Genomic DNA, 65,360 nt, shown 5'->3' on the forward strand with positions numbered 1-65,360 from the left:
CACCTGCAACTCAGTGGAATAAAGACAATCAATCAGCACCAAAAGGGGTTTTTATAAATACAGCGGGTGTTGCATTGGATTCAGACTGAAAAAAGCAAACTGTGCTGAAGGGGGTATTTTTTTCAAACGTACTAGTAAGACAGAAATATTAGTTTGTGTAACAGTTTAAAGGAAACACAACGTTGTGTAGGGCTCACAGACACGACTCTAAAACAGTCAGAGCAACTGTTGTAGCTTACGTTGCAACAATCATGAGGTAACCAGGAGAAATACGGCCCTCAGATGAATAAAAGATTCTGTGTTTTTGTAACCAGAGCTCCTGAACGCAGCCTGACGAGCGGTTGGTTGGTCTCTTTCCTTGAGTGTGTCCACTTTGGTCTGGGCAGCAGTTGGACTTAATGCCCAACACATGAAAAACCTTTGACGTCATGTTTTCCCATAACAGGTAGAAGGTTAGTGTAAGAGTAAATAAAAGACACGTCCTGTATATACAGTACGTATTAATGTATTGTGAGCTCTGTATGATAAAGAAATGTGCAGGCATAAACTAATGGAGCAAGCCCATTGGAGACTTTCAGAAAGTTAATCATTGGCATTATACTGTAATCTTATTTCCATATTCCATATAACAGCATGAACAGCTGTGTCATCTCCTGGGCAGCCTCTATTGTCACAATAATTGCCTTAACTACTGCCTTCACTGTAACAGACTGAATATTGTAAGAGAGCACTGTCACATGCTTTTCATTGCCACCCTCCTGCCCTAACACCATCCTCATCACCATTACATGTCATGCAGTGTGCACTGACAATGATTTTTAGGCTAGAAACATACCACTGAACATGTACCCATCCTCAAAGCACCCAGCTTCCTCCGTTCTCCAACCCTCCAACTTACTTTCCATATTTCCTTTAATGGTCTCGGGCTCCTTTTATCTCGTAAAGTGCTGGAGCTCACGCTCTCATCCTGGTGTCATTAAAGTCAGTGAAGCTGGTTTTAATTGTTGGAGAATTGGACTTTTATGACTAATGAAGCCTCTAGTATGGACTGCTTGTACTATTTAATCAGCCATCATGTACTCTGGACCACCTACACACTCTGCAGTGAGATAATGGGAGTGAAGGAGAAAGTGAGAGAGGCAGAGAGATAGATAGACAGATAGTTAGACGTATGGTAAAGATAAATAGATGCACGTATTGCAGACGGAGAGATAAGGAGAAAAAGTCCTCCTGGCAGGCACATTGAGAGGGGAAACAGCTTTGTACCTGACAAATGTGTGTTTGCTCCACTTGTTACTGAGGTCTTGCTGCTTGTCTGGAATAGAACTGTAGGTATTTCACTTGGTATCAATGAGAGTAAGTATGGAAAGCTACAGACTCGTATGAATGCTGCTCTGTCCCCAGGATGTTACAGATGCCCTGCCAGATGCACTGAGCTACAGTATAGATACAAGAAAGAACCCACATGTGTGTATTTAGTGCACATTTTGGAGAGGATGCACGGCGACACTGTGAGCATCGATAGCTTTGTAATGCTGATGCCTGGAGAGTAAGTGTGTGACTGACCCCTGCGTCTCCATACATTTATCAATATATGGGGAAGCCTCTGAAGTAGCTCTCAGGAAACTCTCTCCATTGAGACGGATACAGATTGTTTTAGGCAGAGTGGCAAAAACTCAAGGTAGAACACAAACTTCTTTCTTCTGGCGTAAAGTCTGCTGCATACCAACTCGCAACAATTGACATGGAGCTCACAGCTTGTGTTGCGTTTTATGCCTGTCTTTATTTTCCATATTTCCCATCTCTGTCCTGTGCATAATAATCAGGACAACGGAGATGTCATAAAAATGATAGTACAGTGTCTGCTGGTTGTAATTAAAAGCCAACGGGGTAGATGGTCAGCTATGCTGCAGTTTAGCATTTTGCAGCTCACAGGGTTTCTTACTGCAGCTCCGTTCAATGCTTCAGGGATGCAAGTGCATCTAAAAATGTACCTTAAAACACATTAAAAGCACATTAAAGTCAAGTCATGTGACGAGGGCAGCTGAGTGATGCAGCATAGGGATATGGACTTTATTCTGAAGCCTCTGTGCAGAAAGATGTCCGCTGAAATATCCTTGAGAAGTGAATCTGTACGAGCTACAGTGCTCAGAGTGTTTCCTCCTTTCTGAGAAAGACCAGGTAGCTATTAAAAAAATAGGAATAAAAACTATTTTAATAAAATGTAATGTTACTCTATGAGCGAGATGAAAAGTCAGAATGACCTTTTATATTTTTTCTCTTTCTGCAACAAACTGAAATCTGTCAGATGATGAGATATTAAATAATTCAGGGTTATGAGTCCAGGGTTTTGGTTTCACAATATTGACACGATGAGATGAACAAGAGTTTGACTTTGAGTTATGCGGCTTTGAAAACTTCAGTAATATTGTTAATAAGTGTTGAGATAATACTGCAATAATCCCTAGTCCTATATCTTACTCAAACAAATACAAGTCTAAAATGGCACTGGATATATTCTAGGAATATATGGAGATATGTTTGTTGGACATGATAATATTTTACTCACAGCCTCCACTGTGGAAAATCGAGACTCAAACGTAGTCTTGGATTTCTCCAAAGTGTCTGAGAAAAGTGTGTAATTTCTGTTAAAAATTAGACATTAGATTATTTACACCTTTTTTGCCTTCATTGCATTATACCAGTGGTCTTCACTATGTTTACGTGAGACCACATTGAGAGGACAAAGTCAACAGGAGAGCCACTTTTACCGCAAAGTATGAAAAGCAGCATCCAGTCGTAAAAAGCACGTCTGTTTATTAATCTGTCATCCAGCCAGAACATACAACATGCAATGCAGCCAACCAATGCATTCAATAAAAGCAGGATTATCTTAATGCTGGGATGATGTTGTCAAACTCTGCAAACAATATTTCTGCTGAAGCCAAACATCAGTGTTTCACAATGTTTGAGTCTGAGAAGTTGCTCGAGCCAAACTCCGTGTGATCTCAAAAGAAGCCTCAGATGTTCAGATGTACTCGTCGTCCTGTGTTTGAGCCTTTGTTGTCCAGAAACAGAAGAAAGCTACTCTATTTTTATTTTATTTTTTGTACTAATTTCCAGGTGCGTAACTTTCGTTGACTTTTGGATGCGTCGTTTGGAAATGCGGCTCCAGATGATCAGGTCTGTTTGCACATTAAGCACGAAGGGTTCGACTCGTGGAGGACAAATACAAACTCCTCTGTCCACTTGTCTTGAATGTTCCTTTACTCGTCTTGTGTGGCTCGTACCTTTCTTTTTCTTTTTTAACGGGAGCAGCTGTTGTCTGTCTACAAACCACATCTCCAGCATCTTCCTCTCGACTCCGCTGTGGTTTGATGCTCCAAAGACAAATCTTAATGCTCCTCGTTTGTCACGCTTTGTTTCTGTCCACCTGCTGTGCAACTCTTTAATAAGAAATGGATCCATTTCACGTCCGTAGAAACACACGCGACCGGAGTGGACCGGAGCCAAACTAACGCGAGTATGAAGTGCCAGGTTGGTCGTAGTATCCTCCAAATTAAATGTTCAAATTTAATGAGCTTAAGTTTATTTATTTCTATACTAGCCCACCACGTATCTACCCGTCCAAGAGCACATTCACCATGTAGCGCTGATAGACCGCCAAAACTGGCAACTCCGGAGTGAGTCAGTGTTCCGCTGAACAGGTTTAAAGATCTTGTTTCTGTCTATATTTGCATCTTTTATCAATTATCATTATCTATTATTTGTATTATTTGTAGGCTAATAGAGCAGACTCTGTGTTTTAATGGGTTATATGTAATGTTTTTATGAAATATCTGTATTGACTCCATAATCATATCTATCACCCCTTTATTTAGCCCACTGCCACGCGAGCCACCAATTAAAGCTTGGCGAGCTGCAGGAGGCTCGCGAGCCGCAGGAGGCTCACGAGCCGCGCAGTGAGTAACAGGAAGAGGGAGAGAGAGGAGACGACATACAGCAAAAGGCTGCAGGTCAGTAAGGAATCAGCGTTTGTACCTGGATAATGGGGCGCCCACAAAGAACTGCACTAATTAACTAACAGATTGTGGTAATTAATCAGAACAGTATAGTTGTTGACTGTAAAACTAAAACAATTAGCTGAAAGATGCGAGAGGAACTGCTATTTCACATTATAAGTAGATTCATTGTTAATATAGACGATATACCAATATATGAATTACCACTGTCTGCACACATTATTGTAGCGTTACAGTACGTCATGATGCAAGTACTCGCACGAAGAGACACACACCACGACAGGTATGCACAATACAACGAGCCATGTGATGGAAAGGTGCAATAAAGCCGAGTGAGGTCGAAGGGGAAGTAGAACAATAACTGCAGCTGCAGACCAATGTAGTACCTCGTTCACACAGAGGTGGGATTTATGTGTCACACACACACACACACACACACACACACTCACACACACACACACACACACACACACACACACTCTCCCTCTCTCTCCCCCTCTCTCTCTCTCTCTCTCCCTCTCTCCCTCTCACTTTCTCTCCCTCTCTCTCTCGTACATACATCTTAAGAAAGTCTATCACTAGTCTCTCATCTTGGTGTCCCTGTCTGTCTCTATATTGCTCTCTCTGCTTCTGCTGAATCCTTTTTCACACCTCCATCCTTTCTCACCCCCCCCCCCCACACACTCCCCTGCCTTTTCTCTTCTTCTCTCTCCCTCTAAGCAGTCCGTCCAGAAACCTTTTCATGCCTCCATGCCATCAGCGCTCTCTCTCTCTTTCTATCTGTCATATTCTTTTCTCTGCACCTGGCCATGACTCTTCCCCCATCGCTATGGTTTCCCCTCTCCACCTTTCTGACAGCTTCACATTAATCATTCCTACATCCCCATGAAGACTGCCTTCCTTGCCTCCCTCCACTCTTCCTCTCTATCCCTCTCTCATTTTCTACCTGCATCTCCCCCCCCTCTCTCTCTCTCTCACTTTACCTTCACCCTGCGTCTCTCATTCTCTCCTCATACTTTGTTTCTCGCCTCTCATTAAATCGCTGGTTATGTACGAGCAACACAAATGGTATCACCTTTCTCCCAGTTGGAAAGTTAAGCATTAGATGCAATGCCACTGGAATGAAAATACATCTGATGTATTATAAGTAGGATGAGCAGACAGAGCAGAAGCAGCACAAGTGTCTGCTTTGGTGGCGGCGTGTTGCTTCAGGTACTTATGAGACAATGATTGAGTGATGTTACAACTCTGTAGTGGGGACAATCTGGATGTGATAAGTTCACTGCACTCTGGTGTGTGTGTGTTTATGAGACAGTTGGGAGCATGCACAGAAGAGACGTCATCTTGCCAAGCAGGCTGACTTAATGTCGTCGAGTCATTTTTGGCACTCAGAATAAGATATTAACCAAATTCCAGGCATTCTTTGTGCAATGATTCTGTTAGGGAGGAAAGTCACCGTGCACCACATGATTCTGCAATACCAAGTGAAGCCACTACTCAAATGTTGAGAGAGCTTTCAGTCCTCTGCATCAGTACCGCTTTAGTGTGTGCTGCCATTGAAATGAATAGGAAGGCTGCATTAATGTTGCTGTGATGAATCTTTTTAATTTGATTCACAATAACACAAAAAATGTTGAGGCGGCTGAATCTTCTTTCTACATGAATATTCAACAAAGTCCAAACTTCTTCGTATGATAAAGTATGTGATCACTATACCATAGTATTGTACTTTTCTGGGTACTTCTGTGGAAGGCTACGAGGAAACAAAGGAAAGTGAACAAACAGCCATTCATTCTTCCTCATAGGCGTGTTCAACCGTCTCTCATTTGTTTTATGGTTCTCTCTTATGCTCTTAAACACTGTCTAATCCCTGATTAGTGGAGGAAGAGGGCGTTTAATGCTCCTCTCCACTTGTCTGCTCCTGAACTGTGACACACAAGAATGCTTACAACCAACACACACACACACACACACACACACACACACACATGAGCCTCCACTCGCAATGTCACACGCACGTGTCTCCGTCTCTTCCTCTGATGAAACAGGTACTTAAAAAGGATTTAATAGTATCCGGCGAGTGCAGCCAAACACTCAGACCACAATGCGTTTACCCAAGAGAGAAACTGCTCATTTCAAACCAACACGTCGGTTCACAAACCGTACTGATTCCTCCAGGACTACTTGTTTTCAGAGTTAAAATACACCATACGCAAGCTGTGTTATAATGTCTGGTAGAATGGTCGTGAAGGCACACATGGGTGCAGAAGGCAGAAGAAGAAGCACATTATCCCGATGAAGAAGAGATGGCCTTTTGGCTCTAACCACTAAAACTCTGTGTTGGTAAATGCTCTCCCAGCAGTGAAGACAGAAGATGGTATCGCGCTCACTTAAGGGTTGTTTCAATGACAAGGTCTGACCGAGCTCTTAAATCTCAACTGCAGAAATGCATGGTTGTGTTTCATCTTCCTCCAGCTTTTCCTTCTTTCTCTCTAATTTCACTCGTAATGATTGTTATTTAGCAGTGTTTCTCTCTTGCCCGTGAGGGATATCCATCAAATCCTACTGGTGTTGAGAATATATTATCAGTGAATGAATGTAGGTCTGTGTCAGCTCCTGTGGTACGGCCCCACGTCGTTCCGTATGGGAATACAAGAATAGCGAAATAGCATTAATGAAATACGCCGCACTTTCCTCTGTAAGCAGTGGGGATTGCAGACTAAGCACTGATGCAAAGGTGGCAGCATGATTAATTAGAACATTTAAATAGAGCATCGGATTTGACGGCAAGCATGCAGCTGCGAAGTTAAGCTGATCAACCTAAGGTGCATGATAAAGTTGAACCTGAATCTGAATGCAGTGTTATGCAAAACACAAACAATGTTTTATGCCCAACCTGGCAGGTGTGGGTGTCGGAAAACAAAATGAGCGTGTGAACAACGACGGTGTCGTAGTGACAGACAGCTGACAAATAACATTCTGCATGTTTACATTCGAGCGTCAGTGCCTTCTAGTGACTAAGTAATTATGACGGGAGCAAAGGACAAAGTAAGGTGACGTGACAGAGCAAAGAGGTCAGTGTGGGGGGGGAGGTCGGGCGGATTGATCGATCGAAAAGAAAGAAGGAAGATGTGTTTTACGATCACGAGCGCTCCCCATTAGATTATCACCATCGGGTCTGTCAGTGCACAAAATGAATCACACCTGTGGGTGCGACGTCTCCCTCTGCACTAAGAAACGGAGTTTCTGAACATACATATGGGCTGTAGGTAGTGACAGGAACAGTGGAATCGGTCCCTGGCATCTCACAGATCACCTACAGTGTGTACAAGCTGTGATTGGTCGGGTTTTAATCTGCCATGTCTATTGGCCTAATCTCAGCAATAATATATGACTCTATGATCGCCTACTCTTAAATAAAATCATATCTGATCTCAGCTTCATCTTAACACTGCATGATTTTTAAACCAGTACACATAGTCCACCTTCAAACAGGCCGGATCATCTAATGTATTGTATTTAGAGTGTGGATCCATCACGAGGGGTCCGCTCCAGTCACATCATCTGCAGTTTATTAGATCCTGAAAGTGCTCACATTGTCTCAAACGATCTTAAAAGCAAAGACAAACATCACAGCGATGTGATCTGTTGATGACATGTGAGTGAAGTGAAGGAGAACGAACACGTGGTGCCGTGTGCACTTTTGAACCTACGACCAACCAGCCAAAGTTCCATTTATTGAGCAAAGTAAAACGTTATTTGAAATGTCACTAGATGAGCAGTGATATTTTCCGTATCCCACACTGAATAAAGTAATTACATCGGGCTCCAATCAGGGGAAGTGGTTGAACACTAGAGAGCTGGCAGATCACTATCTGTTTGACAGAGACGAGTCAACAACACCTCTATCTTCACTCACATTTCCCCTGATGCCACAACACTTTATCTCTTCATTACTAACTGATAGTAGATGGGGGCATGACAGTTAATTGCATCTCTGGAATGTGTGTGTGTGTGTGTGTGTGTGTGTGTGTGTGTGTGTGTGTGTGTGTGTGTGTGTGTGTGTGTGTGTTTATGGGTCATTGTTCTTAATACGTGTGTATGTACCTGTGTAGTACTGTATATGTGTGTGTATGTTTTAGGCTGGGACATGTGATGCATGTGAAAGATTCATGCTACCCGGAGGTACCTGGAAAGACTTAAAGTCTCCTCCTCTCCCTTTACCTTTATCTGTCCTCTTCCTCCCTTCTTTATATCTTTTCTACACCTCTCCCTCCCCTACAGTCCCTTTCGTCACCGCTATCGTCACCTGCGGCCATTGCATTGCAATCTGCCCGCTCGCCTGGCTGGTGGTAGAACTGCAGTGACATCTACTGAGAGGGAGAGAAGAGGAGAGGAGAACAGAGGGTGGACCGGAGAGGCGAGGAGGGGACGACACAGAAAATAGAGATGAGGAAGAGAGAGAGGGAGAGGAGAGAGAAGCGGAGGAAGGCGAGAGAAGAGAGGGAGAGGTGAGGAGAGAGGGGAGGATGAGAGAAAGACAACAGAAGATAGAAGATGAGAGGATGAGAGGAGAGGAGAGGAGAAGAGAGGAGAGGAGAGGAGAGAGAGGAGAGGAGAGGAGAGGGTGACAGGAGAGAGGAGGAGAACGAAAGAGAACAGAAGAGAGAAGATGAGAGGAGAGGAGATGAGAGGAGAGGAGAGGGAGATGAGAACAGAGGGTGACAGGAGAGGAGAGGAGGAGAACGAAAGACAACAGAAGATAGAAGATGAGAGGATGAGAGGAGAGGAGAGGAGAAGAGAAGAGAGGAGAGGAGAGGAGAGGAGAGGAGAGGAGGAGAACGAAAGACAAAAGAAGATAGAAGATGAGAGGATGAGAGGAGAGGAGAGGAGAAGAGAAGAGAGGAGAGGAGAGGAGAGGAGAGGGTGACAGGAGAGAGGAGGAGGAGAATGAAAGAGAACAGAAGAGAGAAGATGAGAGGAGAGAGAGGAGAGGAGAGGAGAGGAGAGGGTGACAGGAGAGAGGAGGAGAACGAAAGAGGAAAGAAGAGAGAAGATAAGAGGAGTGAGAGGACGAGGAGAGGAGATGCGAGGAGGGAGGAGAGGAGAGAGGAGAACGAAAGACAACAGAAAGATAGAAGATGAGAGGATGAGAGGAGAGGACGAGGAGAAGAGAACGAGAGGAGAGGAGAGGAGAGGAGAGGGGGTGTGACAGGAGAGAGGAGAGGAGAATGAAAGAGAACAGAAGAGAGAGATGAGAGGAGAAGAGGAGAGGAGAGGAGAAGAGAGGAGGAGAGAGGAGATGAGAGGAGAGGAGAGGAGAGGGTTGACAGGAGAGAGGAGGAGAATGAAAGAGAACAGAAGAGAGAAGCTGAGATGAGAGGAGAGGAGAGGAGAGGAGATGAGAGGAGAGGAGAGGAGAGGAGAGGAGAGGAGAGGAGAGGAGAGGAGAACAGAGGGTGACCGGAGAGGAGAGGAGGAGAGGAGGGGAGAGGATGAGAGGAGGGAGAGGATGAGAGGAGAGGAGAGGAAGAGAGAGGAGAGGAGAGCGAGAGAAGAGAGAGGAGAGGAGAGGAGAGGAGAGGAGAGAAGAGGAGAGGAGAGGGTGACAGGAGGAGAGGAGGAGAACGAAAGAGACAGAAGAGAGATGAGCGGAGAGGAGATGGAGATGAGAGGAGAGGAGAGGAGATGCTGAGATGAGAGGAGAGGAGAGGACGAGGAGAACAGAGGGTTGACAGGAGAGGAGAGGGAGGAGAATGAAAGAGAACAGAAGAGAAGAGATGAAGAGAGAGGAGAGGAGAGAGAGGAGAGGAGAGGAGAGGAGAGGAGAGGAGAGGAGATGAGAGGAGAGGAGAGAAGCGGAGAGGACAGAGAAGATGAGAGGAGAGGAGATGAGAGGAGAGGAGAGGAGAGGAGAGGAGAGGAGATGAGAGGAGAGGAGAGGAGAGGAGAACAGAGGGTGACAGGAGAGGAGAGGAGGAGAATGAAAGAGAACAGAAGAGAGAGATGAGAGGAGAGGAGAAGAGAGGAGAGGAGAGGAGAGGAGAGGAGAGGGAGAGGAGAGGAGAGGGTGTGACAGGAGGAGAGGAGGAGACGAAAGAGAACAGAAGAGAGAAGAGGAGAGGAGAGGAGAGGAGAGGAGAGGAGAGGAGAGGAGAACGGAGGATGACAGGAGAGGAGAGGAGAGGAGAGGAGAGGAGAGAAGAAACAGAAGATGACAGGAGAGGAGAGGAGGAGAGAGGAGAGGAGGAGAGGAGGAGAGGAGGAGAGGAGAGGAGAGGAGAGGAGAGAGAGGAGAACAGAAGATGACAGGAGAGGAGAGGAGGAGAGGAGGAGAGGAGGAGAGGAGAGGAGAGGAGAGGAGAGGAAAGGAGAGGAGAGGGAAGGAAAGGGTGAAGGAGAATGAAGGGAAAAGAAGGGAGGAGATGACTGTCTACATTACGGAAATGCAATAAGGGATTGGAGGGACGAAGGGGAATGCAAGAATGAAGTCACACCTTGAACTTGTGGTATTCTGTATTCAGCTCAGGCCTTTAATATCAGCACAAATGAACCTTCTTTTTTTTAAACAAAGGACAGTATTTCACCCATTGCAGTAGAAGTTTCCCTGCTTCCCCTTTGTTTTTTCTTCTTCTCTGTGCCCAGTATGATGTGCAAATAATAGCTTCTCTTTAATAACAACGGCTCTAAAATGATTTTTATTCTAGTCAGTTGGCTTTGATACCGGCTGTCTGTGTGTTTGTAATTATTGTCTTAGCCACTGGCTGTCAAACCCTATTACGTGAGGTCAAGCCCAAATGACTATCCTGAGCTGATGACAATAATGTGACAACAGACACACATGCATTAGTCAATCATACACTTACACAAGCCGGCACACACACACACACACACACATGCACACACTGACCGAGCACACACACACGAAAATGCACTCATGCACGCACATAAACAAAGCTAACACACAGCAGGAATGTTAGCCTTGAACAGGCATCGCTACTATGAATAATTCAGGAACCAGTTTACATAAAATAACCATTCAGTCATACATGAATCAGAACTACAGTTGTATGTGCAGTAAGCAATCATCATTATGATAATGCACCTGGGATGCTCTTCATATTCCGATACGACTTTGGGGAAATCTAGTGCAATTCTCCTCCCTATTCTGAAATGATCCGTTGCATAGGTGTTTAAGACACTTCAACATTTTATCTTCTGTGTCCGATACGCAGATGTGTGTTGTGTTGAGAGTTTTAACTGTAATTAAAAGCAATAAACGCCTGCATGGAAACAAAGCAGACATGTAGACACTACAATGTGTGTGTGTGGATATGCAAAATAAAGACATCATGTTAAAGCATTTTAACTCTTTGTCAGTCACGTGTAACTTTACCAGCAGCAAACACCGTTACGATGGTGAATCGTGTTACATTGAGAGTCTCGCAGCATTTGTCCACTGTCAAAAGGTCTGGCAATCTGCAGTCCGAGACTCTTCAAAGTCAGGTCACACACAATAGAGCCCGGAAGAATCTGAACGGTCTGTGGTCAACTGGTCAAAATATTGTGAAGCTATTTAAAGCAGGGGTGTCAAACTCATTTTAGTTAAAGGGCCGCATGCAGCACAATTTGATCTCAAGTGCGCCGGACCAGTAACATCACAGCATAATAACCTGTAAATAACGACAACTCCACATGTTCCCTTTGTTTTAGTGCCTCAGTTTATCATTTACACATGTGCATTACAACTTACAGATCAGTGTATCTACAAAGGCACCAAAACATTTTGTCACAGGTATCTGGAACAGTATTTTACTTTATGATCAAAAAAAAACTCTGCAAAGTCATCCCACGGGCCGGATTGGACCCTCTGGCGGGCCGGTTTTGGCCCCCGAGCCACATGTTTGACACCCCTGATTTACCCCTGATGAATCTTATTTTACAAACCTGTCTTCTATGAATGACATTTATAGATGTAGGGCTGCAAATGACAAACATTGTCATCGTCTATAATACTACTAATTTGCACTAATTTGCACTAATTTGCACTAATTTGCACTAATTTGCACTTTGGTTAAAGTTACTGAAAGACGATGGATGAAAGGTTAATCGAGTAAACATGTCCCACGTCATGCTTAAATGTATCACTGTATCAATATTTAACCGAGTGTTTTGAGTGCTTAAACACAACCATAAGAAAGCATGAATCATTCTTTAGTTACTACATGTGGACGTCGATTACAAGAGCAGATTTGTAGGGAAACAAATTGGAACTTGTCAGATATATTCATTACAAATGTTTAATGTTAGGTTGATAGAGAAAAGTCAGTCAGGTGACATTTTACGTGTCTCTCAAACGGTATAACTCTGGTTATTTTAACTTTTTTCCTTCGTATCCAGCATGAAACCTTTTCAGAGTGCATCTTTCAGCACGTCATACTGTTCTGCGTCTGAGCACATGAAGAGATTACGGAAGGCAATACCATCATCTATCTGATTTATATATTATTAACTATTTCCATTCCTGGCTCTGTTCATTTTACAAAGTGCCCATGGTGGGTGTAGCCCTGTCCATCAGAGGCCAATGACACAGGGACAAATGTCATATAAAACTATATTACCTGTGATTGATTGACAGCGTTATGAGAGTCTGCGCGGAGATGGACAGTCATGTCAGAGGTGGCATACAGGGATGGGAAAGAGAGGGCGACTTAGAGAGAAACATGTTTGTGTTGCAGGGAGTACAGAAAGGAAAAGAGACGGCAAAAAAGAGGTGGACAGGAACAATGACAGTGGTGAAAGGAGAAAAAATGAATTAAAAATGAAGGCTGACAGATAACGGAGGAAGAAAGGGCTTACGGTGGAATGAGAAGGGAGAAATGACCAAACGGATGCGAGAGATAAAACAACTCAGACAGGAGGAGAGTGTGAGACGGGGGGAGAAAACTAAGGTGGTGGAAAGGTCTGCCTCTTTCTCAGATAACAGAGGAGGATAGTTCACACTGTGGACAGCAGCTATCGGACCAGAGTAACCCTTAGTGTCCCCATCTTATTTGAATAAACCACACACACACACACACACACACACACACACACACACACACACACACACACACACACACACACACACACACACACACACACACACACACACACACACACACACACACACACACACACACACACACTTAAGCCAGAACAACATGAGACCTGACAAGCATCGACCTGCACACAGCAGCCCATGTTTTCAGAGAGAGATTGAGGACAAGAGGGAGAGACTCACTCTGGCATGAGCACAGGTGGGTAGGCTTAACACTATAGATGTGTGTGTTCATGTGTTCCTTTTTATTTTAAATGTACTTCATTATGTAAAATGACAAATAGAGTGTTTGTCTGAATCTGCCTGTAAGTCAGTGAAGTATAAATAGTCAAGTCAACTTTATGGAAATAGCTCATTTCCTACAAAAGAACACAAAAATAAAAGAAGTGCAGAATACACAAATACCTAAATATACGACACACACACACACACACACACACACACACACACACACACACACACAACCGTATAGATGGAAGAGCCATCATCCATGCATTTGAATGTATCACATGCCTTATGCTTAAGATTCAACACGTAGATCTGACCTTATTTTTACATTTTATTCAAATGGCTCCATCGGGGCTGAAAGACACAATAAATTATTACCATTTGTTTTGTTTCCAGTCGTGTAAAGAACAGAATGCAGCCCGCTGACGGACTCATATCACAGTCTTACCTGGTACACTCTTGGCCCCGTTTAGCCGACACATTGATTTTCTTTTTCCTAAGGAGAGATTATTCCTACATTTATTCACTGCATCTTAAAAAGTAAAGTAAAAGGTCATATGCATAAAAACTAAGAAGGTATTATCCCTATAGCATGTAGATGTTATTAATTCACCTAGCCTTGCCTCTTGCAGTGATTGAGGTGTTTACTCCAGTGCATATGTTTTATAAATCAGCAGAGGGAGAGCACCTGCTTAGTGCCCCATTCTTCCTTATTATGCTTGGCAGGATGATGGAGCACATAGAGATAGATCAATATTCACCCTCACACACACACACACACACACACACACATGCAACCACACAAAGACACACAAGCACGCACATGTGGACAGAAGCACACCACCGCGCACGTACACACAGAGAAAAAATAACGTGCACATGTAAACACACAAACACATTTGCAGGAGGGGTTGTGCCTGTTGGCCCATTTTGCAGGTTATGAGATGATTAGCATCCATTAACAACAGTTGTCCCGCCCCGCACACCCACTCCGTGTGCCATAGGTGCTGTGGGATGATGAAGCATTGTTATCAGGGGTGGGGCGGGGGGGGGGGGGGGGGTCATGAATCATCATCTTCTTCAAATGCAACATGCTATGTCACAAACACATTATGGCAAACCTGCAGGTCGGAGTAGATGTGTGTTCAGAAATATGTGTGAATGTGTGTGTTTGACTGAGTGCCTAGTGTCCCAGTTAAGTGTAATAAAGCACAGGGCTAAAATAATGTGATGAGTTTAATGAGCAGACCATCCATGCATTCAACTCCCTCAGTACCCCCACCCTCCGTCCTCTATCTCCCTCAGCCTCTGACTCGCAGGTCCTCTCTCTCTCTCTCTCTGACTCTACTCTTCCCCCTGTGTGTGTGTGTGTGTGTGTGTGTACGGGGAGTTTGGAGTTGGGCTGGGAGGTAATGTGGTTCGACTGGAACGATTAATCTTGCTCAGGTGAGAGTGCATTGGGAGAAACAGAGAGGGCGACGGGAAGAAGAGAGATGGGTAGAGATGGTAGTTTAAATGTAAGTGGGGAAAGAAAATAAATGAATGGGAAGAGAGAGAAGCGGATGACATACGGCCGGTGATTTCTCTTCTCTCACTCTCTCCTGTCTGCGTCTCTCTTCACAAGTTTAGTCCTTGTTTTTTGCACTCTGATCCAATCATTTCATTTGTTGCGTCAATTGTTTTTGTTTCCTACCGCTATTCTTTTCCCCTCACACTACACCACCTTTTTTTTTTTTAATGATTCCATCTTTCCTGCAGTCTCTATTCTCTCCCTCCTTATATTCCACATTACTGTCCCTTGTTCAAAGGTCTGCAGTAATGTGTGGACCAACCAAATGCCAGAGCCAAAATCATTTCACCTTCAGGACCTGCAGAATATCCATATGCAGGCTTGTGCAAATACTGTACATGCATTATGTCAGCACACTTTATCCAAGCTCTGTGTATTAGAGTTCTATAAACCGTCTAAATCAAAGTTTGTGTGTTTAATAGTGAGACAAATGAGAAACCCATGTAATCCGAGTGTAACACTGCATATCTGATTCTGTTTCAAGGACTATGTTCAATGTGTATGCTTTAAAGTCATTATTAGGAGCACTAAATGTGTCTTGAAGACTTCCTTTGAAATGACGGCTCTTGCTCAGTGCAGAGGCGTTGTGAAGACTCAGCCGTGCATCTCTGCTGCATTAGTGATGCAGGATTTCCCAAACAATTAGCCTTTGAGGCGGAGCAGGAGAACTTTAGCTCGAAAGCAAAAAGAGAGACACACTGTCCCACTTTATGTTCCTAGATTCTGCAGGTACAAATGCATTTTGATGTTTAGTCAAAACTTAAGAGTACACTTACAGTTGTCAAGATAAAGGTAATCCGTACACATCCACATCCAAACAGTATCCCTGAGCTTAGTTGATGGATTAAGAACGAAGTCTAAACTAAGGGCTAATAGTATTACTGGCTGTGGTACAGTGCTGGATTTCTGCTAATTTCTTAATTTGATTTCCCTACTCAAATAGAGCGAGTAATTTGTTTAGGGGACCAGAATTTGCCCAATTTAGTTGGTAAGCTCCTTGGCAGCAGTAATGGGGATAAACAGCTAGCAGAAACTGCAGCCTAATCATGCTACGTCTGTCGAACACACACACACACACACACACACACACACACACACACACACACACACACACACACACACACACAGTGTCCTTTTCTTTCCCTGCTCCCGTCAATACATTCCACCATAATTATCTAGTTTAAAATGACAGCTTCATAAGGCTAAGTAATTGGTTAACTAACCTGTTAGCCAAGTAAATTTGCGCACACACACACACACACACACACACACACACACACACACACACACACACACACTCACACCAAGGATTCATTAGCCTTCTAGCTGCTGCAGCACATACCAGTATAGCGTCAGTTTAATTATAATGAACTAATGCTGTAGTGTTCCATCATGCAGACACTGTTATTCAGGAAATGGTCAGTTGTTTCCCAAAGAAAACTTTAGGTGAGTACAGGATTGGCCAACACATATTAGTTTTGGTACGCATGTCATGTATGAGGTCAGAGAATATCATGAATAGACAAGTTAAACAGAGACATTAAGCCCAAGTACATAGAGCACCTCACCAATATCTGAGCAAAGAGAGAGAAAGAACCTGAGACTGAGTGAAAGGGTAAGCGAAAGAGAGCGACAGCTTGTATATGGCTTGTTTATACTCCTGGGAGGATCCCAAACATGCGTAGCTATATGTACAGACAGATTTGTGCGAGTGTAGGAAGTTTGCTTCATCCCGAACTCTCCAGACAGTTTCAACGAGGGTCTCTAATTGGTCGCTCTGGCCCTACAAAGTACACACACACACAAATCCCACCGTACAACGAAGTGCTATTGGAAATGTATCCCAGGATGGAGATTTCCTGTTAAATCATTACAGCACAAATCTACTTTGAAGAGCACACACACAGACCCACACACACACACACACACACAGACAACACACACACTCCAATCTGCCCTGCTTGCACACATTTGTTTGAAATGTTTAACCACTCCCCTCACCCAGGGAGAGGTAATGTGTGTTATAGATTTTCAGTATTGAGGCGGTGTGTAGTTAACAAGTTTGTTCCCCATTATGAGACGTGCATCTGAATGTGTGTATCCTCTGCTGTGTGTTAGTTTCCCTGTGGGAAGGCCGACCCTATATCTCTCTGTTACCTTATCGTATTACTGAGCAACTAGAGTCCTTGTTTTCTTTGTAATTTCGTTGCTCTTCCTCTCCTCCTTCCCGTCGGGTTGCACTTCCTGTTTCATGAAAGCTTTTCTCGCCACTTTTTCTCGTTCCTTCCCTCTTCCACTCATACATTTGTGCTAGCTAGGAGAGAGAGAGAGAGAGAGAGAGAGAGAGAGAGAGAGAGAGAGAGAGAGAGAGATAGGAGAGAGAGAGAGAGAGGAGAGGAGAGGAGAGACAGACAGACAGACAGACAGAGACAGAGAGAGACAGACAGACAGAGACAGAGAGAGACCGAGAGAGACAGAGAGAGAGACAGAGAGAGAAGAGAGAGATAGAGAGAGAGAACAGACAGAGAAGAGAGAGAGAGAGAGAAACAGACAGAGAGAGAGAGAGAGAGAGAGAGAGAGACAGAGAGAGAGACAGAGAGAGAGAGAGAGAGAAACGAACAGAGAGAGAGAGAAAGAGAGAGAGAGACAGAGAGAGAGAGAGAGAGAGAGAGAGAGAGACAGACAGAGAGAGAGAGAGAGAGAGAGAGAGAGAGAGAGAGAGAGAGATTAAACAACAAAGGATTTCTGTTTTTAACTAACCGTTTCCCCTTTACCGACACAAGACACGTGCACAGCGGAAGGTTCACATACAGAGGTGGCGCTTGTGTGGGCGCAGGAATGACACTTAGGTTTGATTGACACATAGCCTCAGAAAAGAAAAAGCCAAACGCATCTTTTCATCCTATATGAACCACTCTCAATGTTCCCGCTTTTAAACCTCCACGCTCTCTCGCTACTTTCAACAAATAATGAACTCTTTTACCTCTTGCAGCTTTTTTTCTCCCCTCACTTTTCTCTCCACCGTGTGTTATTCATAGCCTTTTGTTATCTGACTGGCTGCTCTCATTTACTCCCATTCATGCTCTTGATATACATGCACCTTCCCTCACCTCTTTGAGCATCACCTCCCCTTCCCTCTCAGCTTTCCCTCCTACGCCAGGTTCACGACCGCACTGTTCCTCTTGAACGTTCCCTCTGTCATCTATTCATCGTTGCAACACAAGTTACCTTGGTGGTGCGGCTCAAAGTTGCAGGGCTGAGTGACAGTGTGTTGGAACTGTTTGTGACATTCAGTCATGCAGGCAGATGATAACTAGTTGCCTACCCCTTTATTTAACTGGGCATGGCTGAATGGGAAGTGCAGTCTCATTTTCACAGCAGTGATACCGATCAGAGTTGTAGGAGGAGGGAAGGTGTGCACACACACACACACACACACACACACACACACACACACGAACAGAAGCTCACTAGCTCAAACAAACACATGGATACACAGTATATTTGGGCACAGTGCCTCAGAGTAAAGAGGTGAGATTGCAGCTGTAAGGATCTAATTTAATGGAGCTGGGATGTCTGAACTCCCTGCAGAAACCCCGGCTCTTTCAAACATGGAGTGTGCTTGAAGGGAAAAGTCAAACGTGTTTGAACTCTGGTTGAACTTTGTAACTGTGTTTCCCTTAGCTTCCCTAATCCCTGATGTAGGGGAACATAGCTGAGTTGCTGGAGTTTCATAAATATTCCATGAGGATGTTCCTCATTTACAGATCTCAGACGGTATTGTGTGACTTGCAGCCTTTGTGTATTAAATGGTACAGAGTCATTTAATCTAAGACATCCATTCTGTGCTGAGGACTTCTCTGGAGCAGAGGCAGATCAGCAGCGTGGACCGCTCCACACAAGCAAACAACTACAGATACTTCAAACGCTTTAGCATTTAGCATTTATATGTGAAAGCTGACACATTTGCAATGAAAACGTGGTTTTAAGAGCTTTATAAGCACATATTGGCAGTAGGACTGACTATATTTAAGGCATGCAATAAAATGTTCTCTTCTTTCATTTATATTACATTACATTGCATTTATTTAGCTGGCGCTTTATTCTAAACTTACAATAAGTGCATTTCAACCATAGTGAGGGTGTAGCAAGCCGTTTAGTGGGGGGAGTAGACGGGCTGTGTGGTTTGACCTTGTCCTGGATGTAGGATGGGCCTGAGACATTTCGCAGGATGGGAGTAAGGTACCAGTGAATTGAATTTGATTCAAGCTGCTGTTAGATGCTCTGGCTGAGCTGCAGAGGTCAGACGCCACATGCAGGCAGACCAGGCAGAAGGGGGTCACTTTCTGGGTGAGGAACAGACAGATCCTCATAATACTGTGGAGCATGGATCTGCAGGAGCAGTGACAACCTTTAGTATTGATATTCTTTGACCATGTCCATACTCATCTGCTCGTCTCACAAGGACTCTATCCTGTCTTTTCTTCACCCGCCTTATACCTTCCACCCTTTCAGGAGAATCTTGCCGTTGTGTTTCATCATTGATTTGATCAAAGTTTTCAGGCAGGTATAAAGCAAAGCTTATACAAACCTTTGTACTAGGCAAACCAAGTGTTTTGTGTGTGGGTGTGGGTGTGTGTGTGTGTGTGTACAAATGTGCCCTCAAAAGAGTTTGTCTGGGGCCAACTGATCATTCAGCCCAAAAGTTTTTCTAACTTAGACAAAATGAAATAGTAAAAAGTAAACGATGACAAGGACCTTGACAGCAGTTGTTTGTCGGCCATATTTCTCTTTGAATGATATAGGTGAGGAGAGACCAACATAGATTGATGAGAGATGACACGAGTTGTGAACTATTATTTTATTGTGTTTTGTTATTTTTTACATTTTCAGTGACATTGAAAATGTCTTGAATATCTTTCTGCTCATACACAGTTCTCTCAGTATTTTCTTTTTCTTTGACTTTCACAAATATACAAATACGAACACACCAATGCACCCACCTGCCCACCCATCACACTCACACTGTGATTAGTAATGTTACATCCAATCAAATAGCAGCTGTGTGTGTGTGTGTGTGTGTGTGTGTGTGTGTGTGTGCGTGTGTGTGTGTCTGCATGAGTGACTAAGCACTTTCGATCTGATATACGACAAAGGAGAGACCTGTCTCCCATGATTTGTTTACCTATAACGTGCTTGGCCTGCCAACATACACATACACACACACACACACACACACACACACAGACACTTACATGCAAATGAACAGTGTCACTGGTAAAGTCCTTTCAGAAATAAGATTGATGATCAAGTAAACTCTTGCTGAGACTCACACTAAATACTCCCACTAAAGATTTCAGTCACTTTAGAAAAAACAGAATTTATGGCTCTTTTCTAAATACGCACAGACTCTCTCACACACACACACACTCACACACACACAATCCACCAATTTTGTGTGTCTTATGTAACATAATATGACCCTGTCACTCTGACCTGACCCCAATGCTGTAATCATTTGACCTTCAACCCTTGGACTTTTGAACTCGCCCACAGATCTGATTAGACATGGTCCATGTCACTTTTATTCGCCTCTCTCTTCCACATCCCAGCATGAGTCACGTTGAATGTGACAGGCCTGCAGTGAATACACACCAAGACGAAGAGTGAAAACAGACCATCTGAGAGGAAACATGCTTCATACACACAGCAAGACATCATGTTTAAAGCCATCTGGTACAGCCAGCAGGGTGCAGAAGGCACCTTTGTGTTTGCTTTCAAAGACATTACTATCTTTTCACAAGATGTCGGCATACAACTAGCTGATACATTTAAGATGGTGGCTTTATTGTCATACATGTTCATACATCTGCAGTATTTAGCTCCTACGTATTACATATTCCAAGTCTTTAATTATTCAACTGCTGTTTAATGCCTGAATCCAAACTGCTGAACTGTTCCTCGTGTTGTGTGTCATGAGTCATGAAGAATACGTCAGCCTTAATCTACTCCGCCCACTCATATTAATACTCACGTTCCTCGAGAAACAAGCCGAGGAGGTGGAGTTGCAGCCATCTTTGACTCAAGCCTATTAATCAACCCTAAAGCTGAACTAAATTATAACTCTTTCAAAAGCCTAGTTTGTGTAATCTCAATTTGTATCTGAAGTTTAGTAGACTTAGGACTTTCCTCTTTGATAAAGCTTATAATTAGGGCTGGCTCAGGCTTGCCTTGAACCACAACCTAGTCATACTGCTTTAGGCTTAGACTTCCGGGAGACCAAACTTCTCTCTCCAACTCTCCATCTCCATGTCCCTGACTCTCGATCTGCATTCATGTCCCATAAATGGATGTAACTAACTCGGCAACCGGGGCACTTTTTGTGTCTCCCGTCTTGCTGATTGTCACGTTTAATGGTTGCTTCTGGATCATGAGTCATGGCTGTGCCTGTTGCCGTGGTCCTACTTGACAATTACTATGACAAAATCACCTGAAAATATATGACGTTCCACTATGTCCTTCATTTGAGGATAGACAAGAGCCAAAATACATAGGATGCGCAGGATTTAATATTGTAATCCTTTGTGCATTCATCAAAGGATGTTTGCAAACAAAATCCCAGTTCAGATGCCCAAGGAATGATGTACTAACTGAGAGGACATCACACAAAAAGAAATACTAAATCCACAGGACCACCAGGAAGGCAGCACCATTCACCAGACACCTTATCTGAATGTTACAGTGTTGAGTGTGCGAGTCACACACTCAAGCTCTTGCACGCCGGGGTTATCAAGTTGGCACTTCCCTTCACAGATGTTTCGTTGAATTACACCCATGACACCTCCAGAAGGCTCAGCAGTGATTTCTAGCATCCCAGACCTAAGCTTAGACTTTAAAGGACAAAAGCTGGTCTGGGTATTTCAGGAGGATAAAAATATTATTCGACTTAATTTCACTCACATACTTTGTCAGTCTTCAAATTTAATGTGGGTCCACTACTACTAATCATTGCAATAGTATGCATTCATTTCATGCCATCGCTTAAAATGTACCTGGGAATATGACCCGCATGATTGTATTGATGAGGGCAAGAACATGATTAAAGTTAGCTGCAATAAAATATCTGAAGATGATGATGGCAGTGGCAATATCTTCAAACAGAATGAATCCATGTGGGAAGGAGAACAGGTTTAAAGTGTTGCTCTGCCTTCACTGATATTTCTGTCTCTGCAGATATACTGGAGTATAGACAATTACAGATGTTGTGAAGGAAAGGTGTTTGTAGAACATGAGAGAACGAGGAAGGAACTTGATCTGCGGCCTCTGGGGTTTGGGTACAGTTCAGTTCTGCAACTCAAAGTAGTAACTTAATTTGTATAAACCCATTATGTATATGAATGCAGAAGAATTTGGTATCAGGATAATTCTGGTTTCAGTTATTAGTCTGTGTAGTATTGACCAATCAAGTTTGAGCAGGCAAACGGTCCAACTAGTACACCACAGATACAATCTCACAACCCATCACCTACTCTCTGACGATGATTTGGCTTTATATTGTCTTTTAATTAGCTTGTAAACTGGCTACTTGTGTAACAATCTGTCAAAGACATCGTCTAGTAACTCCAGTTCCAGATCCAGTTGCTACATACATACGGGGAACCAGCATTTAGTGTTCCTGCCAGAAGATCTGAGGAAATCACAATCTGTAAATACCTTTAAACCAAATGTTAGGACCTATCTTTTTAGCTTAGCATTCTCTTATTCTTAATCCTCTAAAATAAATAAATAAATAAATAAATAAATAAATATATATATATATATATATATATATATATATATATATATATATATATATATATATATATATGCCCTCTTAGTGTGCTATGTTTATTGTATTTTCATTGTATTGTTAGGCACCTTGTATTGCAACTTTGCACAAAAGGCGTTATATATAAAAAGTTTGGCCCGATATCCGCTGGCTACACTGGAACCCCAGAAATACAGCCCTTTGCCACCAGAGGCTTTTCGTTATCAGACCTAACCAAGTCATTTATGCTCCTAAATTAAACCAAACCTTCCTCAAAGTGTCACATCATACAACAGAAAAAGGTAGTGTGTGTGTTTTTCTAGAGGGCACCAACAAAAGAGATCTAACATGTCTGGAATGAGACACCGACAGTCAAAGGCAGGGAGTCAGAGACGTCTTATGAGGAGAGACCATCTGGAGCGGCTGAGGCAGGAGAGTCTGGATTAAACTGTAGTGTGAAGCTTTGCAGATGACAAAAAAAACAGTTTGTCCCCCTTGTGCCCAGATTGCTCTCCACACTTCCACACATCCGATCACACTGTCAGCCAGGAGACCTCACCTCACATGTGGGCTGGTTTTTCTTGATCTCTATGCGAGCCAGATCGATTCTCAGAGTCCACAGAACTGAAAGTGTCCTGCCATAAAAACTGGAAATGCAAGCGCAACCCTGGCCCGTGCCTCAGATGGAGACAGAAGAAAAGGGTAAAATGTGAGGAAAGAAAATGAGAGAATCTAGCAGGCAGGTGGGTTGGAAAGTCTTGAGTGTGGGAAAGAAAATAAATATATAGATATACTTGGAAAAGGAATAAGAAAAAGTAAGGAGTCAGAACGGCGAGAGATGACTTGAGAAGCGTGAATTTTAGCTTCACTAGGGGGAGAAATTGAAATCCGTAATAGATATGTATTCATTTAGAGAGCCTTTATCTCACTCAACTCTTTGACACCTTTGGATTCGATTGGGGAATATGGATGGACAGGACGGACATTTCCTATCCAATTATTGTCTCCCTGGAATACAAGCAAGTAGACACTTTTGACAATTTCACTGGATGCACATGAATCAAGCAATTTTCATTTTTCAGTGTGCCAGATGACATGACCAAGGTGCATCGTGATGTGCCCTCACAATTCAATTGCATCTCGGTCTTACGTAAACCAGCATTGACGAAATCCATCTTAAATTGATAAGTCGTGATCTATTCAAATTGCTATATATTCCAGTAGCTCAGGGATTCATAAATATCCAGTCGCAGGTGTCACAGCTCAGTTCAGCTCAGCAGAAACCTTCCCCCCACCTACTTTCAAATATAGCAATGGGACCGCTATCCTCCCCAAGAGACCAGTGAAACCTATCAAAACACATCAGAGTTAAAATGCTTCAAGTGTCCAAACTGTTTAATATCTAGGCAGGACGTCAGTAGGCCATGCCAATGGTGCCTCTCAGTCAGAGCCCGAATGGTGGAGATGAGAAATGTTGCCTGACTGCAGTTTCACTAAATGATTGAATTTTGAAGGCAGAGTGGTGACACTGTGGAGAAGGATGGCACTGGCACAGCATCAGTCTTAGTGCAGAAGACTGAGTAGACAATCGGTAAACAGCTAGAGTGAGGTGAGGAGTGTGGTGACATATTGTGTTATATTTACAGCCCGTAAAGGAGAGAAGAAGGTGTGGACACGGGAGACGGATAGAAGGTAGAAAGGAAGGGTTTATGAAAGCAGGAAGGAAGGAAATAAGGATAGATTGAAGGCACACGGGGAGAAACTAGTGGACGAAGAACGTTTAATAAAAGAGAGGATGAAGAGGAGGTCAACAGAAGGAAAACATGAAGTGAGGAAAATTGGTTGGGAGGATAGAAGGAAAGAGAGCATGGGCAACGGGACATAACATTTGTCACAATCTCAGTCGTTACAAGCTCCCTCTAATATGAATGTGTCTGCGGTGGAATGAGAGCAGAAGGAAGCTGCAGAGCTTGTCCTTAAAGTTGCAGTTGAAGAAAATGTAATATTGTACTCAAGCCATCTGAGGTCATCTGAACCAACTCCACGAAAGAGAAAGAAAAATCAACTAAAGTAAAACTACTGCTGTTACTTATTTCAAAATAAACTGCATGAACACAGATGACCACATTTAAAGCAAATTGCAGTTTGTTCATTCACACATACACTAAATGTCATGGTGGAGAAAAGGTGAGGACCCAAACGTAGAATGCAAGATGATCTTTTTAACAAAAGAAAGATTTATTTCAGGAAAGCTTACAAAATTACAAAATTGCAAAGTAACAAATAAAACCGAAAATACAGACCAGAGGGTGAGACGAGGTCGCCACGAGGGGAAAACACCATGTAACATGACCGACGACTGGACAAGGAACACTGGGACAGACAGGGATATATACACACAACCACTAAACGAGGGAACGAGACACAGCTGGGAGAGAAAGGCAAAAACACAGGAGGAAACTAATAAACAATCACAAGAGGAGGGAAAACACAGAGACCGGAAGTACAACTAGACATGACACAAGGGGGAGTATATATATATATATATATACACACACACACACACACACACACACACACACACACATACTGTATATATGCCTGTATGTCCTGTATGAGTGGACTTAAATCTTTATTTCTATTTAAATAAATCTATTGGATTTAATTAATCTTTGAAAAAAAAAAGTTTCTCTGTCTCCTTAAAAATTCTATTTTTTTATTTAAGTCAGTAAGTTACTTGATTAGTTTTCTTTCTTTCTGGTCCTGAGTTAAACCAGAGCCAGTATCACATATCAATTCAAAAGTACAATCATGCACCACAAAGGTGTCATCAGTTATGAAATGAATGCAGTCAGAAGAAATATTTTACTACCACTGGATATAATTGAATTGCTGCAACAACAGAAAAATGTGCGTGCACACAACAGCGACAGGAAAGCAGAGCGGGAATGGACCAAGCAAAGTCTTCATGTACACAGAACGAGATCTAACCTGAGACGGATCCATTTCTGTGGCATCAATCTGACTGACTCTATTATTTACACTCAAGACTGAGGATCAGTATTATAAATACTTTGGGTATTAATCCACCCGACACTAAAATTAACTGCCATGTTTTAACTTTTAGACCAACATGGAGAAGAAGTGGGAGGTGCTCAGACTCATGTGAAGTTTGAACATCTACATTTCAATGGGAAATGATGAATCTCAATCTGCCGATGAGGACTGTGTGATATGAATGAAAGCTCCAGAACATGTGAGTGAATGTAATTTGACTTGTTTTAAGTATAAAGCAGATGTTTCACCAGTGAAGCCGTCCAACAGTTAACTAAATATCGATATTTTGGAGGGATGCCTGTTCTGCCCGCATCTTTTTATTTCATTTCCTACTTTCCCACATTTCCTTCCGACATTGTTTCCTCCTTTCTCTGCATCGCTTCTTTTTTTCATTTGCTGCTCGAATTCTTTCCATCCTTCCTTCTCCATCTATCGTTTTCCCCTTTAGCCCCACCTCTCAGCGTGTAGCTATTGTTGAGTCTGCGCTGTATAACAACCTGACATCGCTTATACACAGACATCCAAGCAAAGGAAATCCTATTGCCTCCTCAAGCGGTTGTCCAACAGCCCCTCCGTACTTTAGATAGCAGCAAACACAGATAGCAGCAATCTGCGGAAAGCCCTGGGTTTCCCCTACACCTCTCTAATCCACAATCTGTCAATAATAGGTCGATGTCTGACAAGATGTGGTGGAGAGAAATAGGAAACTCATTGAAATGTTACAAAGGTTTGATGTGCAATGTCAGGTACTCGCCTCCTTAAACATGACACCCTCTTTAAGCTGAGCACAGAAATGCAATCTCTTATCTGGTCAGTCTTATTGCAGAAGGGTGGAAGGAGGAATGGAGGGGGGAAAAAAGACAGATGGGGAGGGCTGACGGAGGAGGAAGACAATGTGAGTGGAGGGAAAAGTATAGGAAAAGTGTACAGAGGAGAACGATGGGAAGGTAAAGAGGATGGTGAGAGCAGGAGAGATGGAGCAGGGAAAGATGGAGGGTGGAGGAACCAGTTTTTTTGTAAATCTATCAGGAGCTATAATCCCATTCTACACAGCTGAGTGTAAAAAAAACTCTAGCGCTGGAGCAGAGAGACAAGGAAGGAGGGAGAGGCGATACAACATATAGGAGGAGAGAGAGGGAAGGAGAGGAGGTGCAGGTTTAGGAGAGGGAGGTGAAAGCATTGAATGAGGACTGATATGGACTGAGACGGGGAGGGATGGAGGAAGAGAAAGCGAGAGCTCGATACACTCCGATTTTTTCTCTCTGGCCATCTTGTAGCGAGAGCTCCTCATCACAGGCGAGACCAAGCCTGCATCGTGTAAAAAAAAGATAACGCAGCAAATTTAATCCCAAACTGTACTGCATCTCATAACTCATAATGTGCTACACATTCAGCAAGTATCAGAGCGGGCCTGGCTGCTGCCGCCGCTGCTCCAGGTCTAGATCCAAAATGGGAAACAGGCAAGAAAAGCAATATGTTTTAATGAGTCCGGGTACCCCAGAGAGAGACTACATTTCTCTCAGTCCCAAACTGAAAATATATATACGAATCTGTGCTAACAGCCCTCGCCTGACACTTGTATTACATGGAGGCCTAGAAATTAACATGCTAAGCAAACACACACACACACACACACACACACACACACACACACACACACACACACACACACACACACACACACACACACACACAGACACACACCTACTTCCTGGCATTTCCATGGGAAGCTGATCCGACTGCAGCGCGAACATAAAGCCCTTGGCAGGCAGCTCAGAATGATGTAGGGCCTTGTAATGAATTTGATTTCATCCTGCCATTTCAGGCAATAAACATACAAGTTTAAGATGCATGGGGTTGTAAATTTTAAGCGAGGCACTCTATTCAGCTGGGTGTGTGAATATTGGTTAGTGAGTGAGGTGACATGATCACAGGAGAAAGGATGGACAAGAGGATTGTCTGCGTCAATCTGTGCATGTGCACGTCAGGTGGTAAGTAATGCGGTTTTGTCCTTCTAAGGACAGTTCACTGTATAGCAACACAAAGCAAGACATATTCAATAAGGTACATTTTGCCAACATTGGGAGACATACACAATATGTAAATGTTCTAGAAAGTTGGGAAAAAAAGAGTTCTTATTAAAATAAATCCCCGAGGCTGAATATTAGACTTAAGCACTTATGGTAGAAGGTTTATGCAGCGATACTGAAACTATTTCTTTTTCTTTTTGAATGGAGATTTGTGAAATGTGAGTAGAGTGAAAATGAGGACAAAAGAAAATGAAGTGCGGGACAAGAGGGGTTTTGTGTGAGGTAAAGTGGATTTAGAAACAGATTCTAAAGGGAGAGGAACGAGAGGTGTGTGTGTGTGTGTGTGTGTGTGTGTGTGTGTGTGTTGAGGTCTTCAACATAATAAACTGTGGCACTGAGGCCAACATGTCTCTATATATGCTATGTTTGGTACCAATACAGTTGATGGGAAGATTTTCCAATCAAATACAGGCAGCTTTGTCAAATAAAAAAAAGGCTTTTTTTTATGCAGCGTTTTATAACATGGGTGGAAATTCCAGCATCCATAAATAATTCACATGAAGCAGTTGCACTAAGCCGCATGAGCAACAACTGTTATGACTCCGATTCAAAAGAATTGCATATTAGTCTCACTGCACTGCACACATTTCTTTCTATTATGGTCAATAACCATAAAACAAAAGCCCACACTAAATTGCTGTTGATCCCTGGTCTTGTTTCACTATTCACAGAATTTAAAATCCCTCAGCAGACGTATTAAAGCTGGTATTGCATAAAAGCCCAGATTGTGTCTTAAATCTTCTCCTGATGAAATGAGCAGGATCTGTTCAAATCCAGTTAACATATGATGCAGGTTAGAAGATCAGACACTTTGATGATACGTTGCTACACACACAGATCCATCTGTGACAGCCAAACCGGTGCGTGCAGGTTTTGCACATGTTGAGTAATTAGTATCACACATTTAGGAGAGTGCATGGATGAACAGATTACGTCATCTATACTGCACTCATTTATTGTACTTGTCCCAGATTGGCAGCCGGCTCGAGTTAAGACATGCTAACTGTCTTAACTCTCTTCAGCTGTACCTTTAAGTATCACTGCAAGTATCACTGCAAGCTGCTCTATTACCTTTAACTGACTGTAACACTGAGTGCGTTGAAGCAGAGGTTAATGTGTGTTCTTGTGTGTGTTTCTTTACCGTCTTTGTCACTGCTAATGTTCTTTTAATTCCTCACAGCCTGAAGTACCTTCCTGTCTGCTGTAAATGCTCATCTTTTAAGTAGTTTAATGCCTCGTTCTGTGCCCCTAAATGCACTTACATGCAATCACACACACACACACACACACAGATGAAAGGTTAGTCCCGACCTCACCAGACGGAGCAAGCTAAAGCCAAACAGCAACTTGGCTTTGTCATTTTCGCTGAATATCAGCAAGTCGCCGTGGGATAATGGCCACAGTCCGGCTGAAAGATGTTTCAGTGTCAGAGCAGCTGTAATGAAGGCTGGACGACACAGGGGACGCAATAGCTCAGAGATGGCTAATTAATGTCGCTGATGCTGGAAACATGAATTAGATCTGAGCTGAGCAAATGATGTAATTAACTTCACTCACTGCTACATATTGTTTCTTACCTTTCTCTTTGGAATTATTTAGTTTTGTGTCGTCTGTTCTCACCCGCAGTGTCTCCCCACTCTCACACACACATCACATTCTGTCCCTCTCTTTGTGAAGATGTTAATATTCCACTCATTTCTCCGCCTGGTCTGTGCCTCTGTCTGATTGTCTATCAGTCTGCATTCCTTTTGAACAATAAGCCTAACTATCCAGCCGTCTCTTTGTCTCTGCTTCTGGTGGGGGTGTCAGTCTGTCTGTCTCCCTCTTGCTTTTAGAAAATAAAGGCTGAGCCTGTTTGACACCGACCGGATTACCTGAGCAGACGTGATTCTCTCACCTTTGCTCTCCGCAGCGTCAACAGTCCACATTAGCATTCCAAAGGAAGTGGAGGAAGCCGTCTGATTGGTGAACTGGGGTTTGCATAAACCAATTGAACGGCCGACACAAATTAATAATGCCTGGCCGGACCATGATTCAATTCGGAGAGCAATTGTGGTCAGGAGGTGTGTGTGTGTGTGTGTGTGTGTGTGTGTGTGTGTGTGTGTGCGTGTGTGTGTGTGCAACTAAAAAGTATTTCTGTCTTCTCAGGTTTAAGCCTTTTTTTGGAGAAATTAAAAAACTTTGGCTGGTCCAACTTTGTTATGGATATAGAAGCAGGGGAACTGCATTTATACAGCAGTTTTTAATCTGAACGGGACGCAGCACTCTATATGAGCGGTCACGCACACACAGCGATGATGGCAGAGCTGCACATGCACGCCGCTGTCCTCCACGCCGCTGTCCTGCGCTTTGGGAGCAATTTGAGGTTCAGTGTCTTGCTCAAGGACACTTGGACACATGGATCGAAGCGCAGGAACAACACTGCAATTTACAACCTGCTCGACCGCCTGAGCAACAGCTGCCCCAAAGAGAGCAACAATCCTTATCCCAGCAGCAATGTGTAACCGCACAATACATTCATTAACACCGTGCAGGCACAAATGCTAACTTTTACTTTTAGGTATGTGTCGGGGAAAGACGTGAGAAAGTGACGAGCTCCTGTCTGCACAGAGACGGCTGGACAAAGGCTAACTCCTCAGTAGGGTTGGGAATACTTAGTTAAAGGAATAGTCTGACATTTTGGGAAATAGGGTCATTAGCTCTGCTGCAGAGACTTGGACGGGAAAATCGATCAGATTGGACTCTTCCTTGGCAGAGCAACACACTGGTCCCACAGAAACAAGTGTCTCCTGCTACACAGACAAGTGAAGAAACCTTTTCACATCTATCATCTGAAAATGTCATCTGTCATGCATCCCATCATTAATACAGTTCATACCTTCGATGACTTGTTTCCTGCAGTGGTAGTTCCTATGTACAGTATACGGCAGCGGGGCCGAGAAATAAAGTCACATGTTCAAGTGAAAACCAATTAGATCTTTTATTCAGCACTTGTGTGTGTTGCTTGTGTTTTATGCATCAGCAGAGCTCCTTTTAAAATCACTTCCTGCTTAGAGCGGCCGGCTCCCGGGTGTCCTCCCACTTTCCCCAAACACCGTGGAGAAAGTCAGCGATGAGGTCATTCTGATAGATGGCATGAATCATTTCCTTGATTAAAACATCCATCCATCCATCCATCGTCTACCGCTTATCCGGGATCGGGTCGCGGGGGCAGCAGCTCCAGTAAGGAACCCCAATCTTCCCTTCTCCGGGCCACATCCTCCAGCTCCGACTGGGGGATCCTGAGGCGTTCCCAGGCCAGTGAGGAGATATAATCTCTGCACCGAGTCCTGGGTCTTCCCCGGGGTCTCCTCCCAGCTGGACGTGCCTGGAACACCTCCCTAGGGAGGCGCCCAGGTGGCATCCTTACTAGATGCCCGAACCACCTCAACTGGCTCCTTTCAACGTAAAGGAGCAGCGGCTCTACTCCGAGTCTCTCACGGATGGCTGAGCTTCTCACCCTATCTCTAAGGGAGACGCCAGCCACCCGTCTGAGAAAACCCATTTCGGCCGCTTGTACCCGTGATCTCGTTCTTTCTTGATTAAAACATGTGTTTTATATTCACCTAGCAAGAACCAACAGGATCAATCACAACAACAACAACAACAGCGCTGGGACAATAGGCAGCGTGAACACCACGTTGTTAAAATGTGACAGAGTCGCTTCGCAGCGGTGAAGATGTGCAGAACACGCCGTTTCTGTCCAACGCTGAGCCCACAGATCATGTCAGTGAATCATCGCAGACGGCTAACAGCTAAATATATCTAATACAACACTGTCCTAAATGCTTTACAAGTCAATGATAAGATACAACACACAGAAATAGAAGCTCCTTAGGCAATTGAGTGGAAATGACATATATATTATTTTAACTGATTTAAGGCAATGATTCTACAACTGGTTCCAAACATGAGACAAATCCACGGAGATTTAATATGATGTCATCTTACTTTACTGTTCTTACGACTGTCTCTGCACTATTATATACATAGATACAGTGATGTCTTCTTCAAAGCACCCCCTTCCTCCTGCCTGTTTCTGTTTGAGTGCTTTTAATCTACATTGTTACTACTTTACCAGTCGGAGGACAAACATGTGTTTGTGCCAGTAACCTCAAAGGGAAATAAAAGAGTGTGTTACATATTGCAGTTTGTTCACAATTGGTATTATAGAAAGTGCCTCGTCTGAGGAATCTACAGAGGAAGGCCAGCTGGCAAATCTGTCAAACATACAATGTAAATCCACCAAGTGCACGACAGCGTGACTCTCGTGGACAGCTGGGGCCACAGTCTTATTTATGGATCCATAAAGCCAACCATGCACATCATCCACACGCGTGTTGGGATGTAACATGTGGTTTTGGTTTACGGTGCGTACAGAACATGCACTCGTGGAGACATGAACAAGTGAATAAAAGGAAAGTTCACACAGGTCACTTACAGAAAAACGCCAACACAAGGTGACTTTAGAAAAGTGGATGTCACATCCAGACCTACAGCAAGGAATTGGCAATCATCAGAGGGCCACAGCAAAGAATTATGGGATAGAAAGTGTGGGCCCTAAGGGAGTTATGTTAGGCTGATGGGTACAGAGAGGGAGGTGGGGGGAGGGAGGGAGGAGAGGGAGACTTGCGGCAGTCGTCACTAAAGTGTGAATGACACTGCAGACAGCTGTGAAGAGGCAGATAAGAAAGAAGCGAGGGAATGAGAAGGATGGAAGCTGACGGAGAGAGGAAGAGTGACAGAGTTTGATAGAAGGGGAATCATAAAGAAGGAGATAGAGTGAGATGATAAAACACGAGAGGCGACGGAGCGATGAGGAGAAAGACAATAGGGGTCCGTAAGTACAGATGAAGAACATACTCCGAAGAACAGTTTGTCAACCCTGACGGCTTTAAGTTAGTACTCGGGTTTAGGATTAAGTTCAAGTCAGGGTTAAGAGTTGTTAATAGGAACAGGAAGTACATTCCTGCACACAGGTGGGGGGCGTAAGAGACTTTACTGTCTCATTGTACAAGTTCAATGCGTGTCTCTGAATTCATATATCATACACGTCTCCATATCTGTCACGCAAACACACAACATATAACTTAAGACAGATGATGAATCTTTGAGGGTTATTCAGATGTGAAATATAAGTTACCGTCCTGCCGGTAAACGGAGGGGGAAGAAGAACACTGACCGTTCTCATTATGCAGGCGGGGGGACTAAACCATCACAAATAAGACGCAGGATTGTTGAAAGGAAGAATGGAATGGAGTGCGTGGCGAGATAAGTGCACAGAGATAGAGGTTACTCAGCTTCTCTGCCTCATTTCATGGTCCTGGCTCTCCGTCTGTCTCCGTCTGTCTCCGTCTGTCTCGGCTCTACAATAAGATGCTTTCCATTCTCTCTGTTTCTAATTGTGTCTTCCCAACAGTGCACTGAGAGACAAAGGGATTCATGAAATGCATACAGAAGCAGAGTGTTGTACAAAGAGCTGTTGAACCTCTTGGGTTTCAGCAGAATTTATTATTTACAAAATGTTTGCAGGTAAAATAAATTGTTCTTGAGCCTCTGAAATGAATCACATATCTTTATTATTAAATCCATCATTATTGTTCATATTATCATTAGTATTGGTACAACTTTGGTCTGAGGTCGAGTCAGATATGAGTATTTATTTGTGGCAATAAACAGAATTAAGAGAAACTCACAAACTTATTTTAGTGACAAAGTAAAAAATATTCAGTTATTCTTCAATAAACATGATCCAACTTTTAAAACAAGGAAAAAGGAAACTGGCAGGTCTGAATGAGAGAGAAGAGGAAGGCAGTAAGATGTGTCAAAGAGGGCAATAAGTGTGTGTGTGTGTGTGTGTGTGTGTGTGTGTGTGTGCGTGTGTGCGTGTGCGTGTGTGTGTGATGCTTCTTGACAGCTCGAGCTGCTTCTGGCCTTTTTGGCTGACCACTGCAATCTGACCTCAGTGGCAGTTAATCAAAGTCAGATAAGCTACCATTCATCAAGGTTTACATGCACACACACACACACACACACACACACTCACTCTCACACACACACACACACACACACACACACACACACACACACACACACACACACACACACACACACACACACGCATTATTCCACATGGATTACATCTGCAAACTCACATGCACACAGATATAAAACAGCAAAGCGCAGCTCTGTGTCACATTGAGGAGTTAAAGCCTACAGTACGTGAGGGTGAGGGTTACAGGTGAGTCAGCATGTGTGTGTGTGTGTGTGTGTGTGTGTGTGTGTGTGTGTGTGTGTGTGTGTGTGTGTGTGTGTCGTTGCAATCTAATTAACACACACGTATAGGGTAATATTTCAATTTTTACAGAAGGGGATGATAGACAGAACATGGGTGCACAGAGAGAGTGAGATACCTACACATATCTTGGAGGGACTGATGAAGAGTGAAGAAGAAGAAGAAGAAGAAGAAGAAGAAGAAGAAGAAGAAGAAGAAGAAGAAGAAGAAGAAGAAGAAGAAGAGGGTGGATCTGAGAGTCTTTTTAAATGAAGGACACTCGCTGCACAACCATCTCACTTTCTTTCTATCCGCCATGTGACATTATTTTATTTTTATTGTCCTTTTAATCACAACAATCCCACATTTCACTCACATGATTTCATTAAAACATTGCATATATTTATCTTTATGTGTGGTCCTCCTCCTTTCTTGCACTCTTGGAGTCAGTGATTTTGTTTTGCACTTCCACAAAGACCTTCAACAAACAGATTGTAGGAATAATTGTGGGAATCGATGCAGCATAATAATTATATATATATATATATATATATATATATATATATATATATATAGAGTAATATTCCCAAATCAAGCTACAAAATCCTGAATCCTACATGTGTGCATGTCCCAACCACGACCTATTAAACTCTCTGCTGCATGTAAAGAGGACGAGAGGAGCTCCTGTAATTGCATTATTGAAGCCTACCTCAACTCCACCTGCTGTTACTGTTAATTATTTTTATTACCAATTCTGTACAATCATCATAACTTCAGCCTCTTTCCAGTTTGAGCAACGCTGTGCCAGATTGAAGCTTTAAGCCTCTGGTCATCAAAATTGGTTGGTCACACCCACTAAGCTTGCACCTCACATACCGTACACACACACACACACACACACACACACACGTACAAATATTGACATGCTCTATAATAGATATATTAGCGCGGTAGCAGCTTTTCTTGCCTCAGGGCACTCTCTCTATTGACTGGCTCTAATTTAGACAGAAACCCCCAGTGTCTTTTAAACAACTTGTGGTAAAAGAGAGTGTGAAGTAGAGAGAATAAGAAAGAGAGGGTGTAAAAGTGCAAAGAGAAAAGGAGTAGGAGAGGGGAGAAAGAGATGAGGAAGAGGAAGAGGAAGAGTTAACGAGGGTTTCATTCATATTAGGAGAATTCACAAGTAAATTTAGAAAATGACGTCGCAAGTACGCTGCTGAATTGTACTTACAGACACGGAAAGCATTTATATTAAAAGGGCTTAAAGAGATAAAACAAATGAAACAATTAATCATTCAGAGTTTCCTGAGAAAGAAAAGAAATCTGGAGATTTTATCACATTGTAGCTGAAGTTATTTTTAACTCAAGTTGTGCTTTTAGCTTCAATCGAGCAAATTAAACTGTGAATTAAAACAGTGAAGCGTAATTATTATGGCTCCTCGTAAAGAAGCTCATTGGTGTAGAACTTAAGGTTGAAACGTAGCGACGCAGACATCGCCCGAGGAACACGCGCTGGTACCAGAGTTTCTTTATGTGAGCGTTTCTGACAAAGTGTTTCAAATGTTTCACAGCACAAAGACAAAGCATGGTATGAAAATGTAACTGTGCGGTGGTGGAGCTCCAGTATATCAACCTGCTGAGGTTACTCCTGCAAAAGAATTGACTCAACCTTCTTATAGTCGGCACAGGCTGCACTGGGCTGAACGCCCAGAGTAGTTTCCCACAGACTGTAAAACATTTACTGTGTTGACTGTGGGGTTTTCCCATCTGTATGCTTCATATTTTCATCTCATCTTCATTCTTTTATCAGCCATTCTTTATGCATCCCCTATATGCACCCTCTCCCCCTTACTACCTCTTTTATTTTCATTTTCTCTCCCTCTCAATGTTTTTTGGGAAAGTTGATGTCTGCTGATAAATGAATTTGATTTCGCCTACGCCGATCTCTCCCTCTCCGTTTCTCGGGGTGCTCTTCTTAATCAAAGTGCCTGCCCCAGAGTTAACCCAGCCTACTACAAAGTCTTATCATCGTCATCATCATCCATGGGAACCAATCAATAATTCAGCATGCTGCCCGATGCATCACCATGCACAGACGCCTGTACAGTCGAGCGCTCTCATACATAGAAAATGGAGCTATTCACTGAAGACCAATAACAAGGATAAAATGGCAAATACAAGCCTATAATCCCCAGTTAGAGAGCAAGAGTTCTAGCCCTAAGGCTTTGGGGCTCGTTGAAGTAGTGTACTTTATAGAGCTGCATTTGAAATGCAGACACAGTAATCGAGGGGATTTAAAAGAGCAACGGAGCAATCACAAAGGTCCTAACCCTTGGGGCGCTATGGATAATATGGGGGCATATCAAAATAGTGTGAGGTGATTCTTTATTTTTTGTCTTTGTTCCATTTTTTTGTTCAGGTCAGTGAAAGCCTCATATCTCCGAGAGATAATTCCTGTTGTACTTTTTTTGTGAATGCTTTGCTCTCTAGTGGAGCTGTTAATAAGTCTTGAGCACTCAACTTTGAACCTCCAAACAATGACATCAACACACTCGTGTCAATCAGGATGAGCCCGTTTATCTCAGTGGGTACCGGTCCTGTGTGGGCTGTGCTAATCCCACACTTCATCCACTTTTCCTCAGCAAAGAAACACAACAGAAAACTGCGAGAGGTTACCTTCAAACTCCATCTGATCCATCTCGAAAAAAAGGTTTGATCATTGTGGCTGCCAACAGTCAAGGTCTACTGCTTCTCACTTCCTCTGATGATGAGGAGGAGAAGGAGGAGGAGGAGGACATGCTGCTGGGCAGGGACCAGAAGGCTTTGTATTGTATTTAGATCTGTCAGCTTCCTCTGCTTCTTCTATCCTGCCCTCCTTGTTGGCGAGGCAGAACTTCCTGGAGGTTATAAGGAGCTCAAGCGCTCCGCTGCTGGATCTACTGCACTCCTCGTCTTATGGGATACTTTGTAGTCAGTAGTAAGTTCTTAAAAAAGGAGCATATGTTGACCCGCGACACTGCTGCATTAAAAATATTGTGTTGAGCCAGGAAGAGCTTCCGCACCTGACATTCTGAGGCTTCAAAACCCAGAGGTGGACATCACATCCAGAGGGAAGCTGAGAGCAGATATGAAGGAGCACGTCCGAGTCAAATCTGTGCGCCTCAAGGCAGGACACCTACTGTTCTCTCTGTCCACCAACAGATCCACTGTGGAGAGTTGATGCAGTGATTTGCATCTTCAGGCTCGACCCCCAACTGTTAGTGAGTGCTCTCACGGATTAAGAGCAGAGACCAGCGTAGAGCAGCCTCGTCAGGCCCGGTGGCCTGCCGACCTCTGACATCCTTTACTCTGAAGTACATCCAGGGATCTTTAGCTAACTTAGTTGTTTGTACGTTGTGCTCTTCGCCTCAGAGATGCAAAGGAAGAGAAGTTGCTTTATTTGTGTACGTACAAAATGTAAGAAAACGTATTTTATAAAGCGGATTTGCATAAAACACAGCCACGTTTTTCTATTTCAGCAGGTGCATGTACCACAATAACTACAGTGTACGACACAAACACTGAAGAGGCCCCACCTAATGTGGTAGACGTACCACGTGGGCGTACAGGAAGCACTTGATCCTTAATTCGCCAAACTTTGAAGAGTCTCCTTGTTATAATAAGCGTGGCGTCTGACATTTAGCACTGATGAAATGTGGTCGCAATACTACGTCACCCATGTAACAACTTGTCAGTGTAGGACGAGAGGGAGAGAAGCAACAGCGAGCGTGGAGAACACATCCTTCGGAAAATAAACAAACCAACAAATTGTCTGGGATTTTACAAGCGGTGCGGGAGGAGAGGAGTTTATCCACTGAGATGCCCAAACCAGCTCAGTGCTTTATGTTCTGCAACTTCAAGTGGGAGAAGACGCTTTTAATCTCAGTCCTATCTAAATGCTATAAAGATGATCTGAAGTGTCTGCCATCTTGTGCCATATATTTACCAGATGTTGGGTGTTAGGATGCGTTGAGCATTAATGAGAACGGCAGAAACACAAACCTACCAACTTTTGTTTGAGTAAACAAAAGGAGTACAGTTCAGTTACATGGGTCTTTATGGAGCTCTAATCAAAAGATTCTTCTACTATCTCATTTGGATTCTTCTGTAATCCTCAAGTGTCATCGGTATTATTGGGATCACACTGCCCCCCGCAGGCCGGGGATGAAGCTACATGTGACAAAGTGGAGAAAAGAAAAGTACTTTTGAACCTTTTGCGTATGATACAGAGCTATTTCTTCAAGAACGTGGACTGTCCTTCAACTCTCTCTTTGTTGTGTCTCTCACTGTCTGCTTCTCAAACACATGCCCATAAGACACATACCTGCACACACACACACACACACACACACAGGCCAAATTACTGTGCAACACACATAGCCATGCTCAAACACTCCACACACACACTTAAACTCTCAATTCAGCAGGGACACATACCTCTGATATGATAAATGCAGTATGTGTTCCTCATCAACGTCACAGTCACACACACACACACACACACACACACACACACACACACACACACACACACACACCTGTATGTCCATGAGCACCTCTTTGACACTAAAAGAAGATGTCGACATACAGCCCTGACGTTGGTGTGCTCATGCTGTACATACCATCTTTCTGATACACACACTGAACCAAACAGGCTCTTAGACCAAACAAAAAAGCATCTACGTACAGAGTAATTTGACAGATGACACGCACGCACACACACACACACACACACGCACACACACACACGCACGCACGCACGCACGCACGCACACACGCACGCACACACACACACGCACGCACACACACACACACACACGCACGCACACACACACACACACACACACACACACACACACACACACACACACACACACACACACACCTGTATGTCCATGAGCACCTCTTTGACACTAAAAGAAGATGTCGACATACAGCCCTGACGTTGGTGTGCTCATGCTGTACATACCATCTTTCTGATACACACACTGAACCAAACAGGCTCTTAGACCAAACAAAAAAGCATCTACGTACAGAGTAATTTGACAGATGACACGCACACGCACGCACACACACACACACACACACGCACACACGCACACACACACACGCACGCACGCACGCACGCACGCAACACACGCACACACACACACACACACACGCACACACACACACCACACACACACACACACACACACCCACACAAACACACTACACACATAACAAAAGTAAAAAAACCTCTCCTCTCAGCGGGTCAGGGACGTATTCAGTGCCTGCCCATACCATCCGTGGCGGTGATGTGCACGGGTAATCACTAGGCTGTGATTGTGTGGGGCAGAGGGCAGTTAGAGGCGGCTCATGCCTGTGACAGTTGCACTCTGCATGGGTAAGGGATGGGGGCAGGGAGATGGGGTGGGGGTTTGGCCTGTGTCTAAAGCTCAGGGCCTGGAGCTCATCAGTCAGGGAGTGTCCTGGCTGTCTGGCCCCGAGCCGAGGTCTGTTCAGGAGACGGTGGACCACGGTATCTCTCCCGTTCCAAACCTCTGGACCCCGGGGCTGTCAACTGCCTCTCATCACATCAATCAAGATTCATTCCAAACCCGACCTTGTTGGGATCTGCAAGTCCTTGCTTGCCCCTTTCCCCCCCATAGCTGTCCATCTCAAATAGTTGTTTCTTCCAAAATCTTCAAGGTCGATGAGGTTCCTCTCATAGAAATGTTTAATTCGACAAGGCAACCAAGCAAATTCGACTCAGTGAAGTTTGTTAGGAGTTCTGACTGGTTGTAGCTGTGGACTAAAGTGTACATTATTAATTAACAATATCTCGTGCAGCTCTCCACTGTGCCTGATCTGATAAATCAGCAATGCCTTAACCACAATCTAAAAAGCAACACTATACAGCTTGAACCAGCTCCCGTCTCCTAAGTATTACAGCTTATATGGATTGGTACTTTTTGCACTTCTTGTTCTCCCTGCCCCAGCATCTTTAATAATGCCAACCATGAGTTGCATTTTTATAAATCCCATTCCAAACATACAAATCATTCTCTCCTTCCCGATTCTTTAAACAAACTTTTAGCTAACAGTATGAACTAGAGCAACACATTTGTTTTGACGAAGGACTTGATTACACACGACACAAAAACACAGACATGAAATTCACAGAGCAACCTCTTGGTACTTTATATTGGCTAGAAAGCTATTAGGGGATCAGACTGTTCCCGTCAGATCTTGGTCTTTATGAGGCTGAAGGCTGAAAGTTCAGTCACATTCATTTACTTCAGAGGATTAGAGCATTTTATGGTTATATTTTGTGGAAAATAACTCTGCTTTTGAAGAAAGGAGGGTTTCTCCACCTCCTCTAGCCCATGACCCAGTTTTGTTAGTTGCCTAAATTCTCATTAACCCAACATTAACCTAGAAAGTAGACATGTTGTTATGAGAATCTGAGTAGGATATTACAAGATGTTGCAGGTTAGAGTATATTTATGGGATGCCTAACAGAGAGACAATGTAAATCTTCTTCTATCTAGTTTTGACTGTTTTCATATCATATAAGCACGTTCTTGTTCCATCACACATCTGGCCATCACAAACTATTCAAGTTAATGTGGCTCTTAAATATACTAAAAACACAGTTCTTAACATCATGGATTTACTTTAATAAATGATATTCCATTGTTCCAGTGATATTCAGATGTGAGGAAGACATTAGTGTCTTTGGGAAATGTAGAGCTGTTAAACTATTCCTTCCACCCGGTTCAAACTTTTCCAACGCATGTCAATTACAACAGGTTGCAGTGTCTCTCCTCCTCTCCTGTCATTGCATATGAAAGGATGGGCTAACGTGTGTGTCCATGAATAATAAAAGCTGTTTTCCCCGGAATCATGTGGGGAGCTCTCCCTTGTTTTAAATTCTCATTTTCCGAGCGTCAGACCCATGTGGTGATGTGATAGAAGGATTGTTAGTATGAGAGAGAGAGCGAGAGAGAGCGAGAGAGGGATGGAGGTGGCACAGACAGGTTACTTGCAGTGGCAACACAACGATAGAAAGACTCAGACTGACACAATTACACATCAAGGCAGAGAAATGTTTATTTCTATGTGCCTGTCAAGGTAGAGGATGCAGTGCACTGCTTGAATAACCATATGAAACTGACATTATTGTAAATATTAGCTCAATATCATTACATGATTACATGCAGACAGATAATCATACAGGTTCTGTAGGTTACTACATGTCCGCTGTCTTTTGAGCAGCAGGGTTGTGTCATCAGAGGGGAAACCGCTGTGCATCCCCTGCTGTGTCGCAACACATTTCCACTGAAACAAGATAATAAATGAATACGGACCCAAGTGTTGAGCTCTCTATGACCTCAATCTCTGGCTCCCCGTGGAGGAGGGGTGTAAGAGAAGAAACCTATTGGTATTAGGGATCCAGACATGTCCACTGGCAGCTTTCAACAGACAGTAAAAGCGATAAGAGTTCCTGGACACTCGGAATCACAAGTCTGTCTTTTTATGTCGTTACAATTTCAGCTCGGTTTAGGCCGCTGTAAATGTTGTCATTTTATTATGTTGTTTATTCTGTACACACGACATCTGTTGCACATCTGTCACAGAGAGACCCCTCTTCAGCTGCTCTCCCTGAGGTTTTATTTCATTTTTTCTTTGGGGGAGTTTGTCCTTGTGCGGTGCGAGGGTCTTAAGGACCGAGGGTGTCGTCTGCTGTACAGTCTGTAAAGCCCCCTTAGACAATTGTTTAGACTGTGGTATTGGGCTATATACTGTAAATACAATGTGATTTATTGATTGACACATTCACATTAACCAGCTCTAATTGCTTTGCCATCTTTATTATTAAAAGATGACAGTGGAATGTCTCTGTGGAGGGTTTGGAAGCTTGGAAGTGGATGATGATGAAGAAGAATACACACAACATACTTGATAAAAACATATTTGATGAAAGTATAATTCATGTATTACATGATCTATGTTCTAAAAATAAGTTTAGTTTGTTTCTCCTGTTTAACTCTCATCCTAGCTGCGTCCATCAGTTGTCATTCACGTGTGCACCGGGTCACCTTTATTGCTGCCGAAGCAAAGCAAACGCTTGATAGAGAAGTTGGCTGGATGCCTCAAGTTGAATGTCGACCTGAGGGGTCGAGCAGAACGCTGAGGGGCTGCAAGTTTGTCCTGTGATTGATACATCGGCCAGTCTGCATGCTTATTGATGAATGCTCCTGTCAATGCAAACGTGGAATGGTTTATTGAAACAACAATCATTTCATCATTAAAGAACAAATTAATCATTAGTTTATACAGTTATTTAATATAAATATATTAAAAAAAGACCTCATGACTTTCTATCCCTCTTGCGTAATGATGTGGTGTGTGTGTGTGTGTGTGTGTGTGTGTGTGTGTGTGTGTGTGTGTGTGTGTGTGTGTGTGTGTGTGTGTTTATAGCTCAGGATGAGGATTTTCTTCGCTACTGTGCATCATTGTTTGCTGTCCCTGTCAGCAGCGGCAGGACTGAGCCTCAGATTACTAAACCTGAATCGTGCCTGGTCATAGAAGTTCTGGATGAGGTGAGAAGGACCGAAGCGTTTCATTTGAACAAACGTGAACACACTTACTGTATTAAATCTAGACGGTGGCAAATGGGGGAGAAGATAAACACCTGCGCACAAGGCTTCACAGACACCAGCGTATTCTTTCTTTTGAATTCTCTCATTCACGTGTGACAAGACTGTTCTCTTTTGTTTCCTACAGAGAGACATACATGGAGCGTTTGCTTCTGAACAGAGGACAGACGACAACAGAGAGTGAGCTTACATTTCTTTTTTATATCTACTGTGACCTCACAGGTGCCTACCATAGTGACACTGGCCTGTGTGAAGAAGCTTAACTGACTACGTCTGTCAAATACTTAGACTGTAGGAGAGAACAACGCTTTCCATCTGCAGACAAGGGAACTGGTAACAGGTGTGAGGCGCACAGCAGGTGCCCACTCCTTTTGAGACAAAGCAAAAGAAGATAATTATAATATGTGATACATCTCTGCATGAACATCTTGACACAATAGAAAGAGCAAAATCATGGCGTTTGGTATCAACAGTCAATAGTTGGCGGGTAAACATCATACTTTGCATTACTTACATTAAGTAAAATGAGTCAAATCTTTCACACGGCGGCTGATGTTTTAAAGCGTGATAATGTCAATTGCGAGGAATGTTCTGTGCAGCCATGACGAGGTGGACATGGACTCTCTCACAAAGTCTTCTACGTCCCACACAGGGTTCCCTCTGCTCAGCAGACCCTCAGTTATGCAACACTGGAGCCCCAAACAGCCGTTACCAGTGGGGGGTCCGTAAGAGTCAGCTGCTCTTCTCCCAGTCCAGCACCACCCAAACCAGCTCAGAAGCTCCATCTATCCAAGACTCGGACTTCAAAATGTGAGCTTTGTGTTCTTTTTTAAAGGATGAGTTAAAGAGAAATGCTTTGTCTACAGTTTTCTCTACAAAGAACAGAGTTAATGTCAGCTGTTATTATATATATATATATATATATATATATATATATATCTATATATATATATATATATATATATATATATATATATATATATATATATATATATATATAATAACACCTGTAACTTATGAGATAACATTTCCCTTGTGTGCATGTGTGTGCTTTTTTATAGAAATGTGACCTCGTGCCTTTCAAAAGCAACAAATATCCTTTTTGTTGTTTGTCGTCTCTTTTCCGCAGCATTGTCCTCCAAAAGTAAGCCATCAGCATGCCCCACTGATGAGACTCCGAAGACTTCAAGGACATCCATCAAGACACCAACCTCCACGTCACAAAAGCCCAATTGCCCCCCCAATGTCTATAACTCAAAACCTGACTGTGGATCAATACAACATGTGTCCTCTCCCTCATCAGCACATTCCCAAAGAGAGATTCCTAAATCTTCACCCTCGCCTGTCTCGTTTCCGCCTGATGTTTCTCCTTTTACTAGAACCAGATCTCCAATCCCAGAAGAGCATCTCTCCCCCTTCTCCATCCATGTCCTCCTCCCTCAGATCTACGTTCACAGTCTCACCGTCAAGCTCCACTGAATCAACCTTATTGCCCAACATTTACCAATCTACGCTATTACAGAAAGGCTCAGACCTGTCTCTGTTACCAGAGCCGCCCCAATCATCCCAGTTATTCCCACAACCAATCTCATCACTGGAGATTTCCCAATTGCCCCCAAGGCAATCCCAACAATCGTGCTGTGACCCAGAGTCTCTGCTATCAGACAATCAGCTCCAGCTGCCTCGGTCACCTGCGTTGTCTTCCAGTCCAACCCCCCCACCAAAATATGTGACACCAAGTCCACCTGTAAAGAAACTATCCAGTGTGTCTGTATTTAACGAGTCCCCTCTAGATGCATATTGTAGTCATGAGTCAACTTTAACAGAGGATTCTTCAGTTTGTATGTCCTCCACCGACATCTCTGGTGACCACGAGTCCACTCAGGATACGCGGTGTATCCCGCCACTTCCATCGCATTTCTCACATGGCATCCAGAATCCTCCTTTAGATGTAGGAATGGAGGAGGAAGAGGAGGAAGAGGAGCTATCGATAGGTAAGTGAATTGTAATAATGGCCTCTCTTTGTCTGAATCTGTCAGTGACAAGAGCAACGCAAGCTCAATGTTGTCTTTTATTTTTGATGGTTGCTAATGGTTAGTAGGTTGATGATGGTCACAAGTATCACATGTGCAGGGTCCAGTCGTTGATGACATCATTCACTGTGTTGTCTTGTGTGTTTACTGAGTCCTAAGTCTTTGTGGGTCATCTTCACATTTGTCCTGATCTCAGCCTGTCACACGCAGTCTGCTTTTTGTTCTTGCTCTGGTTGTGTCACACTTAAGCGTCTTAACTGCAAGACGCACCACTCCTCTGTGATAGTAGTGTGAGTTGGACTTCAGCTGCGGATCTCAAAGTGTGTGTCTCACTGGAAGCAGTGACTACGACGGGAGCATCAGGTGCCACGCCTTCTCCTTGTCAACAAGAGGAAAGCCAAAGCTCCTCACGTTTCCCATGAATAACAACACGTGCATCAGAATGCAGAACTCCTACATTCATATCTATGCCAATGATACAGTTCAGTGCTCAGGTGGTCCCTCTTGTGATTCAGATCTCCATGAAAGATTGTTCATTATTTACACATATGAACATAATGAACAGCTCCAACTAAGATCGTGGGATTTGGAAAGAACATTTCCACCTCTGCAACATTCTCATGGCAAAGATGAAATTGTCAAGGGGGGGGCGGGGGGGTTCAGGTATAATTTCACCCACTAGGAGGCAATTTTGAATGTGAAAACTCAAGCAACTTGTTTTTATTATCAAGGCCTCCTGTTTGGCTTAATCACTTAATTCTTATAAAAAACAACAACTAGATGTAATCCTTAAATGAAGTTCCTGATTATCTGAAGGCGATGTTATAACGATGAATACAACTCTGACCCAAAGGCAGACAAGCGGCATGATAATACACGGAAATGTGTTGGATTTCACAATTAAACGGCTCCTCTATGGTGCTGAAAGAATGTTGACCTTCCTGTTGTCGCATCTTACAGCCATCTAATAGCAGCCACCCACACTTTGCTCGAAAGTGACGATTATCCCTCATTTCTTTCCTATGTGTGTGTTTTGTATCAGTTCGACTGTTACCAGAGTGATCCTCTAAAGAGGCACGCATGCAATTAATAGAAGCTAAATAAGTCAGTAAAAGATATGGCTGGAATAAGTTGTACTGCATCTACATCTCGCAGCTAAATATGAAAGTCCCCCGAAACATCCTCACTTCCCTCATACATTGATTCAACACATTTTGCATTTCCAGACTCTGTTATTTGGTGAGATTTCCAGATACCAAACAATCATTTATGGGGACAAATGTTTGGGTTACAAGTAATAAAATAGAAAGCGGCACATTTATATTAGAGGATGGAGAGACGCAGGTCTTTGCAGTGAAGGGATTCCTGATGGAACACTTTGTCTCGCTACATCTTGCCTGAACACAATTCTCAACAGCCAGACAGTTTATACGAATATAATGCTTGTGGATCTCAGATATAATGCCTCCTCTTTATTCCGCTGGGCTGTCGAAGCCAATTTACAACCAACCATAAAAAAGTTGTTTTTATGGTTTTAAAGTTTAAAAAAAACATCAATCATTGTTTTAGGTAAATACAAAAGAACATAACATAATGCTACAACAGACAGGGAGGTTATTACACGTAACCAATGGCCTTAAAAGCCCCTTAGTAGCACATGCACATTGAGATTCACTGTACACACTTCTTTCTCATATATGCAGCTGTACACACACACACACACACACACACACACACACACACACACACACACACACACACACACACACACACACGTGTACTCACACTGGAGTGCTACATACACATGTGAGAGCAATTAGTTTGAAATGTTTTTTGCTGAATTGCCTAAAGAATGCAGTGTGTGCGTGTCTGTGTGTGCGCACATTTGGAGGTTATGATTGTGTTTGTGTAGTGTATGTGTTGCTGAGGGCACTTTTATTAAATATACATCTGTGAATATTTAGAATGAAAAGATTCTGGGCTTTAAATGAAGATCCGAGGCCCGTAAACTGTGATGACGGTTCACAAGTGCAAATTCCTTAATAACTTTTCCTCATCTTGCTTTTACTTCCCTCAGTCACTTCTTCCTCTCTTCATCCATCATCTCTGTTTCCCTTCATCCTTCTCATCCTTCACTTCCTGCCGCTCTTTGACCAGCCTGCCACTGAACGCCTGCTCTGTCAGCTTATTAGAGCTTGATGCTGTGTGTGGCCAATGTCAAGGACATTTCCATCACGTTTTACACGTTTCACTGGATGTTAGAGATGAAAATGTCGAGGGACGGCCAATGTGCTCATACAGTTCACCGTGGAAGTCACTTAGTTTGAGCCCTATAGATACATGTGTTGCAAAATATTTGTCTGTATTTGATTTTTTAAGACAGCGGGGATGAAATGTCCAGCGACAGCCTGGGTCTGGCTCCGCACGAGGAAGACTCTTCAGACGAAGAAGCACAGACGCACGCACGTTTAACGAGCGGGAGATCCGGAGAAGAAAAGCGATGGAATCCTGCCTCATCTCAGACCGAAGATCTCTTTGTTCCTGAAGATGCAGACAGAGAAGAAGAGTTGCAGACGGATGAGCGAGAACAGCCGTCAGATCCATCCACGGTAACATGTTTCCATATTCCCCCACACTGGAGGGAGAACCTTACGCTGGAGAGGTTGTTCTTCTGGGGAGCACGTGAATACATTTCATAAGCGGTTGCCAAGCTGACTATCAGACATTAATACAACAGAGATTTCTCTTTATTTAGTCCATTTGTAACCATCGCTAAGCACTTTTAAAAAGAAATACTCAAGTGAAATCTTTGTTCCTGTGCGACTTGTGAAGTAACACGACACCAACTATTTACTTTTAATAGACATTTCTCCACTTTATAGGCACACACAATCTTTTATTGCATAAAAATGAAAATGCCTTGTATAATTAAATACAAACTCCTTCACTTGATACAAACATAATTGATATTACAACATATTTGATTGCTCACAAATTGATGAAAGAATAAATAGGCTGTAATTGTTATATGGCAATGTGTTAAAGTTAGTCTTTCAAGCTGCGTAATAATAAAGTGAATAAATGGGCTAGTTTAAAAAGTTTTAGACAACCACATGATTACAGCGGACATAATCACTCAGCGACATACATTTGGAGTTTTTTATTGTAGCTGACCTGATCCGTTAGATAACATTTGTATCACAGTAATTACTTTACATTTTTCATCTGTAGCTCAGAGACACCCCAGGCAGTGGTGTTAAAGGTGCACACTATTGAGGGAAGAAAAGAGAACCAGAGTGGATTAAAAAGACACCGCTTGAATGGTCCCAAATGACCTATCAGCCATTTAATGGTATGAATCCTTTATACTGTGACAGGGGGATGAGAAAAAAAGAGGGGGGGGGCTAGTGCGTTATTAAAAAGATGGAGCAAAATGAGGTTCGTGATTGTGAAGACGGTGGTTATCCGTGGCCTCTGGACTTGAATCAAACTGTTCCTAAAATGATTAGATAGTCATTTTATCAGCTCTCTCTCATTGGACACCATCACTTCTTCTCTTTTGCATTTCTTACACTCTTTCCTTTTTCCCATCTTTTTTGTCTCCGTCTATTCTTTTTCCACTTTTCTACAGCCTCTGCTCCTTATTGTTTGACCTTGTACCCGTAGAGTTCAGGCGGTGAGTTTCTGTTACGACGAGACGCAAACGCAACTCCAATGTTCCTGCTACGGTCCCATTGTGTTTCGTCTCTTGCCATTTCATTGTTATGCCTCTCCTCTGTCTTCCTTTTTGTCACTCCCCATCCTTTCTTTGCAACATTATTCCCACATGCCTTGCTTCCTATTTTCTCCCCCGGCCCATCTGCGGTGTCTCGTGACGCTCTGGCCGGCATGCTAATGCCTCAGATCTAATCTCAACTAAACAGAGCTTCCACATTTTACCCCCCCCATCTCACAGGAGGACACTTGCGCAGGAAGAACAGCTAACCCACCACACCGCTGTGAGAGGCTCTCACCGGCTCCAGGGGTTAATTAAAAATCAATTCATCAAGTGGAAAGAAAGGAAACGGGGAGAGAGGGGAATAACAGCAGCGTATTAATATGCATTCACACAGTGGAAACACACTTACCTGTCTTAATACAAAAACCTAATTGATATTGAATTCCAGTTTGTCCTTTGAACTGATTGTGTTAGGATGGAAATGAAACTCAAGACCAAACTATTAATTCCTAATTTTCCTGTACTCCCTTCACTCCACCCCCCTAATACATCCCTGCTTCCTGCCCCCTCCTCCGTAATCTGTTTCTTTTCGTATCATCTCTCCCTCTCATTCTAATGCTCACACGATCTGCCTTTCTGCCTCACTTCTTCCCTTTTACACCACTTACCTCCTTCCTTCCTTTCATCCCTCCTTCTCCTGCACGCCTCCATCTGTCTCCATATCCCCTCAGGTGATGCGCCACCAGAGTGCTGGGTCTCCATCAGAGCGGTTCTGTGATCCGGAAGGGTTTCCGCCTCAGGGTTTGGACAGGACTTCTGGTCTCTCCGACACACAAGAACACACACGTTGTGACCCCCCGCTGCACACATGCCGAGCTCCCCCGCGTGATTCAGAGCCAACAGGTAGGTTAAAGAAGGTGCTTCTTATCACATTGAGATTTATTTCATGTTTTCCTATAAACTGCATCAGAAAGTGTCGCCGCTGTTCTCGCGCTTCAGAAGATTAGATTGTGAAGATTACCTCTGTGTCCAACTTTTGCCTGGAGATACTTTCCAATTTGCAAACGTTATTTATATCACAAAGGCCTCATAATAGGATTTAGAACAAATATGTAAAAACGCAGAGCTTACAAGAGAGATGAAAATGAGTTTTAAACCCAGAGGAGCGCTGGCTGCTTGGTGGAAAACGAAAGACGGGGGACAACACAGATCATTTACTACCGGTGGGTCCAGGGGGAGCTTTCCTGAGATGCCTTCTTTATTTTGTGCGTGTGTGTGTATGTGTGTGTGTGTGTGTGTGTGTGCGTGTGTTTCTTTGCCTCCACATGTGTCGAAGCCTGTGTGCTTCTTTCTTTTATATTTACTTTTACTTTTCCCTAAACTGTTGGTGAACACAGTTTACCCAAAACTTGTGGAAGTCCATATTGCGTTACAAAGACACAAACATCTGAAGTGTAGATCAGAAGGCCCTCTTCTGAAAACATATTGTCTAATCAGTCATCCTTTCTGAAGTTGTGCTTGTATTCCATTATTACCTATAGCTACGCTTTGACGACATATTTCTCCTCGTGTCTTTCATTGTCAAGTTTTACCTTGAACTAAACCAAACTAATCCCGCTGTGAGAAAATAAATAACAACACTTCTGTGCTCTCGCCATGGAGGTATGAATCCCCGAGATATATGAATCATTTCATATTTATAACCACGGCATTGTTGTTGAGAATAATTTTTTAACCATATTGATTTGCATCAGCGTTAAAATAATAATATTTGGATCGAATCAGATGCTGTAATTTATTGTGCTTCTTATTTCACCTTGTACTCTTGTCCAAGGCTTTTGAATTACCTGCATTCTAAACAGAGGCCAGGATTTATATTTCAAACTTTACTTGCTTAAAGGGACAGTTCACCCCAAAATAAAACAAAAACATAATTTCCCTCTTACATGTAGGACTATTTATCAATCTACATTGTTTTGGTGTGAGTTGCCTTCACTGTAATATAAGTAGTTTCATGGAGGAACTATTCTTTTTCTTTTTGCATCTATTCATGGACGAGAGGCTCGTGCTTGTGACAGCGTGCGGCGTTAACATTAATGGCGGCGTCCTCGTCTGAGCTCAGGAGAGGTGATGTGCTGGGCGGCCGGTGTAGTAGCACATGAAACTGTTCACAACAAGGTCTCTGGATTATCTTCAGTAACCGCGTCATGATTTCTAAAAGAGACATTGCTGTTTGAGTTTTTCAAATGTATCTTTTGGGAGCTCCACAGGACATGTGCCATGTACTTCCATTACATTTGAGAGAAGGCAGACATCTCCAACACTCGGCAACTCACATGTAGCTTGATGAACAGCGCTACAGGTAAGAGGAAAATACATCTTTTGGATCTTTGGGTGAATTGTCCCTTTAAGTAAAACGCTACGGCCCAAAATGATCCCATCAACCTTTTCCTTAATCACGTCTGGAAGCTCAGCTATTCACCCATTCATTGTCAAGCCTGCGTTAAATGAACGAGGTTCACAGTAAGAGACTCACAAGGGCACGACTACCCTCCTCGCACCATGCAGCCAGCAGCTCGTCAAACCCCGCACTGTCTTTGCCACCATCGTTAAAGCGCCAAAGTTAATGAGAGAGAAAGGTTAGAGAGGAGGAATATCACCTTGACAACACTCTGCACTCATTTATGTCCCTCCATCTGTCTCCTCTCCTCTTTTAATTTTTTTCCCAGGCAGGGCTGAGATCCAACAGGTTTTATATGTCTCCTGCTCTACCTTTCCACCTCTCTCTCCCTTCTGCTCTTACTCCCCGTCACCCCGCTCAGTCAGAACACGAGACATGCAGCTCTATAGAGAAACTGTGATATTTGCAGATAACCAGATAACCAGATAGACGGACGAGCAGCAAGGATCTCAAAGAGCAGCAGACAAAAGGATGAGAAAACATACAGACAGACAGAATTTCAAAGGTATCTTTGTTCGAGTCCTTTCTGTGTTTCAACCCGCTCCCATTTTCTTTTTGTGAGTTTAGAAGCGGTCTGACGCAGATCCTCCTTTCCTCTTTTCATGTGCAGCAGATTTAGACTAGTTAGTAGATTCCCCATCCGGTCGATAGTAATAATTGATTGGCTAACCACTGGAGAGAAAGAAGAAAAGTGCAGTAATTGCATTGCAGCTGTCAGGATTGGCTGAACAGGCTTGTTAAGTGGTTCGGTGCAGATGCTGCTGCTGAGTGGACAAATGGATTATGTATCAAATGTAATTTTCCAAAGTTGCTTGAATTAATTAATATATTCATTGGTATTAATAGGCTAATTGATTGTGTGAATAGACTGTGTAAACCTCCTCACAAGCGTGGCCTCTTACTTATTGCTTCTACTGTATATTAAATGTGTGCGTTGTGATTTTCTAAAGACTTTAACGTCGACTAATATCAACGCAAGTTGCAAACGGTGTGTAGCCATGACCTAGTTTGACTTTTTAAATTCATCAACCGTGACAATGGATAACTGTATTCTACAATTCACACGGCAGCGCCAAAAAAAAGTTATTCCATGCATTGGATCTATACAAAGTCACACACCGCTGGAGTCAGATAGCAAATCAAATGCATTGCTATTTCCATTTGCGAGCCATACGTCCTATCGACAGCAGCGGGAAGTTGCACCATCCGTGTCCTCGGATGTCATTTCACTTGTATCCAGATATTCCTGATATTCTGTAGAGCATGTAAAGGGCAATGAAAGGATGTGAACGTGGGTGCATTGATAGGATGCAGAGGGTGAACAGGGACATCCAATGATAATCTGCAAACATTTCCATTCTTCTAAACTCAATGTTTCGACACATTTGTAAGTCTGTTCGTTGTGAGTTGTTTTTTCTCAACTCAGATTTGGTGTGCTTCCTCTCTCAGTGTTTCTCTTACTCTTTTAGGGTCAGAGGGTTATGGACCCAGCCGCAGCCTCAGTACCTACACTAAGGAACATCTGGATTCTGGACTGATAAAGGACAACCACACGCAGCCAACTGGAATTCAAATTCACTTAACCAGACCCACCAGGAGAGAAGAAATATCAGCAAATGAACTAGGAACATCTGGTGTGTGTGTGTGTGTGTGTGTGTGCGCTCACATGCACGCTTGAATGCATTTTGTCTGTGTGAACACTATCAAGCTCGCTGAGCTCTACTTCTTGCTTACACACAAAACTCCATTTCACACACAATCAATGCACCTCATTTCTGCATATAGACACTCTTTCTTGGAACGGAGTACGCAGGTTTCTTAAAGAGATTATACCGTATCACTCTCAAACACAAACACACACACACACACTCACACACACACACTCATACACACACACACACACACACACACACACACACACACACACACACACACACACACACACACACACACTCACACACACACATGCAGGATTGGGAGTCGATCCAGGAATGTGTCCTCTCATCATTTCCCTCGCTCAGATCCCAGAAACACTGCAGTAATCTGTTTATGCCAACACCCACACACACACACCACACACCCCGCACGCGCGCACACACACACACACCCACACCCGCACGCGCACACCTGCACGCGCACACACACACACACGCACACACCCGCACGCGCACACACACACACACACACACCCCGCATGCGCACACACACACCCGCATGCGCACACACACACACACACACACACACACACACACACACACACACACACACACACACACACACACACACACACACACACACACACTCACTTGAGAGACTAATCTGTTTAACTCAGTGATATCTCTAACACCCCCCACTGATTCCCTCCTCACTTATTTTACTGCACAGTGTTTAAATGTGACCATCTCGCTCGCTCGGTTCTTCCTCCACTTTGGAGCCATTTAGCCCGGCTGTCTTTATGTTTCTTCATGAGTCTTTCCCATTCTTTCCTGCCATGCCCTTAAACCTCTACGCATGTTTTATTCCTCTCCTTTTGCTCACTTGACTTGAGGTGTAGTCAAGTTGAATGCTTTGAAAGGAGGTCCACACTTGTGAAACCTCTCAAGAGCTCAAAACCTTTTTGAACATATTTAATTACAGCATCAGAAGGACTCCTGGGTGTTTTTTCAATATTTTTAATTCCTCAAGGGAACTTTATCACAGACGTTTCCTCACTCAGTGAGCCTCATTGTGCTGCCTCGTCAGTGTGCCGCTCCAGTGTGTCTGACAGCACAGTGAAGAGGGCTTCTCGCCGAAACATCTGTGCTTTGGCTCCCGTGTGCCGTTAATGAATGTCTTGAAATGGCTTTGTGTTCCAGAGCATCTTTGTCGGGAAGTTCTTTTCAAGTTCACAGCATATAGTCAGGCTTCATTTTAACTGCAGTATATGTGTGTGTTGCAGACACCCCGTTATACTTGATATTATAATTTGTCACATGAAAAAGATACAGATGTCACTAACTGCTTCCTAATACGACGTTAGAGGCACCGGGACATCCTGCTGGATCCATCTCTTTCATATTTGATCGCGTTGTATTTTACTATCTTGTTTATTCTCAACACACGACATCTGTTGTACTGTGTAGTATCTTTACACTGCATGCAACACAAGAAAGATTGAAATCTGACCTTCCTGAGGAACTCTATAAGCAGGTCATTTAGAGAGATCAGATTTTAATCTCACTCTTAAATGACCCTGAATACATTTCAAGTCAGGCACAGAGTTTAGATCTGCAGCGACGTCCTGTCTGCTTTGAAATGGAAGTAAAGTGAGTCTACAGGTATGTGTGTATGTGTGAGTGCACATGTGTTAGCAGCACAGTACTGCATGCATCATTGCCCCCATGCTGCTTAGTTTGACAATGCAGGTGGTTGTGAAGCACTAAGTGGAGGTTCTGTGCCAGTTGAAAGACAAAGCCGGGCACATGGAGGATGGAGGGAGGAGAGGGAGGGAGTGAGGGAGGAGAGGGAGGGAGTGAGGGAGGAGAGGGAGGGAGGAGAGGGAGGAGAGGGAGGGAGAGTTAAGGAGACAATGGAAGATTGAAAGAATGAAAGACTTAACACTGGAGCTGAAACTGGTTAGACAGCACACAGCATGAGGAATCAGGGTGCCACACACACACACACATGCACACCCACACCATCATAGCTTCTCAATGGGGGCCTCGATGTAATTTACAGTGAGCAGGTGGAGATGGATGTTCAATCTGATTCAATTTGATGTGGCTCGCAGTGGAGTGGGATGAGACACCACTCATTCTACCGACTGTTGTGATAGTTTCTCTGTCTCTCACCCCCTTTCCCTGAATCCCGAGCTGCACCCCCCTCCCCTTCTTCCTCTGCATCTCCTCTCTCTTATCTCTTTCTTGCACTTCTGTTGATGTTTTTGCAAGATACCCTGACTGTATGTCCTCATAACCATGGCCACATTCATGCATCTATCCTTTTTGTGCATTGATACATGTATCCTATCTTTCTTACTCAGGGTCTGGCAAGTCCACACCAACTCCGTCTCAACAACTCACCGTCCAAAGACAAACCCACGCCATCTCTCGTTCTCCATCTCCTCCACTCTCTGCCTGCCTGTCCCGTCCCACATCGGGCTCAGAATTGGGTCCAGCATTTCATCCGTTGTCCCGGGCTGCCCAGGAGATCATGGAGATCTGTGGCGTGGACCAGACGGGCTGTGAGGACCCTGACCTGGACACTGACACGACTGCACACACACTCCACTGTCTGGAGCAGGAACTCAGATTCATGGCCGACGGTACAGACACACACACACACACACACACACACACACACACACACACACATGCACGCTATCATGTTATGGCCACCTATGATCACTATATTCGTCTGTATCATAACAGTGTTTGAGGACTTACAAGATGTGATAGTGATGATGACTTTGATTTTAACCTTCTTTAATATCTACTACAGCGAAGCAGGAAACAGTATTTGGCACTGGAAGCAGTGATAGTCCGGATCAGCATGGACATCTTCGTTTGTCGCGGTGGGTAACATGCACACACATAAGAATACACACATACACACAATCCTTATCCTCAAGAGTGAACTCAACTCCATTAGCTCTATTTTGGTATTTTCCTGAGGCTCACTGGGGTTATTGTTACCGAACCTGAGAAAGTTAATATACCGTGTTCCGCCCTCTAGAACTTTGAAGTACGAGCTGCAGCTTAAAATTTCCTTTCCAATTTGATAACCTGTAAAGCAAAAGTGCCTTTTTTTTTCTTTGAGAATTTGAGTGGAGCTTTATGACTTCCTGTTTCCCTTGTCTGTGTCTTTTCACTATGATCAGCATGTAATCCTTTGCTTTCTCTCCCCCTGCACTTCCCTACACTCCTCAACCATTCCAGTGGTCACGATGGGGGGTAATCCCTCTTTTTTTGTGCTCCATCAATCCCTCTCTCTGTCGGATATGTGGAGTGTGTAATGGATCGTTAGCCAGCAGAACGACTTTAGCTTTGACAGCATGTTGGGTATCGGGCCTTAATGTGCGGCTTAATGTGTGTCTGTGTGTGTGCGTGTGCGTGTGTGTGTGAGACAGAGACAGAGTGTGTCGATGTATTTTTCTCGTATTACCGAAACTGTGTCTGTGGATGTGGATGTGGGTGTGGGGGTGTGTGTGTCTGTGCGTTGTTGATGTTTTGTGTGTGTGTATTTGTGTAGTGGGCATAATCTGCGCTGGAGGCCTTGTGCTGAGCAGAGCGCTGTGAATATCACATTGAGATGTGTAATAACCGGATTAACACATACTACACAGAGGGCTCCCAAAACAGCTCCTTACAGCCTTCAAACACACACACACACACACACACACACACACACACACACACACACACACACACACACACACACACACACACATGCACGCACACGGCTCGGCTGCACAGGTATCTTTTTATCTTGAGCTTCACCTTCGTCATCACGGTCACATTTCCTTCCATCATGCAGTTTTTGGTCAATATGATAATATACATTTCATAAAACAGGGTTCCTGCAGATCCCCTAAATGGCATTGTATTCATTAATCTAAAAATAATGTTTTAAATTAATCTTTCACAAGGCTTAAAAATGCTAAACCATGAGACGTAGGTTTATATGAATAGTTGTTTTCTGACGTTACGTTGTAAAATCTCCAAATAATTGGTAAGATCTATGTTTTCTTAAGTAATTTACCAAATTAGTGTTGCATAAACTTGTTGCCTTAAGCTGTAGTTGCCCTGTAAAGATTCTAAACATTGGGTTCTTGAGATAAGTGGAACTAACTATGCAATAAATTGTGTCACAACTTTAACATTATTTTGGAATTCTCATCTATAAAGGGAAATACTGAATTATCTTCATACAGCAAATGTTTTGATATCGCAGGTGAAACCAAAAAGTCCACCTACTCCAAAACTACACCTTTTAATAAAGGTTTCCTGCACCACAGGACTCTTCTGAATCCTCCTCTCAGCCTCCAGGTTCTCACAGATGTTGAGTGGTGGCTGCAGACTAGATGCATTATAATAGAGTAGTCTCTGCTGCCCACCATCATATAGAGAATAACAGTGTTATCTGCAAAACACAAGTGGGTTTAGAATTCAGTCTTGTATATTTTATAGGTTTTCTACATTTCTTTTGGTGAATATTCAAGTGATAAGGACGCTCCAAAGTACTCCCATTCAACACACAATGGATGCTTTGCCACAGTATGTGTGCAACCATTGATGTGTGTGTCCACTACGACCTCACCTACAGTATGTTTACCCCATATCCAGACAACTATTCATCATCTACCTCTAACTCAACTGCTTCCAGCTGTCTGGCTGCGTTGCCTCAGGTCTATTGGCTGTCTTTGATCTAACCTTCAGTCAGTGCGTACTTGTACTTGGACAGCAGTATTACATTAATATTAGGAAAATGGACAAGTTCTCTCTTTTCTGATAATAATAATAAGCTTTATTTGTATAGCACCTTTCATACAAGAATTGCAGCCCAAAGTGCTTCACAGCAAAAACATAATAATTAGTACAAGATTAGACAGAATAAGAGCATTTACAGTACAATAATCACAGTGTTGATGTAAATGAGTCTGAAGTACCATTATAAAAATAGCAGAATTCAAATAGTATAAAATAGCAGAATTAAAATAGTATAAAATAACATTGGAAATCATGCCTAGTTTCCGTATCTGTGCCGTACTTAACGACCCTACTGCCGGGAAATCACATTCATCACCATTCTTGTAAATGTTTTAAACTATCAGAGCCATAATTTGAAAGCATGAGATCAACAATGGGCCCCTGTGGCTTTTCAACTGGTTTACTCCCTTCGGTTAAAGCCAGTTTTTCTCCAATACACATTTATCAGAGAAACTTCCTCTTTTCCCGTGGTAAAACAGTCTACTTGATCTCAGGCTTTTCAAAAATACACACTCTGAAATTCATCTCAGTTACCTTTACACATTCAATGTTAAACCAGGCATAGCAACAATTTATGAAATAATTTAAATTAATTTAAAGTGGCACCATTAAAAAGCTAAGATACAAATATATAAAATATCATCATTAAAAGGCTAAAGTAAAGAGATATAAAATATCACTATTAAAAGGCTAAAGTAAAGAGATATAAAATATCACTATTAAAAGTTTAAAGTAAAGAGATATAAAATATCACAATTAAAAGGTTAAAGTAAAGAGATATAAAATATCACTATTAAAAGGTTAAAGTAAAGAGATATAAAATGTCACTATTAAAAGGCTAAAGTAAAGAGATATAAAATATCACAATTAAAAGGTTAAAGTAAAGAGATATAAAATATCACTATTAAAAGGCTAAAGTAAAGAGATAAAAAATATCACCATTAAAAGGCTAAAGTAAAGAGATATAAAATATCACTATTAAAAGGCTAAAGTAAAGAGATATAAAATATCACAATTAAAAGGTTAAAGTAAAGAGATATAAAATATCACAATTAAAAGGTTAAAGTAAAGAGATATAAAATATCACAATTAAAAGGTTAAAGTAAAGAGATATAAAATGTCACTATTAAAAGGTTAAAGTAAAAAGATATAAAATATCACTATTAAAAGGCTAAAGTAAAGAGATATAAAATATCACTATTAAAAGGTTAAAGTAAAGAGATATAAAATGTCACTATTAAAAGGCTAAAGTAAAGAGATATAAAATATCACAATTAAAAGGTTAAAGTAAAGAGATATAAAATATCACAATTAAAAGGTTAAAGTAAAGAGATATAAAATATCACTATTAAAAGGTTAAAGTAAAGAGATATAAAATGTCACTATTAAAAGGTTAAAGTAAAAAGATATGTTTTCTGATGTAAATATAACCTAGCAAGAAGCTTTAGAAATATTATTAAAGTTAGAAATCTAACAATCCCCATCATTAGCTGAGAGACTCATGTGTATCTACACCTTAATCTGTGTTTGTGTAACATTCTGTTAAATGTATGTATATATTGGCATTCATCGCCTGAACTGTTTTATTTTGAATACATTTTAAAACATAACAAACATGCACTGCTATCGGTCCTTCGTGATTCATTTGACTGACTTCCTATAAAAGACCTTGCCACATAACTTGGCATGCATTTGATTATTTACAATAGGTTATGTTAGAAACTGTGAGTGGAAATGCTTACTTGTAAAGTAAGTAAAGTAAAGTAGAGCTCGTAAAAAGGCACAGGTCAGTTTTAGTGATGCTTCAAAAGAGATAGTGATTATAAAACTAATGAAATACTAAAAAGTTTAAATCTAACTGAGAAAACCTGTTGGGACACCTGTTTTAATCACTCATCAAACATCTGGGGAGAATAATTGGATGCTTGATGACATTAAAAGAAGCGGTTTTATAATAAAACGCAGGCCGCTGCATGTGTTTGAGGATCACTGCAGTCATTCAGGCATTGATATGCGTTCCGTCTTTATCGAATCTAAAGTTAATTTGGCCTCGTCATAGTCGGATGCATCTGGGAGAGACGGCTCCTTTAATATCTCAACTAAAAACTCTGCGGGCCCCGTTGGTGCTTTCAGAATGATCAGGGCCCTCTTATTTACAACATGTCCACTTCCTTCTTCCTTCTTCCTGTTCTTTAGAGGCAGAGACATTTCACACAAACCCTGGTGATGACCAACGCAGACGACAAACAAAGGACCCTTTCAGCTGGGGTGCCTGTCTGAATACATCACACGTTTCTGGAGCAACATCTATGATGTCTGATATCTGAAACTAGTTAACAAAAGTACATCTATCCTTTAATCATAGGCAGGTATTCAAGTGCTGTGCATGTAGGATGTTCTGCCTTTGATTGGTGGATTTGGTCTTGCAGGGGCAGAGCCAGCGAGGAACAAAAGGATGAGGAGGCGGCTGCACAGAGGGACTGGCAGAGTGTCCTCTTACTACCCTGAGATATTCACACACACGTAACACGAGCACACACACTTACTTGTTAAATAAGGAAGAAGACTTGAACACAGAGATATAAGAGACTGAAGTGAGAGAAACACACAAGATGTAATTTGAATTGCGTGTGGCGTAAAGGCTGGAGCAGATCTCTTGGATCTCTTGCGCAAATAGATGAAGATAAAAATGTAATGGTTTGAAAGACATTGCTGATAACGATTAAATGCTGTTTTAATTTGAGGTATGATTTGTGTCTCTTTCTGTCCATGTTTTCTGTGCACAATGGTTTTGTTCACCTTTATGAAAAGTACATGCTTGTGCTGGATTAGCTGAAGATGTAAAGCAAACGATGAGACAGGATGTGGACACGAGGGGAGGTGATGGGAAGATAGATGGTGAGTTACATTTAGTTCTGCTCGGCTCCCTTTGAAAGTGTTTTTGCTGTTTTAGTTTTTTTAAGTGACTCACGTTGAGGAACACTTTACCTGCAGGAAGTGAACGCACTGCAGTTCTCTGTGTTTTCATCCTTTTTGTTTCTTAATAAGGTTAAGATGCCACTGGATCAGGTCAAGCACACACATACACACACACACACACACCACACACACACACACGCTGATGCAGGTGATACATTATGTTTGTAAAGGGAGGGAATAGGGAGCTCTGCCAATGGCTGCTGTTACCATCTGTCTGTCAGTGTGTGCAGGAGTTGGGGAAGATAAACACCAGGCACTGGAACTGGTTTGTCTTCTCTGTGGTGAATGTGTTCATGTTGGTGTGTGAGCGTCTCTGCTGTTTTGCATTACTACCCACAGCCGGTCCTAATCTATCATGGCTGCCACCGTCCTCAGCCGAGTTCACAACCCACCTACTGCTTTATATCTGGATGAGGTGCGTGTGAGGGACAGCCATGGACTAACAGGTAGACAGGGGAGACAATCACACCTTCATTACACAACCCAACATAGAAACTCAGAGGTAGGATGGATGTCAAAGGTGCCAACTTTGTGATTGAATTCAAGATTACGTTTCATTTGTGAACTGCGTGTGGTCGTGTGTGTTGATATGAGCGCGCATGCATGTGGTCCTACTCTTTACCTCAGTCGCCGTCGGGGGATATAACCATATTTTATTTGTCCCAGTGTTAATCGCCAGACGCAGACAGCAAAAGCCTGTAATCCACCAGCAATCACCACAAGACCGATTGATCGCACGGGGACAGAGAGAGAAAGGACCAAGAGACCAAGACTGATGCAAGGAGAGAGAGAGAGGTGAAAGGGTAGATCTTTGTTATTGTGTCCTTCACTGAGTTTATCTCTTACTGTTTAGTAGAGGAAAATAACAGAGACATAAATCTGATGGATATCGAACCACTAGGCTGGGTTTAAAGAACTGTGATCTGCGCTCGCTCTCCGTCTCTCTCACATTCACACACACACACACACACACACACACACACACACACACACACACACACACACACACACACACACACACACACACACACACATGCATACAAACGTGGAGAGAGAATGGAGAAAGAAGGCTGACCTTTGTTTTGGGGTTGTCTGTAATGTTGTTGATGCTGTCAGAAAGACAGTGATACTGGAGGAGGTGACATTTAACTGCACTATATTAACTGAAACTCCTCGGAAACTGGAGTTCAGACGGGGTGTGTTGCGGAAAAAAAAAAGCAGACGGAAGAATGTGCTGTGTTGTGAAACTAACTTTTTATTTCGCTTTTAGGGGCCAATTTAGTGAACCTTTTCTTACAGTGAGCAGGCCTACTGAAATAACTCTCGTACTTTATTCATTTTTAAAAATAACACAGTGGACATTGGTGGTAAATCTAATGCGGTTCCCCTTTCCTTGTCTCTGTCTCCTCTTTTTACCATACGAGTTATTTTGGCATTTTCTTTGACGCCACGCTGCACGGTGGAAACATTTTGTTCTGCCTTTGGCTGCGTGTTCACTTGTTCTTTTAATGAAAACCTATTCAAGTTTCCTCCCCCAGAAAGCCTTGAAAGGACTTGCCCTGAAAGGCTGAAAAGTCACTTACAGTGAGCTGCAAGGGACAGCAGCAGCTTCCATGTGTGTCAATTTGAGTCCACAAATAAACTGTGAAATTGGTAAAATGGAAGAAATGGCAGCGCTAATGTAGAAAGGTGTCGTTTCCCCTACTTGTTCTTCACTACCTGGCCTTTTCTCAAGGGAATCCTTTGTTAAGCAAACTTGTAGTCTCCTGTCCTCTATATGTTGTGTATATTTGATCCCCATCGCCAAATAATTACCTTATTAGTTTGGAAGTGTGTGTTGATGTATTTGAATGAAATATCAGCATGCTCCTTTTCCACTCAGGCAGCTGGAGAGGAGTGAACTGATGAGAGTTGCAGCCCAAGTGGTACAAAAGTAATTACCACACCAGCATCGAACTGGACCCAAAGCACATTTGCAGGTAAGTTTACATGCTGTGTATAGTGTGTATAGTGTGTATAGTGTGTATAGTGCTGCAGCTGGGAGGATAATTAGCTAACTCACCTGCAGTAAACAGTTCTGACCTTTGACTCTTCCCCTCCAAATAACGTAAACAGGAAGAAGCGTATTCTGACAGTGCTCTTAAATTAGATTTAAGAACTGGCATTACATCGCTCCGCTTACAGTATCGCAATGTATTAAATCGCAAACCGCTGCATCATCAGTACGCATCACACCGGCATGTTCTTGCCTATTACACAGCCCTATTTAGCACTTTTACCCTTTGAATGTTTGTTCTGGGGCTCGTTCAACAAGCTAATGTGCTGTAAGTTAGATAGGAAGGAGTTTTCTTTAGCAGGAAAGCTAATTGAGTCTGAGGCTCTTGTGTTGTGTATCTGGCTGCTGGAGTGACACCATCTGCTCCTCTGCCTGGGATAGAAAACGGACATCACTGCTTTAGGTGGTGTCATCATGAAGCAACTCACAGCAGCAGGACATGCGATTCAGACAGCAGATGTGGAGCCTCTTCTATAGCAATTTAATTCAGTTGGATACATATTAATGTGCTTATGAAACACACATATCTGTATCTGATCATTTAAAAGGTAAAGAAACCTGTTCATGCAACCTGCAGGTGCAGAGAATGCACTTTAGCTCAGCTTGCCATCAACAACATGATTACCCTTGACCCTGACAACACACCATGAGCGAAGCATACACCATCAGTCTTTTTATACTCTACCTATATGCCTCCTTGAAGCACGCCACCTACACCCTGGTGTGAATGACTGGCTTCTTTCCCTCTGTGGTTGTCAGGTTGGAGGCATATTTGCCAGTGAATGTGCCATCTAATCATGTCCCATGTTGTCTATTGGAGCCCTGCCGCCTCATTACAGGAGAAGGAGAATACGTGTAGTCTGTCATCTGTGAAACATAAAAAGCCTCGTCGCTACTTAGTTTGTGCGGGCTGCCGTATTCGTCTAGCCCATTATTCCCAGGCTCTGAATAGACAAAGTGTAACACAGGTGTCGGATGACTTTGGCAGTGGAAGATAATAATGGGAGATTGTGTTTGTGCACATATGAACAGCACATATAAAATCATAAAATACACCAAAGGCATACGTTCAGACATCTTGCAGTACAGATGAAGTGAACTATTTCAAAGTTTTATTACACTAGAACCCAAAGGATTCCATATTTCTCCGACTTTAATCAACACAATTCCTGTTTTGTGGACAAACTGTATTTTTATGTCCCTGCGGCGTCCTCACATGTTGCAGCTCACACAGCTATAACTTAGTTGTGGCTCTATATTACTTTCAAGGTTATAGCCCCGCCTGTGCTTAAATGACCCCCGAATGCTGGAGATGGATGTACGGTATGCCCTGGACAGAAAGTTCAGGCAGAGAAAGTTATAATGGAGGGGAGGAGTGGGGGAGATGAAGTGAGAAAATACAAAGAACAGAGAGGTTGAGGAGGTTGAGGATAAAAATTAAAGAAAGGTGAATGGAGGACATGAAAGAAATGGGGCGGCACTTGGATGAAAAACTAGTTTGATAAGGAAATGTATTTCCCCCCTCCCTCCCTTTACACGTCTATATTTCTCTCTCTTTTCTCAACCTCGCCCTTTTCTTCTTCCACTTACTCCACCATTTCCCCTTCGACCATTTCTTCCTATAACTCCACCCCCTTCTCCCCCTTTCTCCTTTACTCCCTTCTTTCCACTTCCATCTCTCCTTTCCTTACGTCTTCCTCCACTGCTGTCCTTTCCTCTCCCCACCTCTCCATTCCTCTCTCTTTTTAATCCTTTCATTTGTTCCCTCTCTGTTCTGTTAGGCGGCGGGTCCCGGTGCCCTGACTGAGCCACCGGGACCCGCTGACAAATCGATACATCACTGTAATTGATTCTGTCGGAGCTCAAAGTGTTTAATGAGAGCCCCTCCTCTTCATCCTCCTCCTCTCCTCCTCTTTTTTTTTTTTTGCACGTGGACTTTGGCACAGTCCACCTTACGTTAATGGAGCGGAGGCATCCATGTGCACTGAAGTGCTGCTGGTGGGTTAGGGAGCGGGGGGGGGGTGAGGGAGTTTGGGGGAAGGAAGGAAGTTTGGGGTGTTGAGGGTTAATCAGAGCAGTTGCCAAGGTGATGAATCGGTCCAGTTGGTTAATTAGGACAGGTAAAAGCTGTAAAAAGAACCATGTGCCAGGTAGAAAGTAAGTGTGTGTGTGTGTGTGTGTGTGTGTGTGTGTGTGTGTGTGTGTGTGTGTGTGTGTGTGTGTGTGTGTGTGTGTGTGTGTGCTGTCATGTGTGCTTTTAGTTGCTCAAAGCTTCTCTTTGACCAAATGATGGAGGTGATGCACACACACACACACACACTCACACACACACACACACACACACACACACACACACAGATGGCAAGAATAACTTTAAGCAAGAGTGAAACATAAAAGAGAGGCGGCGGCAGCAGAATTTAAAAAAAGAAAAAGGGGAAAAGATGCAAAATTTGACAAAAAAACTAAAAGCAGAGGCAGCTGAGATTAAAATACAAATCTGTTTTTCAGCTGAGAGTGTGCAGGAGGCCAGAGAGCAGAGGAGAGGAGAGGAGAGAAGAGAGCAGAGGAGATAGAGCAGAGGAGAGGAGAGAGCAGAGGAGAGGAGAGAGCAGAGGAGAGAAGAGAAGAGAGCAGAGGAGAGAAGAGAGCAGAGGGAGAGAAGAGAGCAGAGGAGAGAAGAGACGCAGAGGATAGAAGAGAGCAGAGGAGAGAATAGAGCAGAGGAGAGAAGAGAGCAGATGAGAGGAGAGAGCAGAGGAGAGAGAGGAGAGGGAG

At 43.0% G+C, this 65,360-nt stretch overlaps 1 protein-coding gene and 1 long non-coding RNA gene across 2 annotated transcripts; both read left to right on the forward strand.

Annotated features, from left to right (window-relative positions):
* The first annotated feature begins 42,702 nt into the window (after positions 1-42,702).
* Positions 42,703-44,268, forward strand: LOC115018175 (uncharacterized). The gene is made up of 4 exons (XR_003833331.1): positions 42,703-42,814; positions 42,999-43,051; positions 43,524-43,681; positions 44,001-44,268. It is a non-coding gene; the product is annotated as an uncharacterized LOC115018175 (long non-coding RNA).
* Positions 44,269-44,311: 43 nt separating this feature from the next.
* Positions 44,312-60,293, forward strand: LOC115017959 (uncharacterized). Its single transcript, XM_029446725.1, has 7 exons — positions 44,312-44,865; positions 47,284-47,513; positions 49,354-49,525; positions 52,553-52,717; positions 55,105-55,386; positions 55,563-55,635; positions 59,980-60,293. Exons 1-7 carry the CDS (start codon positions 44,715-44,717, stop codon positions 60,056-60,058), a joined length of 1,152 nt encoding a protein of 383 aa, XP_029302585.1. The 5' UTR covers positions 44,312-44,714; the 3' UTR covers positions 60,059-60,293.
* Positions 60,294-65,360: the final 5,067 nt, after the last annotated feature.

Source organism: Cottoperca gobio, chromosome 13 (genome assembly GCF_900634415.1).
Source record: "Cottoperca gobio chromosome 13, fCotGob3.1, whole genome shotgun sequence".
NCBI lineage: Eukaryota > Metazoa > Chordata > Actinopteri > Perciformes > Bovichtidae > Cottoperca > Cottoperca gobio.

Bases quoted from the DNA above. Each gene is read 5' to 3' on its own strand.
- LOC115017959 (XM_029446725.1), top strand. From the start codon at position 44,715: ATGTCCTCCACCGACATCTCTGGTGACCACGAGTCCACTCAGGATACG. The intron at 44,866-47,283 runs GTAAGTGAATTG...TGATTTTTTAAG, and splicing joins GGAAGAGGAGCTATCGATAG to ACAGCGGGGATGAAATGTCC. The intron at 52,718-55,104 runs GTGTGTGTGTGT...TTTCTTACTCAG, and splicing joins AAATGAACTAGGAACATCTG to GGTCTGGCAAGTCCACACCA.